The 70,059-nt window shown below is 50.4% G+C and overlaps 1 protein-coding gene and 2 long non-coding RNA genes across 5 annotated transcripts; 2 read left to right on the top strand and 1 right to left on the bottom strand.

The window, feature by feature from the left end:
- Nucleotides 1–29,586: 29,586 nt before the first annotated feature.
- Nucleotides 29,587–56,394, top strand: A1CF (APOBEC1 complementation factor). Of its 3 annotated transcripts, none has more exons than XM_027751142.2 (12): nucleotides 29,587–29,645; nucleotides 35,962–36,105; nucleotides 38,546–38,680; nucleotides 38,968–39,098; nucleotides 40,502–40,740; nucleotides 43,910–44,074; nucleotides 47,332–47,429; nucleotides 48,266–48,536; nucleotides 49,964–50,169; nucleotides 52,675–52,811; nucleotides 53,512–53,645; nucleotides 56,073–56,394. In XM_027751142.2, exons 2-12 carry the CDS (start codon nucleotides 36,007–36,009, stop codon nucleotides 56,222–56,224), a joined length of 1,767 nt encoding a protein of 588 aa, XP_027606943.1. In that variant the 5' UTR covers nucleotides 29,587–29,645; nucleotides 35,962–36,006; the 3' UTR covers nucleotides 56,225–56,394. The 3 variants fall into 3 exon arrangements, with proteins under 3 accessions (XP_027606943.1, XP_027606944.1, XP_027606945.1); XM_027751143.2 differs by having other exon boundaries at nucleotides 49,988–50,169; XM_027751144.2 differs by having other exon boundaries at nucleotides 53,512–53,655; nucleotides 56,073–56,173.
- On the bottom strand, nucleotides 35,978–39,266 carry LOC120324690. Its single transcript, XR_005566184.1, has 3 exons — nucleotides 39,204–39,266; nucleotides 37,941–38,040; nucleotides 35,978–36,311 (listed from the first exon to the last, which is right to left on the bottom strand). It is a non-coding gene; the product is annotated as an uncharacterized LOC120324690 (long non-coding RNA).
- A 7,942-nt stretch (nucleotides 56,395–64,336) lies between the features above and the next one.
- Nucleotides 64,337–65,782, top strand: LOC114003798. Its single transcript, XR_005566185.1, has 3 exons — nucleotides 64,337–64,491; nucleotides 64,605–64,721; nucleotides 65,271–65,782. It is a non-coding gene; the product is annotated as an uncharacterized LOC114003798 (long non-coding RNA).
- Nucleotides 65,783–70,059: the final 4,277 nt, after the last annotated feature.

A 70,059-nucleotide genomic window follows, 5' to 3' on the forward strand; every position in this document is an offset into this window, starting at 1 on the left:
TCTCATCATGATGAATCCAATCATTATATGTGTGTTTATTATAAAATCTCAGAAAGGTTTGAGTTGGAAGGGAACTTAAAGCTCATCCAGTCTCACCCCCTGCCATGGGCAGGGACACCTCCCACTAGCCCAGGTTGCTCCAAGTCCTGTCCAACCTGGCCTTGGACACTTCCAGGGATCCAGGGGCAGCCACAGCTTCTCTGGGCAACCTGTGCCAGGGCCTCCCCACCCTCACAGGGAACAATTTCTTCATAATATCTATTCCAAACCCCCTTGTCCTGGCCCTCCATCTCTTGTCCCAAAGTCCCTCTCCAGCTCTCCAGGCACTGGAAGGGGCTCTAAGGTCTGAGCCATCTTCCCAGACACCACTGCCCTCCAGTGATCAGTGCTGGGAGATGAAAAGCAAAACCACCTTGTCACTGCCCTGTTTTCCCCTGTATCTGCCAGACTAAAGCAGCTGTCCAGTTGTTTTCCCAAGAACACTCTCCCTCTCGTGCTGCAGCCGGAATTTCCTCCCACTCGTGGCTGCAGCAGCGACCCCAACCCAGCTGGGTCCATCCCAGCCCCAGAGCTGGGCACGTTCCTGCAGAGAGGGCACAAAACTGCCCTCTGAGAATTGCAGAGTGATTTTATGAAGCAGAGCTCCCCATCTTCCCAGAAAGCTCCTGCCCAGCTTTCCTCCCCCTTTCCAAACTCCTTCAAACCGTCCGATCTTTTCCGTATTTCCACGAGCACAGATTTATTTTCTTTTGACTTTCAAGAAAACCATGGGCTTGAGCGAGAGGGGACGTTTGATGTATTTATTCCTTCTGGTTTCCTTTTTGCTGTTAAGATAAATTATTTAGTAAGTGTAGCAACTCCCTGACAGCATGTCCTCTCTCCTTGCATCTTTCCCTGCTCCATGGTCGCTTCCAAGGTGCTTTCAAGCCTTAAAAACAGCCCAGCTGGAAGCCACCCTTCAGGATGCGCTTTTAAGGGACCCCTTCCTGCTCCTCCCACTGATTTGCAGCTCTTAAAGTTGAATTTTGGCTTAATAATTACGCCAGGAACATCTATCTACCATGCCCTGGAATTTTGGCACGTGTGTTAAGCCACTCAGGGGATTTGGGTGTGTTTCTTTGGGATCTCAGCTGCTCCAGGAATTATCCCCAGTTATCCATCCCACTTTCATACTCCACATGGAAAATAATAGAGCTCTTGGGCCAATCCTCAGCGTCTGAAGCATTAAAGGGTTTAAAGAAATTAAATATTGGCAATACCATGTGCAGATACATAAACAGAATGTGGAATTATGAGATTCAGCATCTGATCCCTTATTACAAACAACTCAATGGAGTTATGATTTTATGTCTCTTAAAACAATTTATACACTTAATTGGTCATTGAAAAATCCTGGTGGTGATTTTCATCTGGGAGGATTTTACAAAGACTCCCAACAAAGGGCAAAATGCAAACGGGAAAACAACTCACAATTTCCACCCTGTCGCACTTGCTGGGATCAATCACAGCCCCCATTTCCACAAACCATATGACAGAACCCCCAAATATTAAGATATTCGTGCTGAACCTGTTTCCCACCTGCACAGCTTCCTTCTGGGCCTTTTATATTAATTTATACTTTGTTTTCTGCCACGGGGCTGCTGTTTGAATCTTACACTGCACCACCAGCCTGTCGCTAATTTACTGCCACAAGGACACTGCAGGAGGGTGGTTTTACCCCATTCTACACAGCAACACCTCTGAAAACCACAAATGCACCGAGAAAGTCACACCAAATAAGTTTTTCTTCTACATTCCTTTAAGTCAAGCAGGAGGCAAAGCTTTCTTCGTGCTTAGTTACCTCTCCAGCTTTTATTTTTCCCATCTCTAACCCAAATCGTGCATCTCCGCAGGGCAGGAGGGTTTGAATATCAAATCACTGCCTTTGTTCTACAGTGAAACATTTCCCCTTGACACAAGTTTTCAGGTGTTTATTCAAACTCCTACCTGAGAAGAACTGAAGCCACTTGACAACAAAGCAGATCTCATCATCATTATTCTCATCATCCAGCACTGGGCAAAGGTGAAGCTGGTGGAGGCAGCAGAGTAGGGGGGTACTGGGGACAGCAGACTGAGTCATGGAATAGTTTGGGTGGGAAGGGACATCCAAGATCCAGTTCCACCCCCTGCCATGGGCAGGGACACCTTCCACGAGCCCAGGTTGCTCCAAGCCCCATCCAACCTGGCCTTGGACACTTCCAGCAATGAGACATCCACAGTTTCCCTGGGAAAACAGTTTCAGTGCCTCACCATCCTCACAGGGAAGGATTTCTTCCTAAATCTGTGTAAAGTCCTGGTCACAGGCTCCCCAGCATGTCACTGCAGCCTGTGCTGAACACTGGATTGTCCCTCCCTGGCTGCACTGCATCTCTGCTCTCCCAACCCCCCAGAGCTTTAGTTGACCCTCCTGCCATGAGGTCTGGGCACAGCCAAACCCACCTTGCTGGCAGGTTCGGCTCCAGAGAGCTCACCCCTCATCCCATTAAGCCATTGGTATCCTGGAACCCACGGAAAGATTTCCCTTAGAGGGTCTCTGGTCCCCTCCCAGCACAGCCAACGCTGCAGCTCCACCTGGTTGCTCAGGGCTGGCTCAGGGCAGGCACCGAGGCCACAGGTCACAGCACCAGCAGGACAGAGTTGGGTGCCAACTCAGGAAGCCCTTTTCTCACTCCAGGGCTTGGCCACCACCTGATCTTTCCCTCTCTCAGGACCCTCTCTCGCTGCTGCAGAGTTGCTCCCCCTCTCTCGCAGGAATTTGCACAGAGCTCGGGCTTGGCCCCGAACGTGAATTTAACCCAAAAATTAAACTCCAAATTCCATTAACCGCCATTTGTTCCTTGTGGATCCCCGTGGTTCACCCCAGCTCCTGCCACCACACGTGGTCCTGAGCTCGGCCTCCCTCCCTCCCTCCTTCCCTCTGGCTTTTCCAGCATCTCCTCCGCGCGCACGCGCTTCGTTTGTGCCCACGGGGTTTTATTACTAACAGAACAAACGTGCTCCAAGAGCATCCACGGGCAAAACGTAGGAAAAAAGCCTATTAAAAAGAAAAAAAAGGCAAACCCTCATCTTTTCCAGTCAGGAGGTCACGGCAGAGGGTAAAAAGCTCTTTGAGAACCCCCTTGCCAAGCTCTGTCAGATATTTTCCAGGACCTGCATCAACTCCGCAGGAGACCAAGTGGATATCCTGGGAAGGCTTTTTCCTGAGGTTTCTCGTTGGTAAAGCTGCAAAGAGGGACTCGCAGTCTTATTCCAGTCCTGTCTGTCTCATTTTACTTTGATCCACTTCACCGCCTGGGGTGGTGGAATCACCTTTTCCGTGCTCTAATTCTGACAAAAATGACACTTGCTGGGACTAAAAGGAGGCCAAATAAAGAGTGAGTGTGGCCAAGCCATTGAAACCACCACATCTGCCCACATCAGTGTGCTGCTATTAAAAATGCAGCAGCAAGCAGGACACAGGACCCTTTTTCTCCTCTGAACCAAGTGACGTCCACGAGCTGCCATGGAAAAACAACACGAGATCCCGTCTCCTTTTCGTATTTTTTGAAAGGAATAATCACTTCAAAATAATAAATCACAGCCAAAGATCCAAGAGAGAGAAGTAGTTTATCACAACCTTGCCAGGCAGCGCAGCCTCAGGTCTAAAGCCTGTGTGTCACCAGATTTTCAGGGATTGGGAAGAAGCTCTGAGCAGGCAGAAGGTGGGTTACACAGTGATCTGGCAGCTGCCTGGAGATCTGCCTGCCCGTGGTTGAGTCCCCCAAGGGAGGCACCGAAAGCCTCATGACTTGGGGCATTTAAAAATAGGCCCAAGGAAGAATTTGCGATGACGCCGCCGGGAGCGAGGCTGCGTCAGCCGGGGATGGGAGACTCATCCCTGGGCCTGGCCCTGGTCCCAGGGGTACACAGCCACCCCTAGGGATACACAGCCACCCCTGGGGATACACAGCCACCCCACGGCATCAGTCTGAGGGTGCTGCCACCCAGCAGGTGATGCACGAGCTGCTGGCCATGATGGGGATGGTCAGACTCGGGCTGTTGTGTCAGTGTAAAACCGAAGCCAAATATTTCAAGCTTTCATTAAAAACCACTTAGAGAAATGTCAATTCTGCCATCCTGCCCCTCCTTTCTTTACTTTTCTTCACCTTTCTTCACCTCAAATATATAAATTAATGCGTACTTTATACCATTTTTGCAGGCAGTGGAAGGGAAAGCTCAGCTTGGCTGCTTTTGCCACGGTAGCAACGCTGTTCTGCCCACGAGGAAGCACCGAATGGATGTGATGGAAGAGGCAGCGTGGGTCACCGGGGCCGCTGGGCACAGACAGACAGACAGACAGACAGACGGACGCCGAGCTGTCCCCGGCACGGAGGTGCCACCCGATGCCCTCTGGGAGCGCGACTTCCCCGCGCCCGGGGCTCGATTTTCAGGCCTCCCGCGCGCCAAGGGGAGGGGGGGGGAGCAGTGAAGTTCAGCCCATTAAAAATTAAAAGAAGGGAAATGATTCCAATTGATTAACCATAAACATTTGCTCCTCTCTCTCTCTCTGAAACCCTCCTGCTTATTTGTCTGACCCCGGGCCTCTCGAGGCACCCGGTGACCTTGGTGTCCCTCTTCCTACGCTGTGCAACAACCCGCTCGTCTCCCAGATCCGCTCCACATCCTCCACTGCTTCGTGCCACAGACCAAGTTTCTCCATCCAAATAAGCAGAGAGGAGACTGACCAAGCAAAGAGTCCGGCTCCCATCTCAGTCTCCCTCTTTGCAGCATTTTCCAGCTCTTCCCAAAGCTAAATAACACCCGGTCCAACTTCCCTCTGGATTTTCCCCTCTCTGAGCCGGCGGCGCGCTCCCGACACAACAAGCAATGAGAGCAGTGTTAATTCTTCCTTTGCCAATAGAATTCAATCCAATAAAATCCTTCTGATCTCCGGTGTCGATCACCCAGGGATGAAGCATCCCAGGAATGTGCTGTCACAGCAGATGGGAGTGGATCAGCGATGGATAAATGAGGCAAGAGAGGCGTTTTTTAAGGGTAGCAATTATTGTCAAAATTACTGCTGTCCTTCCTCTGAGCTTGGGAAAGCCATGCTGATCCTTACAGAAATATTGCTAAAGAGGAATAGCAGACACACAGAAGGCTCAGAGATGGCAAAACCTCCCTGTTTAAATTAATTTAAGGCATAGCTGCTTAGTGGTATCAAATATTACATGAGCTGCATCCCAAAGTGTCCTTTTCTGAGCTTGAAAGCTGTCCCTACCGGAACTGAAATGTTACACACTGGCAGCACGTTACACATTTGTCCCCCAGTAGTAAAAAGGTGAGGCAAATGCTCATTTTCCAGCCTCCCAAGACCCCAGGGGATGGTGGTTACAGGTACTGGGGAAGCAGTTGGGTTGTTTTTCACAAGGAGGATCGATAGTGCTTTAGTGGCTGGCAGATGATGAGATCATGTCTAAAGTAACGCAGCTCAGGCACCCGGCGGGGAGCTGAGTTCCCAGAAAGAGGGATGAGGGAGGAAGGACACGGCCCTGGCTGCTCCAGGGAGGAAGGAACTTCCTTGCCATGCTCAGCGGGGTTGGGGAGTGGGTGAAGCCCTCAACAGACTAGCTCCAGGGGTGTGCAGGTGGCGGGTGAGCTGTGGGCCAAAGCTGTTAAAGGGAGGAAAGAGTGATGGAGAATCCCAGGGCTGTGCAGGAGATCCCTTTGCTTTAGGCTGGGGCAGCCCCAGCAGCCCAGTCCAGCTTTGAAGATGACCTTGCCTTGAGTTTTGGGCCGGAGACCGCGCAGGTTGCCCAGTTTTTACCCTCAGCATGGTTGGCCCTGGCCTGAGCAGCCCCCAAAGCCCAACATTAGCAGCCAAGAGAGGGGTTTTCCTGCCACAGCCGTCACCAAACAGCAGCTTGTCGTGAGTGTTGGAGCCACAAAGCCGAGAGCAGGTGCTCCAATCCTCCATCCACAGCCCCACAGAAACCACCCAAAGCCTCTCATAGCGAGTTTAAACACCATGGGTGGACACACATGTCCTCAGCAAAGCACCCCCAACACCTCGGAGAAGGTGGAAGAGGGGGAAATGAGAGAGTCACACCAGGATTGTATCTGGAAAACCACCTGCAGGACTGAGCCAGGGCTGGGAGGCTGAAACCACAATCCACCCCGACACCTCCCCTTAAATGTGAGACCCCACTGCCATCTTGTGGCAAACGCTTCCTGAAATAAAGTAAAAAAGGGGAAAACCCGTTAAAAGTTGCGGAGAAAGTTAGGGATGTGTAAGTCACGAGGGTGGGGAAACTCCCTCTTGTCTTAAATGTTGCTGAGGCTGTAGCACCGTGTCAGATACAAACTGACCTGGAAAAACACTGGGATGGCACAGTCCAAACTAAAGTCGCAAAGCTGAGGGTGTAATCACACACAGAAGGTGTAATTGCCTGCACGGCCACGGCTTTGAGTCGCAGCTCTGGCGCTTCAACACCAGCAAAGACTGAGACACCATCGCAAAACATTTAAGAGTTTCCAAAGTGGTTTCACGTCGCCCTGGTTTGAACGAGGCTTGTCGACCCAAATAAGCAGGATGAAGCTGGAATTAGACACTGCACCTCTGAACCAAAGAAGGCAGTTGGTGGAATTTACCGGGGGAGGGGGGATGATCTAAAGATGGGGATTACGGCTCACGTCGCTCACTCGCGCGGCACAAAGCACCTTTGGGTGCTGGAGACCCGCCGATTAGCTCCGCTCGGGTTCCCACAAAGCGCCTTCGCCGCAGGAGCGGGGCAGGTCGGAGCATCCTTATCCGGCTGTTAGTCCCGGTAAGTGCTTTGCGTTTACTTTTCGCCTCGTTTATCACCCGCAGCGCTCGCACCGCGGCAGCGCCTTTGCTTAGCAACTGGGGAGCCCTTCCCAGGAACCGCTTCCCGAGGCATTAGCAAAGTGCCTCGGCTGCTGCATCATCCCGCCACGCCAAGGATGGCTCTTACCCTCCCAGAAAACACAGTGACAAATGGGTTTTCCTTCTTTATGTTGCCAGGTGTTGTACTGGTCCGAAACGCATCCCGGGTGTGGGTACAAGTGTGTAAAAACTCCCTGACCAAACAGAAATTAATGAATCGTTTAAAATGTGTCTCCTTTCTCAACTCAGATCTCCGCTAGCAGGGCCAAGGAAACAACAGGGAAGAATTATTTTGTAAAACAGGCATGAAGAGTGGCGGGATCCTGACTATTTGGAAAGAAAATTCTGATTTATGGATACATGGATAGCTCTGCACACCTGAGCATCTACACAGCAATGCTTTCAGCCACTAAAATCTATACACCTACGTTATCAGGGATAAAAACACACACTTCCAGACAAAAGATAACACGTTTTTCAGCACCTTTCTGTTTTCACATCCCCTTTTCTTTGGATCTTTGCAAGTTTGACCTTGACACCCGTGACAGGGATGGGCTACAAGAGGCTACAACATATTGCCAGAGACAAACGGCACTCTGCTTTCAGCTGGGATTGGACCCTTCTCGAGTTTCTATCATCCCATTGTTTGCTAGTCTCAACTTCCTAAAAGCTTTGAATGTCAGTGTATGTTACACACCAGTTTGCCCTAAATAAAGTTAATTACTTTGTCAATAACTAATCTTTATCTTCAGAACTGAAAAAGTGTCTGAAGGCTGATTCCAGACCTGGATAAAACAGTTTCTGTTGGTATTAAATTCAAATCGAGGCACAAAACAAATGGGTCTGAACATCATCCTGTGGGTTTTATGGTATGGAAGTTGTCTCTGGGTTTTGGAAAAGAGGTATTACCCATCTCCGGGCTCTCTTCAGGGACCTGAAGGCTTCTGGGATGGACAGTTATGATGATGCTGTCGCTAAAACAAAGGCAGGAGACTGTTGGAGGTACCTCAGTTCCCCCACAAATAAATTAGCCAGATGCTGTCAGCAGTTTTTAGATGCAAAAGCCAGAGAAACCCCCAGAGACACTAAAGGGAGCTGGCACCAGACAGACCCACTTATGGCTCCGGTCGGCACCGAGAACTGGGAAACATCGTCATCCTCTTGGCAGAGCCCGACTGCAGCACAGCCCTTTGACCCGCGCCCTGGCAGCGCCCTGGCACCGGAGCGGCGACCGGGACACTGCCCGGGAGAACACACGGGGATTTAACCCACGGAGAGGGTGAATCTGGGGGCAGTAAGGGGTAAAAGAGGCTGAGGGAGCAGCGCGTTCGGTACAAGGGGCGTCTGCCGGTCGCTCTCCCAGCAATGAGACGGGGGAAGAATCGAGCGCAATTAAAAGAAGAATTAAGAATTAAAACCCGAAAGCAATCCCAGACTGGCTTGGTTACCATTGTCATGGCTACCACGAGCGAGGCTGAGCTATGGGGAGATGCTGGGGGATGAAGTTCCAGCCCGGAGGGAGATGGGAATTGCCCGCAGGCCCCACCAAGAGTTTTTCCTGCCCGCTGAAACATCAGCTCTGGGTGATGGGAACGACGCAGGACGGGCCGAACGACCTTCACAGCATCACAGGGACACGGCGTTTCCTGGCCCAGCCTTAACTGGGAACAGCAGGGGAAAAACCTCAGGCCAGGACTAAACCTCACTAGAGCCATGAGCAGGTTTAACAACTTCTAAATAAGTTATCAACACGGGTGGGGCGCCGGGGTCCCTGTCCGTCCCGCAGATGCCAGGTTGCTGTCACCTGCACCAGCCAAGGCTCAGGATGATCCAAAACAAAGCAATGGCAAAGGAAGAAGCTGGATGTGAGTTTTTCTCTCTGGCCACAGTACACAGCCTGTGCTTCGGGCAGGGGATGTGAAGGGATGCACTACCCCAGGGAAGGACAAACGGATATGGCAGGCACTCACCCCCCTCCCTGGGCAGTGTGGTTCACTTTATTAAATCACCACAGAAGGTCAGGAAAAAGAAGAATTTAAAAAAAAAAAAAACAAAACCCAAAGCCAAGTACTCCCTGTTTATCCTTAAACGAGCAATGGTCTTGTTAACCGAGGGCAGGGGACAGCTGAGGAGGAGAGGGCAGGAGTTTGCTCTGGGCGTGTTTGGTGAGCGGATTGAGGAGAGCAGTGTGGATCCACACCCACCCAACCCTCTCCCAGCTAGGAGAAATCCTGTCGGGAATGATTCTGCTGAAATGAATCGCCGCGCACACTCAAGGAACGAGACCATCCCTTGCCCGGCGAGCACCGGCCACAGCTCCTGCCCAGAGGAGGGTGACTGACACTCGGTGCCGAGCGCTGCGGTCACACAGAACTTCTCCACCACGACCAAAACCCTCAGCAACTTCTCCGTCACACCCAGCCCCCCCCCGGCAGCCGGCACAGCGCTCCCCCTTTTCCACACCACGCACGAAGGCAGGAGAGTCCCCGAGACCCCGGGTTGAGTGATGCAGACCCCACGTCCCGCCCCCCCCAAAAAAACCCCTCCGCGGGTGCCTGACAGCGGCGCAGGGGAACAGAATCACAGAATCGTTAACGTGGAAAAAGCCCTCCGAGATCAGCGAGTCCGGCCCGGATAACAGGAGGCAAAGCACCCTCGCAAAGCCCACGCGTGCAGCACCGTGGGCTCTGGTTTTGGGGGAACGCGCGGGGAGGATCGGGTCGGGGAAGGGGGTCCGGGGCGGGGGGCGGCACCTGCCCCGGGGATGGGGCTGCCGGAGGGTGCTGGCGGCTCCCGAGCAGCGGCCCCTCCAACAACTTCCCGGCCCCGCTGCAAAGTTTTCCCAGCGCCGCGAAGGCACCGCCGCCCCCCCGCTCCCCGGCCAAGCATCCCCCGGGAGCCGGAGCGGCGGCGGGGAAGGGAAGAGGGAAGGGAGGGGGGGGTCCGAGCTATCCGATCCCCCGCACGGCTCCTTCCCGGCGGCTCAGAGCCCCGAAGGCTCCCGGCGCTCCCGCCGGGCGCGATCCGTGCCGGGGGGACGCGGTGTCCCGGCCACCCGCCTCGGGAAGGGCTTTGGGCGAGGGGGTGCCATCCCTACCTCTCGGCCTTGGTGAACTTGCGGAAAGCCTGGCGGAGGTCGTGGAAGGAGCGGTAGGTCTGCGGCTCGGCCGAGATGCCCTGAGCGCGGGTGGTGCGGGGCCCGATGTGCGGGCTGGGGGCCGGCAGCACCGACTGGCATTTGTGCAGCCGCCGGCGCAGCTCCTGGATCTCCTCGTCCTTCTCCCCCAGGCGCCGCTCCAGCTCCTTGATCCGCTCCTCCTTCAGCAGCAGCAGCTTGGTGAAGTCCCCTTCCAGCTCGGTCATTTTGGGGGTGCCGAGCCCGGTCCCGCTCTCATGGAGCGGCTCCCCGGGCAGGGGCGAGGGGCGGCTCTGCCCGCCCCGGCTCAGGGCAGCGGCCCCGGCATCCCCCGGCGCTGCCCCCCGGGCGAGAGAGGACCGAAAACAACCCCAAAAACAACAGAAAAGAAGGGGAAATGGGGGTAGGGGGGAGAAGAAAAAGAGAAGAAAAGGGGAAAGAGCTCTTGTGCCACTCTGCGAGGCTGGGATCCTGGAAATAGCAACAATTACCATGTGATCGCAGGGTGACGCAGCTCCTTGTAACTGGAGCCGAAGACTTGGGATTCAAACAAGAACACTTCATAAATATTAAATTGCCTCCTGCTAATGAGCCACGTGGAGCCGCCCCCCGGCCCGCCCGCCCCGCCCCTCCCGGGAGCTCAGCATCCCATCCCGCCCCTCCTGGAGCTCAGCATCCTATCTCGCCTCTCTCGGGAGCTCAGCATCCCATCCCGCTCCTCCGAGAGCTCCGCATCCTGCCCCTCTCCTCACCCCGCATGCCGTGCTCCAGCGTTACCCTCAGCACTCCCCTACTTGGCATCCTGGATATCCCTAATCCCTGGAGTACCCGACCTCTGACCTTGACGGGGCACTCCACATCGCACCCAGCGTCCTTCCCACATCCCTCCCTATCCAGGACTCCACATCACTTCCCACCAGGTTTCCTCGCTCCCTTCCCTCCTCCAGGTGCCCCCATCCTACTGCACCTGGCTCCCTCCGGGTCACCTCCCAGCACATGGCAGCCAACCCTGCTCCTCCTGTGGGACACCCAGCTTCCCAGACACCAGGTATCCCTCATCCCAACATACGTGGACAGTCTGCATCCCACTCCAGGGGGGAGCAGAGCCCATCACCAGGCACAGGGGCATCAGGGCCCTGGTGGCACCTGGGCCCCAGGGGATGCTGGCTGAGGGGGGGAAGCAGCTGGAGTGCTGGCCAGCATCTCCAAGGAGACAGGAACTCATCCTTCCTGGACTTATTTGGAAGAGCCCATCATGCACATCAATTTTTAATGCTGGCTGGCAAAGGGCACCATCAGCTCCCCTATCACATTTCCCTCCCAAACCACTCTTGCTTCCAAAGAGGGATTTCAGGAGCCCCTTAGTGCTCCTGAAAGTGAAAGGGGGGGCTGGCCCAGCCCCTGCAGCGAGGCCTTGGGCACCCAGAGCCCAGGAACCTCTCAGGGTCCACATCCCAACCTGGGGAGCCATCCCATGCTCTATCTTTAGGGACAGACCCCCTGGTTTGCTCGGGCAGGGCAAGGACAGGGCAAAGCATCCGAGCTGGAGGACAGGGCTGTACAAATGGAGTATTAAATTAAGGTGGAAAAATCAATTAGCAGCCTCTCCCTCTTTTAAGGACATGGGGGTGGTGGGGTGTTCTTGCACACTTGTACCTGCGCCCCCAGATTGGAAACCTCCCGGCTCCCAGCTGTTCCTGGTTGCCGTCCTCAGACCCGGAGCATCCCTGTGGCCAAGGGGCCAGGCAGGGCGGGGGGCGAGAAAAGGGGAAGGATAATTTAAAAAACCCTAATGATGGCTGCATTTTGCTTTATTGGAAGGCAGAGAGCGCCATCTCGTGTAGGAAATCACCGAGATTTCCAGACAGCCCGGCCCTTCCCGAGCCGCTCGGAAGGGAAGGGGGGATGCTGGAGCAGCCAGAGAGCTCCCCGGCCCCAAAACCTCCTGGGTGGTGTCGGCAACAAGGAGAAGTCCCCGTTCCGCTGTCCGGGGGGATCCCCACACGCTCCCCGCGGGGAGAGGAAGAGGCTGAAGAGCAGCCGAGAGGGACCCGCCAGGAACGGCGGCGTGGGGGGGTCGGGATCTGCCAAGACATCCAGGAGCGGAGCGCAGGGGATGCCCAGGGCCGGGTGCTGCCACTGCCAGCTGCTTTGGGGCGTGTGTTTCCATGGCAACTGCCAGGACCCTGTGACACTGCGGTCCCCAGGGTGCCCAGGGGCCATCGAGACACTGCAGCCCCCGCCCTGCCCGTCGGGTGTCTAAGGAGGGACAGGGCCGGGAGCACTGGCACTGTGCCAAGGCTGTCCCCTCCATCCTACACATCCCACGCCTCCTTCTCCATCTCCCCACAGCTGCTCCAGCAGCCAGGGCCAGGATTCAGCCCTCCATGGGGACAGGGCATCATGGCATTCCAGAGCCCTGCAAGGCAATGCTCATGGAAAAGACAAACCATGGAAAGAGCCCACCAAGGAGATGCTCATGGAGAAGCTGAACCCCAAGGCTCAGCCATCCAAGAGGAGGCTCCAGCTGAGGCACAGGGCTGGGGTAGGTTACATAGGCCCCACTGGCCCCATTAACCTCATGGGCCCTACTGGCCCCACAGGCCACAAAAGCCCCTTAACCTTAAGGCATTTAATCTTTATAAAAAATAATTAATTATAAACGGTTGTAAATAATTAAAACTCATTAACAATAAAAATCATTAACAATAAAATCTCGGTAAAAGATTTCAGTTTTCCAAAGGTGCTCGTCCGTGGCTGGTGCACTGGGAGGAAGGTGGGACCCAACCTGCCCCCCGTGCCCCCAGGGGATGGCCTTGCCCATTACAAAGAGCTTGGAGTGCCTGGGGGTACCACAACCTCCCCCCTGACCCTGCATGGAGCCAAAGCCACCCCCAGCATCCATCAGCCATTCCAGGAAGGCTCCTGGTGCAGTATCTGGATTTAGCCGTGGTTTTATCTTAAGATGAGCATCTTTCTAAAAGGACAGAGATAAACCAGCCTGCAACGGAGCAAGAGCAAGAAGAATTGAAGTGCTGAGCAGGGCCAGATATCTTAATTGGCTAAAACACCCTTAAGTCCTCCAGACATGCCATATATATGAGAAACCAGGCCAGGAGTGACACAGCTCCCAACTGGAAACCCTTCAGGGCCAGAGGGTTTGGAGCAACACAGCAGTGAGGAGAGGATTTGGTGTTACTCCATCTCCTTTCTGGGGTGCAGGGGGAAGGTTGTGTCCCTGCCCACCTCTCCTGCAAATTCACCAGCTAAGAAAACAACAGCACTGCCAATCCTATTAATTCTGCGTAGTCCCATTTTTCATGGACAACCCCCCGGTATTAACACTTTGCTTTTAAGGAAGGGACAATTCCAGTATTAAGGAGGGGGTGGGGAAATTTGTAGGAGCTGCCTGGGCTACAACCAGAGCTGGGAAAGAGTTTTACAACCGCCTCGTTATTTGTGCCTTTCATTAACAAGTTTTTAAAACGCAGCTTTTAAGCCTGGCCAGTGACACCCTGAGGGGTTCAAGTCTATCCAAGGAAAGGGTGTGATCCCATCTCTAAGAATGGTTTTGCCAGATATGCTGGTCCCAGAACATCCTGAAGGATTGGATCCCTCCATTCCCATGACTAACTCCCAGCTGTGGGTGAACATCCACAGCCACAACTCCTCCCGTACAGAGGAGGCAAAACACAATGTGCTGCTGGAAATAACCCCCTTGGCTTTGGCCAGCACTGCCAGAGCTTGTTTTCTTGGCTCCCTGCAGCTTTGCTGTTATGAAGCACTATAGAAAACAGTTTTACAGCAGGCAGATATGTAAAATATGCCAGCTATTGAACCCAGGAAGGATCAGCGCCTTCATTTCTCATTCAAGCTCCTTCTAATAAAGGCAGATCACTTTGCAAGCCCAAAGCATGCAGACATTACTCAGACTGGGGCTGTAATTATCCCTCTGGAAGCTGTGCCAGCTATCCTTTAGTGTAACTTTAACAGAGTATCAAAGGTGATGCTGGATTTTTATAAAATCAATACCCAGGCTTTTATTCCACCTCTACAACCCCCTCCATTTCTCCTTTAAACTGGCTTTTGCAAGCAAAGAGCCCCTGCAGCAGCAGAGTGGACTCGAGGTCGCAGCCCTGTGTGATTTGGAGGAGCTGTATGAAGTCAGTGAACCCCTCCACGTTCAAAAAATACCCTAAAAAAAAATAAATCAGTATTTGTGACTTATTCAAATAGCGACCGAAGTCTGAACGTATTTTTTTTTCCCCATCTCTTAACATCACCTAAAGTTCGTGGCAGCTTCCTAAGGGATGCAGCTGCCTTACACTTGTGTTTATAGAGAGACAGCATTAATAAAGGCAGTGCTTAAAAAAAACCCCCGACCATCAGAGGTACTTTATTCTCAAAGGGCAGCAGATATTTCATCTGTGCCTGCCTAGAAGGCCTCCTCAGGAGAAGATGTCCTAAAGGACGTGGTGCCCCGGGTGTGATGCTGGCCATCAGTCCCACCATCACAGTGTCTCCCAGCCCTGTTCTCCCCTCACCTTCCAGCTTTATTTGGGAAGTCAGCCCTTGGGAATGACTGCCATGCCAAGAGCAGGGTGGTACCAGCCCCAGTGCTAATTGAATTCAGAAGGAACCCAGGCACTCTTTCCCTTCTTCCAGGTTTTTTTCTCTTTCATCCTTTTTCTCACAGAATATAATCTGTATGGGAGGACATTTTAAGGTTACAAAGAGGAAGGATTGATTCTGTGCTGTTTCCTTCTTCAATGAACATTTTGGTCCCTATTTCACTGCATAATTTAATAAACTGTGTCGCCTCCTCAGTGTCTAATTTACTAACAGATATGAGGCTTCTCACATGGAGTAACTGCCTAAACGGGAACAGAGAAGCATCCAAACACAGTTTTCTTTGCACAGGGGATTGTAAACGAGATATTTATATTAAAAAAATCAGCCCTCCCCACTCCCTTAGCAGCTGATGCTACAGAGCAGCCAGTGTGCTGAAACCCTTGCAGGGCTTGTTACAGGTTTTGTTGCTGCCTGACACCTTCAAAAAGTGCCTTTGAGTGGGCTTAGGGCAGCAAGCAGCGTGTGAGGATGTCAGTGGTGTGTCCTACAGCCCATAATCCCTGCAGCTACTAAAGCATGCAAGGAATAAACGCTTTGGATCACAGAAAGCTCCTGAGGAAGCTGCTCAAGCGCTTCCACAGGATGGTTTGGGTTAGAAGGGACCTTGAAGATCATCTCGTTCCACCCCCCTGCCATGAAGAGGAAACTGGAATGAATTTACCTCTCCCTGCTACTAATTACAGTCCATCAAAACTCCCAGCACAAAGACATTGCAGGTGCAGTAAGTCAGGGAAAACTATTCCCATCACCAGCACCTGGGATTTTATGGAATTTCATTAGCTCATAGAGCACCTCTGCTCTGGAGACAGGCTGGGAGAGCAGGGGGTGATCACCTGGAGAAGAGAAGGCTAAAGAGGCTCCAAAAGAGTCGGAAAGGAACCTGGACAAGGGATGGAGGGACAGGACAAGGGGGAATGGTTCCCACTGCCAAAGAGCAGGGTTAGATGGGACATTGGGAAGGAATTCATTCTCTGGGAGGGTGGGGAGGCCCTGGCACAGGTTGCCCAGAGAAGCTGTGGCTGCCTCTGGATCCCTGGAAGTGTCCAAGGCCAGGTTGGAGCAACCTGGAATAGTGGAAGGTGTCCCTGCCCATGGCAGGGGGTGGAACCAGATGGTGCCTTCCAAGCCAATCCATTCTGTGATTCTATAAAATGCAGTGATATCCCACAGTAAATATTTTTCTTGCAGCAATAAGCAGGAAACATTTCCTCATATTCTTCTCCTCTGGCTTTTTGGCAGGTTTTCTCACTGTTGCTGAGGACATTGCTCTGCATGTGGTCCCACAGCTTCCATTTCTTCTCATATTAATACAAATTAAAATCATCATCAGAATGTCACAAGCAGGATGTCGTTTTCCTTAAGGAAAAACCAGGAAGCTAAAAATATTCCTTTGGATACAGTGCTCTCATCACATACATGTTCTGATGGCAGAGCTCTCCCCACAACTGCTCAACAGCATCAGAGGCTGGTGGGAATAAAACCCCCTCCAGGAACTCCCAGAATAGCTGGGATTTCATTCTAGTTTTATCCAGTCCAATCCCCCAGACTCCACGTGGGCTTTGGCATGTTTTATATAAATAATATCAACTCTGCCCTTTGCAGGCAATTCCACAAGTGCAGACTCCAGAGGCTGCCCCCTCTCCCTCTCCTTCCCTATCCCACTGCAACCCACCACAGACAGCAAGGAGCACTTTTCTTTTTAATACTGAGAAGGGGAAAAAAAAACCCAAAAAAAACCACCCCAAAACAAAACTTCACAAGTAAGACTTGTTGGGGCTACAAAAATCCAGCATCCAAATTTAGATGCTCTGAACATCTCTGCCTGAATTCCTGCTGGGGTTGGGTTCCCCCCTACACACTCTATACTATCCAAGAAGAATTTCCCTCTCTGCATTTGTGGTTCTTAAGGCTGTATCCTCACTCCCACTCAGCACGTGGTAATTTTTCCAAAGTGTTGAACATGCAGAAAAAAATTGAGAGTTTTGTCATAACTCAATTTAAAAAAAAAAAAAAAGTCACTTTTCTGCCAGACTCGTGTCCCTCCCTCGCCTTTCAAACAGACAATTGCCACGTAATAACTTCCTTTTTTAGCATCCTCCACCACTTGATCTCATTATAAATTTAAGCAAAGCTTTTGCTCTTATTACAGATCTAGGCAAAGGCTTTTCTGAACTATTTTTGACAATCATGTGTAATTTTATTGTGTGTGTTATCATATTTGAAAACACACAACGAAAAATTTTAGGCAATTGGAAATCAATGATAATAAAAATCCCTCCACCTCCCAAGAAGAGTCATCCTCCAGAGCATTTCCCCTCCCTCCTGCTCCCCAACGGCACCGGTGTCACAGGGCAGCATCCAGCAGCACAGCACAGCTGTGACAGCCACCACCTGGCCACCCACAAATAAATACATTAAGCCACTTGGCCTGTCTATTTGAAGACAGAAATGCTGCTGTGAAATGCTCAGCATCTCGTCTGTGACAAATCTAAAAGGCTTTCCCTGCTCCTTCCGAGCCAGGGCCAAACTAAAACGGGCGCGTGGCGGCTGAGGGTTATCTTGGGAAGATGCCCACAAAAGGCTGCTCCTTCCTCAGGGGGGTTATATTTGATCTGCTCCCAAAGCTGTGGCTGGGGGGAGGGGGATTTGGGGCAGCCTGCCTTGAGATCCAGGCCTTTCTCTTCCTTGCCTTTGAGCGTAACGAGCACAAAGAGCAAGAAGAAACTCGCCTGAGGCGTCAAAAATGGCTCTTCAAAATCCAGCAGGTGACAAAGCAGTTGGAGAACGACCATGCCCTGTTCCACATCCAGCAGCAGCAGCGCTCAGTGGGGGCTGGTCCCGAGCCAAGAGCAGCTCTATGGGATCTGTCCAGAAGTTTCCAGCCCCGGCTGCAGGGAAAGCCGTGACCTCCCACCGCAGCCTTGGCCTCCGGGTATGGTTTTCCCACAAGTGACTCTTGCACGGGGCTGTTCTGACTTTTCAAACCCATCCAGAGCTGCTTTCCTGAAGTGGCCACACGTGCAGCTGCTCTGGGGTGGCACCTCCCACGTGGCCAAGCGCTGGCACTGGGGTGAGGGGCCCAGCCTGACCCCGCAGCAGGGCTGTCCCCAAGGGTGGGGATCCCCCGCTGCTCAGGGATGCTCATCATCCACCAGTGAGGATATTTTAGGACTCCAGAAACAACCCCCATTCCTCACTTTGCTCCTGCAGCCCAACTCCTGGACAACACAGTCATTAACTCCATTATTTTTGTTATTATTCTTCTATTACTTGGCTCCCACCCTGCTTTTCTAGGACACCATGTGAACTTCAGCTACTTTACAGGCACGCTGAGAACATTTGACTTTTCGAGACCAGCCAGCGCCCTGGGACATCCCTGTCACGTGCTGGGTCTGTGAAAGCCTTTTAACTTTTACATCTTTATATCAACATTTAGGTGTTTGAGCTTAACTGTTTATTTTCTTACAGCAAAGCTTGCGTCCTCAGAGAACATTCTGCAGCTTCCTAGTCTTTATTTGGATTTCCACAGCATTTAAACAATAATAATGTAATTTCCCAGCAGAGCCGTTCACGTCAGTCTCCATGAGAAATGACTACACTGAATATCAAAGTTCTTTTCCTCTCCGATTTTGCCATGTTTTGCAGCTATTTTTACCTCGTTTCCCTTAAGGTCTCTCTGCTTTCTAAATATGTTCCCAGTTTAAAATCCCAGCTTCCATGCCTTTTGCTTTTGGAAGCTGCTGACCAGAGAAACCATTCAAAGATGATCCTCAGCTGCCTGAAAACTCCCCCGGCACAGCTTTCCACCAAACCTTCCTTAGAAACACAGTTTTTCTGATCAAACCCTTTTTGACCGAGACATAACACCACGTTCTGTTCGAACTGTCTCGGAGAAATAACTAAAACCCCCCCAGATTCACGAAGGCACTGTGAAATGTGCAATTTAAAAGTTCAGCCAACGCTGACTCTGGCAGTAAAATCAGATGTGTTTCAGGTCAAACAGGTGAAGGAAGGCTCATCTCAGTAGGTACAAAGAGAGCAGGGGTACACTGCAGTTAAGGAATTGCTTTTCTTTTTTAATCTCGCAAATATACGGTGAAAAATCACAAAGTCTTGATGCTACTCAAGAGCATCTTGCACATAATGAGAGCATAAAAATTTTTGCAAGCTGGTTTTAAAAGCAGTGCTGTCCTTTTGGGTTTTATATTTATATATATATATATATTTAATTTATTCTTTTGACCTGGAGTCCAAAGCTGTGTTTATGGCCTGGTTTATACTTTCTGTCACAGCTGAAAACACCAGTTCAGTCAGAGACACCCAGCACTGATGGACCATCTGTACAACCCAGCTCAGTGCAGGGAGCAAAACCAACAAAACCGGGTGCCTTTGGAAAAATAGGAATTAATATTTTCCCTCTGGTTGATTTGCTCTGCATCTGAGCATTTAATGCTTCGCCTGCTTCCCATATTGGAGCCTGAGAACAGCCAGATAAGCACGCCCTGCTCCCACCTTGTCCAGCAGCTGGGAGACAGCACTGGGAAAGGACAGGAGAGTTGCTCTTCAGAGCCACTGTTTGCCACCCAGATAAAGCTGGGTTTATGAAAACATGAAGAAAAAAAACAACACCAAGGTGATGGGACAGGAAGAGGAACCAATCTAGTGGTAAATGCAGCATTCAGGCAGGGGTGGGAACTGAAACAGTTTCAGTGCTGATAAATAACAGGTAGAGTTATCAAATGCCTGGAATATTTTTCCCTGTTTTATTATTTAGGACATTCCTGCAAGACCACTTTCAGAAACCCCAAGATCCTTGTGCAATTCAAGGTAAATAGAATTATTATCTGTGCTGTCTTATATACATCATATTCAACAGCATGAAAGTTTTGTCTGACATAAAGTGAGTAAGCCTGCTTACACATTAAAAAAAATATCTGTGCTATTTCTGGAATATAATTACTTGTTGATTCCTGAAAAAAGTAATAAAAAGGGTTTGTTGGGCAGAAGGAGAGCCAGACCCAAAGGGAAATAAATTCCCTTTGCAAGGAAGGTTAGTTCAGCACAGCCCAGAGTGCCCAGAGGGGAAAAGGCTACTGGAAAAGAAAATAAGGGTCTAAGATGTGGCAGTCGAGCATTTCTGAGGAATTACAAGGAACCTCATCCCAGGGACTCCACTGAATTCTTCCAAGATTGATATTTCTTTAAAAATTTAACTTTTAGACGCATTAAACTGATCTAAAGTTGCAGGAGATATACACTAAACTTTCACTGTGCTGCCAAGGTCTTCAAAAGTTGCCAGGTGTGCCATGAAAAAGTGAGATCCCAACCTTCCCCATGGCTTTTACAGGGACTTTTGTGACATTTCTCACCTGTGAGGGCTGACAGTGATGTAGACAGGATTAAAAAAAAAAAAATCAACAAACAACAAACCCCAACCTAGAACATGACAAAAAATGAAACCACAGCACTGGAGCTCTGACTTCACACCTGTGTTTGGCTCAGAGGTCAGGGTCTACAAGTCAGTCTGTGTTTCCTCCTGGACTGGTGATGGGGCAATTCAGGAGCAGTAAAATCTCTAGATATGGCATTAATTTCTCATAAATCAGCCCTCCCCCCGCCTTAAAAAAGCCTCCATAAGGTTTCCTGCTTGACACACAGAAAAATTCCATTAAAAAAAATTAAATTAAGCTACCACAACGTGCCACGAAGACCTTCTTGACAAAGAGGAAAAAAATTCAGAAGAATCAGAAAAATATAATCAACCAGGATTGATTTAAAAAAAATTATCAACTGATTCACCCTTTTTCAAAAAAAATATTCCGAAAAAATGCAATATTTTACCTTGAAACAGTCCCAACAGCTGAATCAACCCAGAAGGAATTTCAAGTTTCTCCATTCCACAGGGGGAATAAAAATAAATATAAACCACACACAATCATTCCAGTTGACCAAAAGCACACATTTTTTGCTTGCTGGCTGAACCAGAGAGCAAAGTTTTCCACCCAGCTCTGTCCTCGAGGGCAGGGTTTTGCAAGTGGAGGGGAGCTGGAGCCCTTTAATGATGAGTAAAGCAGCAGAGTGGCTCCTGCTGCTGCTGCCCTGCCCTGGCTCTGTTAAAAACCTCCCCTGGAGCAGCAGCAGATCCTGGCACGCTTTGGGATGAAATCAGTGGAGTTGGCCCCAGCCATCCTATAAAGTTATTCTGCTTTTTGCACCAAGGAGCCGTGGCACAGGAGTGCTCAGGACCCTGTCTGGTGCCTGCCCTGAAGCAGAGACACCCTGGGAACGATCCACAATTAGAGGGAGCTTGCCTGGCTGCTGATCCCGAATTTATGGGCTGGTCCGGGTCTGCTGAGATTATCCAGCTTTTTGGCAGGTAATTCCGTGGGGAATCAAAGTGGGGCAGCAGAAAGCACTTCCAGAAGTGGTCCCTGGGACTTCCCAAGCTCACAAGAGGGCCTGGGTTTCATTCCATCTATCCCTGCGGATCCCACCCCCCCCAGAGGAGGTCCAGGTACCCTTCCCCTTGCAGGAGCTCGGAGCCCCACGGCCCCACCCACCCCCTCAAGGGCAACAGGGAGCCCTTGGGCAGCCTGGCTGATGTCCAGGGTGTCCAAGGGACACAGCAGGGACTGACACCCCACCCTGGCCCTCAGCAACCCACCCCAGCCCTTCGTGATCCGCGCAGGACAAGCTGTGTCACCTACACGGGGACTGAGGGGACACAACCAAGGGACAGGCCAGTTCGCAGCAGGAAACCCCCAGCAAGGTCAGAGAAGAAGCCACCCAGCCTGTGAACATCCTTTGATCCATCTGTGAGCTTCTCATGACGGAACTGACTCCCGGAGGCCACGGGTGGGACAAACCCCTGAGCTCCCCCCAACGCAACACCTGGCTCCTGTCACCTCCAGAGGCCCCTTGGGATGCTGTCACTTCCCAATTCCAAATCCCCGATGGAATCCAACGTAAGGAGAGGCACAGTGACGCCCCACCCCGTGCCAAAATGCCAGAGATATTTTCACTGCTTTCTAGAGCACCTGAATTTATTCCCATTGAAACCTGACTTTTTTTGGTGAACCACCAAAAAACTGAGGTCCCGGAGAGAACATTTCTTTAGCATTCATGATTTAGGCATGCATTACATGGTACCTGAACATCTTTTTTTGTAATTAAAACACACTTCTAACCAGCCCCCAGGGCTATGCATTATCTCAGAACTGTGGCTTGTTGCTGGGCACTAAAAAGTCATCAGTGATTTCCAGCTGCAAAAAGTTTTGTGAGAACTTTGCTGCTTTCAAATAAAAGCAGTACACTGCATGAGTGTTGCTAGTGAGGTTTGCCAGGAAGGGTGGACATCTCTTTTCCAGCAGCTGCAGCAGAAAGCCAGCCTGGAGCTGCCTGATAAAGCCACTTTTCCCATTGGAAAAATGACAGTTTTCCAAAGCTGAAACGTTCTTGAAGAAATGAGAAAACTTCAGGGGGAATTGAGTCCAGGATGGTGTTGCTGCTCATGGCAAGAGCAGCCAGGAGATCTTGTAGGGTGGATGTCATTTCTATGTATTTTAGTTTTTCTAGCAAGACTATCCCTCCCCTGGGCTCCCAAACCAGCAGGAATCAGATGCTGTGGCAAGTGCTGTGGTGGAGCCTGGATCACCCAAAACCATGGCAGAAAGGAGAAGGTGCCTCCAACGCTGTCCTCCCCAGAGCTACCTTAGATACCAGGAAGGAATCGTTCCCTGGGAGGGTGGGGAGGCCCTGGCACAGGTTGCCCAGAGAAGCTGTGGTTGCCCCTGGATCCCTGGAAGTGTCCAAGGCCAGGTTGGACGGGGCTTGGAGCAACCTGGGCTAGTGGAAGGTGTCCCTGCCCACGGCAGGGGGTGGGACAAGATGAGCTTTAAGGTCCCTTCCAACCAAAACCATTCTGATTCTATCTCTGCTTTCCCCCTGCATCTCTTACTCCAGTTGGATGCTCCTGCCCATAGGACCATCCAGTATTTATCCCCAGGAGACAAAGAGTTGTCAGACACAGAGGTGTTACATGAAAAAACAGGGCTGGGAAGGCACTTTCTGGCGAGGGAGAAGCCAAGCTTTCAATTAACAAGTACATTTGGGGGCTTATGGGTTCAGACCTACACGTTAGACTTTACCAAATTCACCAGCCTCAGAGACCTACAGAAAAAAAAGCACAGACCCCAAAACACTTCTGAGATGCCCACAGCTTTGCCCCACTTGCTAATTGCAGTTGTTTTATATTTAAAGTGAACTTAGAGCAGAACCAACCTCGATCCCTGTCTCTCAGATCCTGTGAGATGGTAGGAATAGACTCTGGAGTGATGCTGTTTATTTTAAAGAAACACCATTTTTGCTGGGCTTGGAGACATCCAAAGGTTTAAGTTTGGCCACAGCTGAAAAGGGTTTGTTTAAAAACATTCCCTTCCCAATGGATACCTTTCCCATACCTCACTCTGCAGGGCAGCCTGCAGGAGGGTGCTGGCAGGGTACCAGCTGGCAGGGCTCATCTTCAGCAGCAAAGCAACCTGCAACACCCCAAAAGCTGTCAAGGTCCCAGATTCATTTAAAAAAAAAAATAATAATAATAAAAGTGAAATAAATCCTTCAAAGGCCAAAAGACACCCCTTGCACCTATGCTGAAGTGACACAGGTCTGCTGAAATGACTATTTTTCCATCCTGTGATGTTAAATATTGACTCTGTCAGTGGTTAGTGGTCGCACAGCCAAAAATAAACACCACAGCCTTGCACCACAGACCCGGTTTTGTTCGGATTTGGCCTAATGGAGGGGACCAGCCCAGCCACCCACCTGAACTCAGGACAGCTTGGCAGCCCCACTGAACTACAACACCGGGATTTTGCTGCCTGCATCCAAACCCAAACCCCCAGGGAAGGCACATTTAGAGCAGACAGAGGGGCCAAGCCTCGTGATTCGAGGCTGAACTGCTTTTTGTAGCCTCCTGCAGAAGAAATGAGGCCTCCTGCTCCTGACCCAGGCTCCAGTGAGGTCTCCTACCCAACAACCCACCTCTACACCAGCCCCTGCCCCTTCCACCTCGGGACCACCCACGATCAAACCCAACAGAGCAGAAAACACACCACCCAACAGACCACTGGGGAAAGGAAAAAGAGAGGGCAAAGAAGGACAAGACTTAGGGAAATATTGTAAGAAATACATGTCTTGACCAGCATCAATTTGGGTTCCCAGCACTTTGAGGCTGCTGGACCGGTGGTATCCAAGTCTCCACCCCTGAGACGTCCATATTCCGTGGGGCAGTGGGGTCAGAGCAGCACTTCACATGCAGTTTGGCATCTCCACAATTTGCAGAGGTCATTTTTCCTGTACCTGCCAGCTTGAGGAGTTCACCCACTCCCAGCTCCCTGCCTTCCTTCCCCAGCAATGCCCAGCACTTGGAGCAACCTGGGACAGTGGGAGGTGCCCGTGGCAGGGGGTGGAACTGGATGGTCCCTAATGCTCCTTCCAACCCAAACCAATTTGTGATTCTATTTCTCGATGAGTTAATAAACCAGGGACACACAAACCCCCCATGAGGACACCAAAGCCTATCACAGCCATTATTTCATTCCTGGATCATTTGTAAAGGTTCTGTACCAGTTTTATCAACTTTTGTACTTGATGTACAATACCAGGACGTCCCAAGTGCTTTTCTGCAATACCACAACATAATAAAGCACATCTCAATTCAATGTGTTACAGAAACACTTTTCAGAAGAAAGTTATTACATATATCAGAAAGGTACAATGAGTCCTGAACACACAGCTCCCCTTTTAAGAGTGAATTGGGAAACATTCCACATAGGTCTGCATTGACCAGGCTGACACAGGAGTTATGAAAATGGTCTTTGATGAAAAGCACAAGTGGAAAAAAAGCAAAAGCCACGTGGAAGGAAACAGCATCCCAAAGTGTTTGCTCTTGCCTCCTCGTGTGGCCAAAGCCCAGAAGAGGTGAAAGACTCAGCTCAGTGGTTAGGCCTGGCTTACAAGTGCCAACCTGCTGCTTAGAAAAATCTCTCTGGTCTCTAATGCCCAACAATGCCTTTTTATTTTTTTAAATGCGTATTTATATATAAAAACCAATGCAAGATGCCTCCAAGCCTCATTCCCTCCACCTCTTCCACCTAAACTTGCCAGTACTTCGTACCATTTTTCTTATCAATGCCCTTATATCCCAAGATCAATGCCACTTTTCTTGCCTATTTTATGTGCATAGTTCACTATTTGCCCCCTCCAAAAAACTGGAGCAGTGGCATTGACCCCATTTTCTTTACACCTGCACCCAATCCCTGGGATGTTTCCCTTCTACCACCAGCTTTGCCTTATCAGGTAGGATTTTGGACTGATGGCAACACTGCCAACTGCTCCCAGCTAATCCCTGGCAGTCTGTGGCTCAGGGGGATGTTCTCCATCCCACGGGGGACTGGGAGAGAGCTGCAATAATTCATGACAAATCTCCTGCTCCAAACAGACCAAAGTCTCATCCAACGGCATAGAATTTACCCCTGGAAATTTCTTTTTCCTTCCGAGGGTTTACAACCACCTGGATAAATTTATGCTCCCCATTTTCCTTCCTTGGACACACCAACAAACCACTCTTGGTTTCCCAAAATCTGCCCGTGGTCCTTTCAAGGTCTGTTGTGTCACTGGGGTGTTTTCCCCTTGTTTGAACCCGTGTCCTAAGACAAGCCCCTGAGGAATCTCCCAGGATCCTGGAGTTACCCCTTGGTTAGATCCCAAGCATCTGGATCCATGAGCTGTTGAACAGCTTTATTTCAAGCAGTGCTCCAAGAGCTGAACTAAACCCCCTTCTCCCCTGTATTAAATATAGGATATGTTGTAGGTGCCCACACACTGAGTTCATGCAGCCTTGTGCAGAATAACTGTGCACATCCTGCCTTTCCCACTTTTCCAGCCTTTTTCTCACTTGTTTGTCCAGAAACAGAAAGAAGAAAAGGAAGTTTTTCGCCTGCACACACACAAGCCACAAAAAAGTGCTGCAAAATTACCACACTTTAAAGTGGGATTATTTGCTTTGTGAGCTTTGGTTTCAGCTGGGAGAGAGTTTTAAGTGTATTACTTTAACAAGTCCTAACAGCATTAGAGGATTTACTGTCAGTGATTCGTACAGGAAATCCAATTATTGCTTTTCACTTCTGTTTAGTGCAAACATTACTGTCAGAACATCTATGGCTTTAGAATGTACTCAAGGGCAAAACAAGAGCTGGAAGTGTCCAAGGCCAGGTTGGACAAAGCTTGGAGCAACCTGGGCCAGTGGAAGGTGTCCCTGCCCATGGCAGGGGTGGAATGAGATGATCTTTAAATCCCTTCCAACCCAAACCACCCTGTGATTCTATGCCATTTTGCAGAAAGGATTTTATTTTTTTAACCTACGTTACATAAACCTTAAACCCCAAGACTTCAGCATTTGCCTTCATACATTCCTAGTTAGCAGGAAAATTTTGGTTTATAAATTTATTACTTAGTCCTAAAGTGCCTGGCACTATTAGGCCCACAAAGAGACCTGTGTTTTCCTCAGGCCAGGTGGAGAGGTCCTGCTTTCAGGATCAAGAAGCTGCACGAGCAGAAAGGGGCGTGTGGGAAGTCAGGAGGCACGCAGGAAAATTTTCACTGCAACTAAAAACAGCAGAATGTAACTTCCAATAAAACTTCCCAAAGCATTTGGGTCTAATGGCACCTTTTGAAGAACTATTTGCCAAAGGGAAAGGCAAGGCCAAGCAGGTACAGAATTGAAACACCACGAGGAGTCAGAAGCGTTTTCGTGAGCTGCTTTGCCACCAGCTCTGGTTTTAAATCACTTTTAGAAACCAACAAGGAGCAGAGAAATTAGGAAGGAGGGCACTTCATGTGCTTGGTGGCTCAGGGGCAGGGGGCTGGCTCTGCACCCTGATTCCTCAGGCTGGTGTGGCCCCAGGGAGCAAGGCTGGAGCTGCAAACCCATTATTGGCACTTCCATGATCCCCGTGAGAGGCACTTGCAGAAACCCACGGGACAGAAGAGGTTCTAACCACAGCAGGCTCAGGGACCACCTCACGATCACTGGGCTCACAGGCAGTAGGAGAACATTTCTGGACCAGTGCAGTGTCAATATTTGATCAATACCCAAACATCAGCCTTGCACAAACACGGGTCGTATCAAACCAAAGGAGTACTTATGACCACAGATTTATCTCGAAGCCACAGACACACAAAACCCTTGTAATTTATTCTATTTTCTTTGGCAGTGGTACAATCCAAAACCCTTTGGGTACAACACGTGCTGCTGCTTCTCCACAGCACCATCAAACCCAAAATGTCTCAGCCACAGCAAGGAAAAAGCAGCAACATGGGAGTCTAGAGACACCCAAGCCCCAGGGATGGGGCTACAGAAACCTCAGTCATGCCCATTCTTTTTAAAAAAAAGGTTTTTTTCACCTGATATCAGCTTTGGAATTAGGACCAAGTTGTTTTTATATCTATAAATATAAAAACACACAGGCTATTTACTCCACTGTAAATTCCTTTTCAGTCTCTAGCAGGGTGTGCTCAGGCTGCTGAAGCACGGGATTGGTTTTTTGAAACCATTCAGAGTTAAACTGAATTGTTCCTAATTACAAGAGCACAGCAGCACTACAGGTTTATTCTGGGGGAAAATGGAGCATAATGATGTTTATGCAGCTATAATGAGTTGTGAGGGTGCTTAACACAATCTCGTGGCTCTTCGTACACACACACAACCCCTCCCAACGATCCATACGTGTCCCTCTAAGTCTGGAGGTGACTTGGGACGATCCAAAGGCCTTTTAGCACCATCCCATTTCTTCCCCCATTTCCAGCATGCCCTGCAGTGGCCACCACTCCTGGAGCACAGCATGGTCTGTCTGACCAGGGTGTCTCCACCAAGCAGAGCAAACAGGACTCAGGAGGTGCCTTCAACCCCATCAAACGTGGGGGACACACCCACCTTGGAGCTGAACTATCCACACTCAAAACCATCCCCATTTTCATGTCTTTCTCGAGGCTGGAGAAGGCACATGAGCTCCATCCCAGCTCCACACCACAAAAGCTGAGGTGAGGTCTCGTGGTCCTTAAAGCCCAGCCACCACCACCATGACTTACTGAGTTATGTGAAAAACACCCGTAACCTCTGGGAACAAGGACTTACAGAGCAGGCTCCAGCACCATCTCCAGACACATGGATCCACAGGGCCTTCTTCCCCAGGTGTCCTCTCTGCTCCAACAGACCAGTCTTTTGGGAGGCACATCTGTATCCATAGGTCCTCACCCTCCCAAAGGAAAAAGCTCGGGAGAGCCACTGCTTTCCATCCCCCTGCATGGCAGACACCTCCAGACAAACCCCCTCTCTCTATTCTGTCTCTAGGTGTGGCCCTGGGCTGGGTCCAGCCCTTTATCTCCTCCCCTCTTGGCAGCCAATTCTCCCAAATCTGCTGCAGCTGGATCTCCACTCAGCACTTGACTGGCCTCACCTGTAGCTCAGCTCCTCTGGGCCCAGCTCTGTGAACTCCAGCAGATCCAGCCCAGCTGCCCAACCTTGTTTAAAACACCTGAGAAAACTGCCAGGGAGACTCACACGAGCCAAGAAAGGAAAAGGAAGAGATGTGGTTGAGATGGAGCCACTCCCAGCTGGAGGATTCAGAGGAAAAACCTCGAGGGGGGAGTGCTAAGGGGACAGTCCTGGCACTGGAAACATCAGGTGAGGGAGCGGTTGCACGGAGCAAGGAGTGAGATGCTGCTCACCTTGAGGGAGCAAAGCCCCCATTATCCACCCCCCCCTAGGAATACCTACTGCTTTTAAAGCTGAGCAAACATAGGGATGGCACTTTTCCAAGCCTGAGGCGTCAGCAATACCTAATCAGAAATGGTTCATTTAACATGCCTCAAAACTGCCTTTGATGTGGTCCCACACCAGTGTAGTGGAGGCAGCTTTGGGCCTGGCAAACCCTGGGACAGACTAGTTATGGTCCAGCACTGAGGGGAGAGGGAGCCAAGGCAGGATGCAATCACAGGGATGGATCCCTATCCCGGGATACCAAACTTGCACATCACATGGGAAAAACTGTTTAGTGGTGAACATGGTGGTGGTGCTGCATTGGTGGTTGGACTTGATGTTCATAAAGGTCTTTTCCAACCTTAGCAATTCTGTAATTCTATGGAATTACCCTCTGTGGTACCCATTTCCTTACTGTCAGGGTCCAGAGGGATTTTAGAAAGAGGCAGACATTCAGTTCAGCTTTTGCATCAACAGATGTGGCACAATACCTCAAGGACCATAAAATCAGGGTGCTCAGAGGCTGCCACACCTGGATGCCACCCATGGCAGAGGTCCCGTGGCTGCTGAATTTATTCCCAGCCTTTTCCAGGTGCAACAAACCCTCTCCAAAACAGGCCCTGGTTTTCTTTGCCGGGAGCTCACTCAGCCTTTGCTTGGGTGATGTTTTCATAGCCACTTCTGCAAACCCACCAGCAAGAGGATTTCTTGCTCTTGCCATCTTCCTCCAGCGACCGGAACCTCCTGTTGAAGCCAGGACTGGCACAAGGCTGTGTCCCTTCTCCCAGAATCTCTGCTGAGAGCGGATCCGCTGGGAAAGGCACGGTGTCCAAATGGTAGTGCAGGGCCAGCCCTTAAGCTGGACCTGACTTGAATCCTTTGGGTTTATTTACCAAAACCCGGGCCTGGGTAGGTGCCGTGGGGCAGCGCTGACCCAGCTCTCTGGTCAAAGGCCTGCGGGGAGCCGGGAGATAGAGCAGGTTAACGTTTAACCCCGGGGACTGTAAACCAGCCCCGGGGCTGCTGAACCTTTGGAGTTTGATATGATGATTGGGGAATAACCGGAGTGACACGTCGCAAACTCTCCATAATCAAGGAGACCTCTTTCCCGGGTGGGGATCTCCAAAATTGCTCAGGTACGTGGCCGCGCGTTCCGCCCGCGGGTTTTGGGGTGTGGGCACCGGGGCTCCCGCGGAACGGGGCTGTTGGCTGGGATGGGGAAGGAGCGGCTCCGCCGTGTGCCTTCCACCCCCTGGCAGTGCCCCACCATCAGAGCCGTGCTTTGGGGGCTGCCTGACATCAGCAGGGCTGGGCTGGGGGGGCCGGACCCTCGCACCGGCACAGCCCCGCACCGCTCGCTTCGGGCTGGTGCTGACCCCGGTGGGGAGAGCGGGGCTCCCCGCGCCCCCCGGCACAGCTTCTGCCCGGCAGCAGCGGCAAAGAGCTTTTTTTTCCCTGCTTTCCTCCCTCTGACCGCGGTTTTCTGGCGGTTGCCAGAAAAGCGCAGGCAGACGAGGCGGAGGGGGGAGGAAGGGTTTTCCCCGCCGCAATTCGGGCTCGATCTGTTAAAGCGCAACTTTCCGGGGCTAATCATTAGAGATATTCCCAGCCGACCTCTCACTCCTCCTCCTCTTTGCAAAAGGTCAGTCCCCGGAGCGAAGGCGATCGCTGGTCCTAAGAAACCCTCAGTTTTCCCTAATGCCTTCAAACCATCAGGCTTTCTGCCCAACACACAGTGCCTGCCTTAAGCTCTTTCCCTCGGTGAAACAGCAGCTCCGGGTGGGAGCAGGCACGGGAGCAAGGCTGGTTTCAAAGTACCCGGCACATGATGCTGCAAATAAAAACAGGAGGGAGGGAGGCTGGGCCGGGCATCAGCTGCTCTTAGTCCTCAGAGAGGGCTTTTTGGGGCGTTTTGTGTGCGTTTGGTGACAGAGCTGCCAAAGCTGTGTGCAGGAGGAAAGGCGTTTCCAAGGGAGAAGGTGAATCCCAGGGAAAAGGGCCCGAGCAAAGAATTTGCTGGTTTAGGTGTGAAATGTTTTCTCAAGGCTCCGTGTGCTGCAAAGGGTGAAGAGCTTTCACCTTGCTTCTGGTTTATGCTGCTTTCCTGCAAATACCTGTGAGTTCCCATCTTCTGTGGAACCCCCTGAGCTGGAAAACAACCCTATGCCCTGGAAAAGCAAAGGGACAAAAGCCTCGTGCCCCATTGCTCAATCAGACTCTGTCCTGCAGCGTCTCACAACAGCAAAGAGCTGGGGTCAGCTCATGAAGCTCCAAGTGTCTGGTTTGGGGAAGAAAATGACGTATGTTTAGTGTTTATGTAGGTATATAAATGAATATATATTGCTTGGAGCCCGGAGGGAGGAAAAAAACCCTCAAAACCTTGATAAGCTAAAGGAAAACAGTTTCTCCAGTTTGGATTATTATGGGTAAAGAGTGAATATAATTATCCAGTGTTTCCAGAGGTTGTTATTCCTCATGAGGAGCAATTGCACCGGGGGAGTACCAGCACAAAACAGCCTTCATGAGATGTGTCCAAGTGACTCACCACGTTCAGACACGAAGGTGTATCGACCCCTGCAGGATAAACAGGGTTTCATTATCTCATTCATGGAAACAGTAACCAGGTTTCCCCGAAAGGGCTGCCAAGGGGCAGGCTCTGGCCTCAAATACCACCTTTCCTCCCCTCAGCAAAAATCCTGGCATTGGAGCCATCCCTTGGAGGAGGAAACAAACCCCCCGCTTTTCCAAGCAACTAACCCAAAAGTGAAGTAAAATGCACATTTTGGGGGTAAAAGCTGGATTCATCTTGCTCCTGGATGGATGGAGCAAAGCTGTGGGACCTGCCTGTGGCAGCTGGTAAGGAAACCATGTGTACAAGTAACCATGGGGAGGTGAAGCGGTATTATAATAGTTTTGTTTCTTGTTGGTGTGAGATTTGCAAGGCATAAAAGTGCCTTGGCATTTTAGAGCTTTAGTAGAAATCTAAAATAAATGAGAGTGTTCAGTGGAGAGAGGAAAATCAAACTCAGTGATGCTCTGATTTCAGGTAAAAGCAGCTCCTTCCTTTTCTAATAGCACTTGATTCTGTGACCGTGATAACTTGGTAGCATTGTCAAAACTTCATCAAAATTGAAGGTGAAATAGGAAACTCCAGGACAATTTGCACTTCCAAAGGTGTTAATTTCAATACAAACATCTGAAAAAAATGCAACCTCCCCCCCTGCACTTTTTTCTTTTCTGTTTAGCTGGTGGCCCTTCTTAATAACAATCCATTTTAAGGGCAAGCCCCTGAAATTGGTTGATTTCCAGAACAATTATTTCTACTAAGTGTGCTTGGCTTGATTCTTTTTTAAAAACAGTGTTAAAAACACTGCCTTAATTTGCTGCAGTCATTCACACTTTCCATCAGCAGCCATGCAAGGGGGGTTTTCCCACTGTGAGGGTGGATTTGCTAATTGATTCATGGCCCAGGGAACAAAGAAGGAGAGAAAGTAGTCGTGTTTCCCCCGGGTGACAGCAGCTCTCCTCCCTTACCCTTAAGGTAAAAAAAAATATCCCAGTACACTGGCAGCACTGCAAGGACTGAGGCTGAGGCCTGGAATCAAGGGAAAGTGCTGAAATCCCACCAGTTTCAGAAATAAAACATCCCACCGTGACTTGTGTCCTGGAAATAGTCTGGATGCACTGCTGGGCAAGTGGAGAAGTGGCTCTTAGGGACGTGGGTTAGTGCTGGAGGTGGCAGTGAGGGGGAACGGTTGGACTCGATGATCCTGGAGGGCTTTTCCAATCTAAATGATTCCATGATTCTGTGCTACGGGTGAAAGAGGTGGAAAAGTGCCCTGCTCAAAAAGGTGTTTAGATGTCCTTAGGCAGGGGAGGTAGGAGAGAAGGGGGAAAGCAGAAGCACTTGGAATATTGGGGGTGAAAATCCTGTTTTGCTGTGCTTGGGGTTCATCGTGTCGGGATTTGTAGCTCTTGATAAAAGAGAGGTTTGTTTTCTGTTTCCATCCCAGAAAAACCCCACTGATGGAGGAAAGCTCTTTAGAAATGAAGTTTATAAATTACTTGTGGATGACTTTGGGCTGGTAATTAGCAGGAGTGACCTAATTTCTAGGAGTGATGCTACAAACCTGTTCTCAAGAGGTTGTCTGTGTGCGTGTCCAAGCCCTGAGCGTGCAGCCTTGTCCAGTCCTGGCCTCCTCTTGAAGGAGGAGTGGAGGCTTGCAGAGTAACTCAGGCTGGAGGTGCCCTGGGCTGGGGGTCTCCAGCTGGACCCCACTTCCAGCAGGACTGATGCCACAGTTGTGACAGGCAGGTCGAGCCACCCCGGGGATGGGGATCCTCCACCTCTTACACACGAAAGGGCCGTTTCCCTGGGTCAGCCTGGGCTTTCTCCAGGAGCATGTGGAAGCACCAGGCACAGATTAGGGCCAGATCATCGTTTACACACCCCCAAGACACCACATTTTGCAGAGGCTGTGATTAAAACTTTATGCAACCTTGAGTGCTCTTGCTCCCTTATCCCTCATGGATTGTTTCAGCGTGTCCTGGAGTACCCCAGTGTCTAGACATGCTTGTCTATAGCCTGAAATGTTTGCAGGATGCCTTGTGAGAAGAGCCCAGAAAAGCTCGCCTGTCTTATCTCAGAAGGCAGGAGCCAGAGGGATATTGCTCCTGCTGCAAATGCATCAGCCAGGGACGTGCTCTCTTCCCACCCAGCCCCGCAGCCTGTGCTCAGTGCTCAGCGTTAAACCATCCCCGGGAGTGAGACGTCGCTGGAAATCGCTGCTCCCGGGGGGAAGAGCTATGGAGATGTCTGGCATTTCGGGCTCCACATGCAAATGCATTCCGAGCTGCAGCCGTGCAGACACCCGGCCTGCGAGTGCAGCGGGAAACTACGATTTGAGGGGGGAGGGAGGAGGAAAAAGGCTCTTGCGCTCCTCAGCTATGTAGGTCACGGCTGGGGGCAGGCTGGGAAGCTCACCCGCCGTGGAAAGCCGCCGAGGTTTTGCCTGGCTGCGGTCCAGCCGCTTTCCCGGCACGGAGAGGATGCTGTGCCCGCCGGCTGCAGGCATCCCGCTGCCTTCCCGCTGCTCCGACCGCCGGGGCAGCCTCCGGGGCTGCAGCACCGGTACACCCGGGAGAGAAGGGAAAATCTGGGTAAATCCAAGAGAAACCCGCGCGGAGCAGCCGCCCCTTTTCAGCCCCAGCCTTTGAGGTGCGTGATGATGGCTCGAGTCCAGCCCTAAGGGCTGACAGAGAGAGACCCGTGGGGCACTGTGCAGATTTACCCCGCTCCGATCCCTCAGCCCCCTGCCGACACCGGGATGCAGCAAAAGCAAAAATCCAAGGGGCCGAATTCGCGGCTTTGCTCCAGAGGGCTCGTTCAGGGTGTGTCTGCCCAGGCAGGGCAGGATGCAAAACCAATCTGGATTTTAACTGTTGTTTTTTGTTTTTTTTTTAACGATCACTTTCTCCTTCTTAAGCAGGCTGGGAAAGGATCCAGCTGGTCTGTGCACAGCAGTGTGCTGATCCTGCCCCGTGCCGTGCCAGCTCCGGAGGGGGTGGCAGGCACAGGTACCACGAGCACCGATGGGGCTTTGCTGCCACCCTCAGCAAGGGCAAAACGAACCTATAATTGGGTTGCTGTTGCTCCAGAAAACACTCATTTGGGAATTAGAGACGGGAGAGAGCTATTGCATTGAGCCATTCACCTCCCAGCCCCTGCACGTTGGTGGTAATCAAAACACTGGAGAACGTGGGAGCGTGGGAAAAATCAAGTAAAATCAGAAGGATCTCGCAAAGCTCCACAATAAATAGCTCCAAAATCTGGCATTTCGGAGGTGTCTCTGTTTCCAAGTGTTTGAGTCACAGTCTCTGGAGCTCAGTGTGGCAGGGCCCGAGTGAGACAAGGCTGAGATCCTCCAAACACCCATTTTTGGCACTGAGAATAATCCATCTACTTAAGTTTAAGGCACCTCTTTAAGTCCTCCAGGATCCAGAGCCATAGGAGCACAGAGCAAGGAATGTCCAAAGGCAAAGTGGCCTGCCCCAAACCTTACCTTTCCCCTCAAGGAGCCCCCAGAGCAGCATGTGTTAGTTAATAGAAGTGTTTGGTGTGAAACAGCTGCTTCCTGGAAAAGGGTTTTTCTGTTATTTCCACGGCATTGTGAAGCACTCAGGAATTCTGCCACAGCTGGATATATTGCCCTTCTTTGCCTGCATTTCTTTATGTGCAGTGCCCATGTTAAGTGCACCAAGAGACCTGCTGTACAGTGGGATTCTTTCATGTCTTTTCCCTAAAATCTGGATGTGGCCACAGCAATCCATCTTCCTTCCACTTTTCTGTTTCTCTGGATTTCCCTTCTCCTCTACCCAGCACCCCCACCACCATCCCATGCCCTTCCCCATCCCTGTGCCACAGGGGGTCACAGGGTGTCCCATTCCCCTCCTTCCCAGGACACCCCCCTTTTGGCCCTTTTGGCCCTGTTTGCTCTCCCAGCAATCCCAGGAGTTATCACCTTGCCTTGCCTGCACTTTTCTACAGCTAAAAGCAATTTAAGGCAAAACAACCATTCTGGATGACGCAGTTTAGGGGTTTCCTGCTACAAAGTTCTTGGTCCCCCCAGCCCTGGTTTTGCCCTTGCTGGTGTTCAGCACCAGCCCATCACCACGAGGCCTCAAGCTCAGCACTGCACCTGCTGACCCTTCTCTGTGTCTGGCACGTCCAAACGGATTTTGGATGAGCCCAAAGCTCAGCATTCAGGAAAAACGGGACATTCTGAAATGACAGGTGGTGAGTCCGCCTTACAAACACCCCCTTGCCAGTGTGGAACCCGAGTCAGACTCAGATTTCGGTTTTATGGTGTTTTCAACCCAAATCCAGAACTTTAAAAAAAAAAAAAAATTCCACAATTAGCCAGGAGCTAAAACTACAGCTCTGAACAAAAACATCCAAACCCCAGCCCCAAACCCAGACAAGATCTGAAGTTCTCCCATGTTCTTTATTTTGAAAAATAAAAATAGGCCAAATTTGGACCCAGGGCTTGTTTTTCATAAAGGGCTGGGCATGGTTGGTAGGAGGTTCCCTTTCCAGTGTCAACATCATGCCATGGCCTGAAGGACCCATTGTCACATACTCAGTGCAGGACTAAGCATTTGACATATTTCCCCCTCCTAAGACTCGAGCACTACTGGTGGGTTACAAATTCCCCCTGCATCTCACTGGAGCACTATCCAAAATCTGGCTGTGGGTTTAAATGCTATTTACTTTCATGCTCAGGGGAGATAAATTTTGCTTTTTTTTCCCCCCATGGTCGCTGTTGTTTTGTGTTGTTTTTATCTCAGAAATAACCGATTTAGGAAGAACGACCCTGTTGTCTTTCTCAGGAGGGTGGACTTTCTCCTCCGAGCCGTATTAATTGATTTAATTTATCTTAAATTTGATTGCAGTGAGCACCCCTAATTAACCTGATTTTTTGCTGATAATCACTCACAATGGAATCAAATCACAAATCCGGGGATGGATTGACCGGCACACAGAAAGAAGCCGCCCTCCGTGCCTTAATTCAGCGAACGGGATATAATTTGATCCAGGTAGGAATTCATGGTCACATCCTTTTGTGTGCAGTGTCCAGCTTCATCCTGGAGCTTCAGCAGGGGCTCAAGCAGGAAATCTGCACATGAGGTGCTCCTGGCTCATTCCTTTTCCCTCTGTTTTTCTCTGACACGTGTGCTGTCCTTAACCACATGGAATAGGTGCTGTCTTTCGTGAAGCAGGATCTTATTCCTCCGGGAATCCACTGCTTAATGCAAGGTTATGGTTAAAAAAACCACGATAAAAAAAACCAGCCCTGAGCACTGCTAAGTGAAGGTTGGGATTGGTGCCTCAAAGCCACGGCTGCAGAGGTAGTTCAGCAAATAAAACCCACCCGATAAAGCTTCAGAAGAGCGTGGCTGGACTGAGCCGGTCAGCCTTTTGTATAGATACAGGTGAGGCAGGTGCTTCACCTGCCCAGACACCAAAGGTTTGCTCCCAGCTTAGTCTTCAAGGTCTCCAAGATCAAGGCCTCCTGTGGTGGCCTCCAAGGTGGAGAGTGGGCATGTCCTTCCAAACCCACCTGAAGAAGTGTTTCTCAATTAACACCACCAAAACGAGCTGCTTTTTCGAAACCACTGGGCACTGATATGACCGACTGTGCATCCTGGAAGAAGTAGCTGAAACCACTGAATTTTAGGCAGGTGGAGGCCTTGAACTTTGCCTTGCTTTGCATAGCACTAGAGGGCACAACAGCCCAAAGCAAAACCCGAGATTCCTGGGAAAAAGCGTTTTCCTGGAGCCCTCAATCCGGTGTGCCCCAAGACCAGGCCAGCTGCTGGGTTTGTTAGCCCTGAGGTGGCTTTTTACTGTACCTGACCCAGAAGAGAAGTGACTTCTCTATGTCTTATATTTACTGTGGCTTTCTTAGAATCCCAGAAACCCAGACTGGTTTGGGTTGGAAGGGATCTTGAAGCCCATCTCATCCCACCCCCTGCCATGGGCAGGGACACCTTCCACTAGCCCAGGTTGCTCCAACCTGGCCTCGGACACTTCCTGTTATAGGGTCAAGAAAACTAAAAGACCTTCTGGTATATTCCTATTTTCCTGTAAGGATCCCTGTTTGCTGACCTGCTTTAGGCCTTCCTCCAAAGTCAGCTGTACAGGCATTCGCTTGCCTGGGATAATCCCAGAGTGGGGAGTGACCAAAGAAATGGCCAGGGAGCCAAAAATAGAAAAAGGACTGGAGTCCCAGCTCCTCTGGTAGGACAGGAGAAGGAAGAGAGGAAGGAAGGAAGGAAAGGGAAGGAAGGAAGGAAAGAGGGAAGGAAGGAAGGAAAGAAGGAAGAAAGGAAGAAAAATTAAACAATACAGGAAAGATAATTAAAAATAGGAGAACAGAGACACATCCATCTAGCAAAAACATACCAAAAAGAGGAAATATTGACTGGTCTTCACAGCTGTTGGGGACCAAGATCTGCCCTCTGCCTGAGGGAGCTCCTGGGGAGGCAGGTGTCACCCTTTGCCCCTCGTGGGGCCACCCACCATTGATGGCCCTGCTCTGTCCCTGCCGTGGGGCTGTCTCTGCCATCTCCTCTGCCCAGTCCTCCTCCTCTGAAATCCCTGGCACAGTCACAGAAAGTGCTGCCCCACTCCTGGGAGCAGGAAAGGGGGGGTATCAGGGTGCACCACGTCTCCATGCCCACCTCCAGGTCCTCCCCACGCCTTGTGCCAGGCACTGCTTCCTCTCCACTCTCCCAGCTGCTGGCACAAAAGTCTCTCTTCAAGGGCACTGAGCAGCTCCAGCACAACCTGATGCCAACAGTGCCCAGGGCTCACCGGCTGGACCCCTGCACTCCCATCTCTCTCCCAGATTTTCCCCTGCATGGCCCACCTTTCCCTCTCTGTTGGCTCTTTCTGAGGTCCTGATGCCTTCTGGTTTTGGAAGGTCCTTCTGCTTTCAAACACAGCCCTTCTGGTACCTTCTCTTTGCTCTGTAGAGTAGGAAGCTCTCCATCAGTCACCGAAATAAGAGGTGATTTCATTGTTAATAAATGTTCATGATTGGATGAAGAATCATGACAAGTTATAAGTGTTGCTGGTGCTCTGTTACACAGTCCACAACTGACACACAGCCCACAGAGATTCCCCTCCCAGAGCCAGGGAGACATTTCCCAGGCAATTTTCTGACCATCTCCATCTTGGACACCCGAAGTAGCAACTGAGTTGAATGTTCCTTAGCAAAACTCAGTACAAACCACACCCTTCCCCAGTACATCCCCAGTAGCCTGACAGGGTTATCCAGGTACACATTTGGCAGTGGGACAACCATTCCACACCACGTTACCTCCGAGGAGTCTGGGAAGAGCTGCTCCTTGAAGGGAAGGAGGGTGCCTGCCTCCAGCGTGTCTTAAGTGTCATTCCCTGAGAAGGGATCCATGTTTAAAAACCTATCTCTAAATATATCTAATCTCTATCTTTCCTTTCTCTCCGTGGCAGGAAAATGGGCAGAGGAAATACGGAGGACCCCCACCGGGCTGGGATGGGCCTCCCCCGGAGAGGGGCTGCGAGATCTTCATCGGGAAACTGCCCCGAGACCTCTTCGAAGATGAACTTATCCCACTGTGCGAGAAGGTGAGCCTGCATGGAGGGTGGGGGCATTGCAGGGGCTGTGCTGGTCAGAGCTGCCTTTCAGGGCTGAACCAGAGGTGATTCCAAGGCCAGGTTGGACGGGGCTTGGAGCAACCTGGGCTAGTGGGAGGTGTCCCTGCCCATGGCAGGGGGTGGGATGAGATGGGCTTTAAGGGCCCTTCCAGCCCAAACCAGTCTGGGATTCTGTGATGATTTGGCCCAGATGACTGGGCGAGCTCTGATCTTTAAACACCTCCCACCTTGCTGACAAACCTCTTTCTGGTTTGCAGATTGGCAAAATCTATGAAATGAGAATGATGATGGACTTCAATGGCAACAACAGGGGCTATGCCTTTGTGACCTTCTCCAATAAACAGGAGGCGAAGAACGCAATAAAGACCCTCAATAATTATGAAATTAGGTAAGCCTGGCAAACACCTCCACATCAGCTTTAAACCACAGACAGCTGGTGTGGTGTGTAAGGTATATTTTTCCTCGCGGCCCCAGAGCAAAGTTATTTAGATACCTGAGCTTTGAGAGGAGATCTACTCTTGTCTCCCTGTGCAGTTGCTGCTTTCTGCCCTGGTCCAAAGGACTCTTCAGAGTCAACGTCTTTTGCAGGGAATTTCTTACAAAACAACAACAGAAAAATCCATCAGGACATCGGGGAAAAAAATATTTTGCTTTGGATCAAATTAACTTTCCCCCAGGCATTGCTGTTTGTTTCACCTTCCCCTCTGAGCTGTTTGTTGTTGATTTATTCCTATTCACAGCCTCTCTCATGACAGATACCGTGGATGTGTTCTGGGAGACAGAGCAATTGCAAAAAATGCTGAAATAGGATGGAAACCAATTGGCAGAACAGTGACATTTCCTAATAGAAAGGAGCAGAAAAAGCCCTCATGGTTGTGACTAAAAACTGGGAACAAAACACCCAGAAATCAACAACATATGGGCCCATCAATATGTTTTGTTTTGATTTCAACCACACTTACTGTTTTTTTCCAGTTCAAAGTGGGATGAGTAGATGTCTCTGCTTAAAAGCCCTTTGACATAAACCATTCTGGCAACTTTATGGCTTTCATTTTTGTTTTTAATAAAAAAAGATGGGTTGTGAACTGCTTTACTAGCAACCCTAAGGATGAGCAGATCACAAGGCACAGAAATGTGATTTGTATCAGAGGCTGGAAGGTCTCAGGGATCAGGCTTCATCCACCTCCACCTCCTCCACTTCCTTCCCTTGTTCCAAAGACTCCTCTAAATAAGTTTTTGACTTCTCAAGACCTGTAAGAGATACTTTGACCACGAAGAGGTGAACAAAGCGCGTGTAAGGGAGTTTTTACTTCGGGATCTGCACAGCAGTTGCCATCAGTGAGGCCCCAGATGGTGTCTCTCCGTGACAAGGGATTTTCTTTCCCCAAAACCTCAGTTGTGAGGCCCAGTCACGAGTGGGAAGCCACAAGTCACTGATGAATGCAACAGATCTTGGCTCATACTGGGTGGCAACACAGGGGTCAGTGCTGTGACCCCTGGGTGTGGGCACAGCTGCCTGGTAGCAGCAAAGAGCAAAAGGGAGAACCCCAGGAAGCAAAAGCAAAGTCTGACTTTGTTTTCTCCCTGCCCTCAAATCCTTCATTTCAGCTGTGCTGCCTGACTGATGTGAGATTTAGCAGAGTGGCAGCCTCTGAGCAAGAGCACTGGAGTATCCGAAACAACACCCGGCTCAGAAGCAGGAGGCCTCGCGTTTTGGGACGAGAGAGGGGGTTTGTTTTAACCTTCCCCTCTCTCTGCCCCCGACAAACCAGCAGTGTCTTTTGTGCTCAGGAACGGGCGGCTCCTGGGGGTGTGTGCCAGCGTGGACAACTGCCGCCTGTTCGTGGGGGGGATCCCCAAGACCAAGAAGAGGGAGGAGATTCTGGCGGAGATGAAGAAGGTGACGGACGGCGTGGTGGACGTCATCGTGTACCCCAGCGCCGCCGACAAGACCAAGAACAGGGGCTTTGCCTTCGTGGAGTACGAAAGCCACCGGGCAGCAGCCATGGCCAGGAGGAAACTGCTCCCAGGTCAGCACAGAGGGAAGGGTTTGGCTCAGGGGGGCGATTCACTGCAGCTCCCGGGGGAGCACCGCGCTGGTTATCCACGCTGGGCACTCAGGAGCTGGAGTTTGGTAAGATACAGCTGGATGGATCTGGGCTGCGTGTGTCCAGACAGCTCTGCTGGAGGGTGTGTTTTATCATGTGGTTATATTTGGGTTATACATAAAACACAGCCTCTGTTATGGCCTCTCTGAGGGAATCACTCAGGAAAGCACCCGAGAACGGATTCATTCTTGAGAAAGTACTGAGGGTGCTCCAGAAAACAGGTTATTTTCCGTGTGGGAAGAAAATTTTGAGTGAGGAACTGCTTTAAACAATGTTGAGAATAAGTCTATGAAATTTAGTGCTGGGGGACAGACAAAGGCCACTGTGAAGCAGAGAGGGGTTTAGCAGGTGTTAGATGAAGAAGTCACTTAACATTCAGTGCATTTGCAGGAGTTTCACCACTTTCCTCTTGCTTTCTTATGTTCTTATGTTTCTTATGTTCTTATGTTCAACAGCTTCTGCACTGCTTTGTTGAACCCAGCTCACTTGCTGGGGAAAGCATCCAAAAAACCTCCTGGTCTGAGACTTGTTCATAACCCACCAGCCTTCTTTCACCTGTTCTATCTGACAGCCCATGAAACATCCTGCATAATTTAAATCCTTTTTACTTACTGTGAAAAAAAAAAAAAAGAGCATGATTTGAGCACTGAACACTCTTGGATATTGTGGGATATCTCACACTATTCTTCCTTTTATTCTGCGTTTTCTGCGTCACTTCAGCAGAACTCCCTGACTGTGGGAGCACATTCAGCTGCTCTGTGCTTCAGCACCACTCTTCCATGGTTTCTCCATGGAGAAGGAAGGCAGGAGCAGGCAGAGCCACAGCTGCCAACCAGCCTCGAGGGAACAGGGCGCTTGAAATCCTGGGCAAAGGCAGCGAGACAGATGGAAGGGGCACACGTGAACAGACATGTGCAATTTCCAGTTTGGGGACATCTCAGCAAACAGTTTTTGGGAATTTCAAAGGCCTGAGCAGGAGCCAGACATCTTCTGATGTTCCAAACATACAGCAGGAACTGCAAAAAAGTTCCAAGCCAGAGCTGAATGTGTGTCCAGGGGATTCACTGGATGGATGAGAGGTGGAATATCCTTATCAAGACCCTTCCTTTAGTCTGAACCTCGCTGCTCTTTGAGGGAGCTCTGTAGAAGAGGCAGAGATGCTCAAAAATGGAGCTTAAAAAAATTTAAAACCTTGTCCTGTCTCCTGGCTAAAACAAGAGGGTGGAAGTTTAGCAAGAGGCTGGTGCAGGACCAAGCTCAGCTCCTTGCTGCAAGTCAGCTGGGTTGTTATTCCCACTACTGAGCTGGAAATAGCAGTTCAGAAAGGGGCACATAACCATGAGCACCCATCTCTCTGTTTCTGCTCACCAGTGGCTCAAATCAGACTGTGCTGTGCTGAAAGCTGAACATCAGCTCGGCCTCACTCCACAGCCCCTGGCTCGTTCGTGAGGGATTCAGAGGGAGCAGCATCTTTCCATTCAGTTTGATCATTTACACTTCCAATACAGAAAAACGAGTCTCCAAATCCTACCCTCAGCCTCTGATTTTGTAGCTCCCACCCCATCTTAGATGGGTTATCCAAGCAGAGCTGCAGTGTAGGATGCCTTTTTAGATCTGGCAAGGAAAGTTTTGCAGGATTTTCTTTTTCCCTTCTGTTGCAAATGATTGGTTTAGGCCATTTAAATAATCACCAGCAGAGTATCAACAAAAGCTGATTTAACATAAATTTGCAAAGGCACGACAAAGTTTTATGGCAATGTTGACTCTGTTACTTACTAAATAGATAAAACACACAAAGAAAAAACAGATTAAAGCAATCTAGAATGATTTATCTGGGAGGCAAAAGGGTAAGGAGGGAAACAGTAAGGGAGTGAACCCCCTTGCCAAACTTAGCCTGGACTCGATCAATGGTTTGGATCTAAACGATTTATCAATTGTAACATTACCTAACTCAACTCAACAGCAGCACTTCTTAATATATTGACTAATTTAACATCAATAAAACGGTTCAATTGAATTCTGCCTAAGTGCAACACAACCATATATCCAACTTGACCATTAATTTAATTATAAAATCTAAAATGGCAACATTTGCAATACACGCGCACGCAGAGATAAAGTGCAGACAAAGTGCACGGGAAATTCCCCTTGAATCCAGGGAAATGCTCCTGTCGGATGCCTTTGCATGTCCCCAGGGGGCGGAGGGTTGAGCCTTGAGGAGCGGAGGCGTCGCCCCGGGCTGTGTCCCCAGCGTTCAGCCCCTCGGTGCCACCCGGGGAAGGCGGCAGGTGAAGAAACCATCGCTCCCCGAGCTCCCTGTGCCTTGCCCGGGGTGCTGCTCCTCACTGCCATTCCCACAGCTCTGGGACGAGTCCCTCTCGGTTACATATTAAACGTCACTAATTGACCAAGCAGCTACTTAAGGGATTAGGTGGCTCGGTGCAGACGATTATGGACCTCAGTGTGATAAGGACAGACACCACCACCTTTAACCACCTCTTTGTTTGCTCTTCGTGTTCTCTGCCCCTCAGCAGCTCATCCACAGCTTAGAGAGCCCCGGGGCTCACCCTCCACACCCACACCCTGGTTTATGCCTCGTTATTTTTTGTGTCCCTCCTTTCTTCTGCTGCAGCTTCACCCAGCGGGGCCCAAAGGAATTCAAACACACGCAGAGACATCCCTGCTTTTGCTGTTTCATTTCATCCAGCCAGGACTTCAGGATCCCTTTTTGTGTTATCTAAGGAATGAAGCTTTTGCAGCCAAAAGGGATTTTTATACAGTTCCCTTTGAGGGAGCGCTCCAGGGAATGTGGAATTTAGTGAATGATGCCATATTTCCATTTCTTTCAATTCTGGACGCTGTATTTCTGCAGGCACCTGAACTATTGGTGGGAGCAGGCTCCAAGTGTGACCATCTGCTTTCGGAAATGAGTTAATGAAGCAGCAGTGCTTGGAGCTAGAAAGGCTTTTCTGGTTGTGTTTGGAGAATTTGGCCCGCTCTGCTGCTCACACTGCACACGAAACAGTGTCTGAGCAGAAGGGAGAGGAACCAGAGCCTGTCTGAAACACTGACCATGCCAATCCCTTTAAAGGAAGGATCCAGCTCTGGGGACACCCCATCGCCGTGGACTGGGCAGAGCCAGAGGTGGAGGTGGATGAAGACACCATGTCATCAGTAAAAATCCTCTATGTGAGGAACCTCATGCTCTCCACCACTGAAGAGACCATAGAAAAGGAGTTCAACAGCATCAAACCAGGTAGGAGCCCCCTGATGCTGCAGCTCCTGAATAAACGCCACTTCTGCAAGTGGAAATATTTCTCTGGTCATAAAATGCCAAAGGAGGAGATAAAAATAGCTGGTTCTCTGCTGTGAAACGTTCCTGTGTAATGCCACAAAAATGGTCATTAGGCTGAAGGCTCCCACCCAACTTGCACACCATGTCATCCCATTAAGGGCAGCTTATTTTCCAGCTAACGACACTGCTAACCTTTTTTGGGGGATTGGCAACTGGAAGAGATCCAAAATGCTGCATGGGGATGCCTGTGTCATAAAAATGATTTGGAATCATTTCAGTTCTTTCTTTAAAAAAAAAAAAAGAGAGAGAGCTGGTGAAGCAGCTGGGTGATTTCAACATTCTTCTATGGCAAGGAATGACAAAAATAGCGTGATTTAATACAAATCCTTTTTATCTAATCTATCTAAATTCTGAACTCTGTAATTTTCATACATCCCTTCCCCCCCCCCATTCTCCTGTAAATTTGTGAATAATCAGCATTTATATTACACGCACTTAGGGTGAGGCTTTTCAAAAAGCAAGTAGATTTGTTGGGGATAAAAATCCTGCTGCCTTTCCAAGGAGATTTTACTTCTGAGCAGCTCCAGCTTTAGGAAATTCCACCCAAAACCAACAAAGTAAAAATAACCCGTTTCTGCAGCTCTCCAAGCCACACAGTCCATTAGGCATTAGGAACTTTTGCTTGGCAATGTGAATCTCCTTTCATCTCGTTCCTATTAACTTCCTTCTATTAATTTTTTAAAATACACTACAGAGCTTCATTTTTCCTTCACCAACTTTTCATGTCTGCTCTGTACATGCCTTTTACTGTACTGGGCTGCAATGCAAAGCTCCTTATGAGGTTTTCTTGTGTCCTTCCAACATTTCTGCCTGATACTTTTAGCCACCACCAAGCTGTTGGAGACCCCATTTTACCCCTGAGTTAAATTTATGTCATCACCCTCTCTTAACTGTTTCCTTCTTTGATTTACCCAGTTTTGCTGCTGAGCACTGAACAGCTCACACTCCCCAGAAACACATTTATGCCCCTTTGACACTTTGGTAACAGTCATCTGCTCTGCTCCTAAGGCAAGTTTTCCAGTACAGCAGCAGAAGTTCTGTATCATCTTTAATTTTCACTTCATCATTTCAGCGCTCGTGTTGGAATTTTTTTTTAATTGTTTGTTGTTTTTTTTTTTTCCCAATGGACAGCTTTAATTTTGGTGGATAAAGTGGGTACATTAGATCAGCAAAAATTTCAGCTTTGGGGAGAGCAAATGCAGTTTTAGTGGGATCAAAAAAGGCAGCAAGGATGCGAAATTATTCCCTCCCCTGCTTTGGTTCTCTGCCTCATTCACTGAGCCACATTTCAGCACCACTTACCTGAAGTTGCATTTGATCCAGGGCATTAAGAAGCTGCTTTGACATTACCAAGTCACCCAATAAAAGATGATCCAAAGGAGTTATGATCCAGAGGTCCCCATGACAGAGCAATTCCCACGTCTATGGCTCCACAGACACTGCTTATGCATCTTAAACTGTGGTTTACTGCAAGTATCACCCCTTAAATCTGTCCCAAATTCAGTGCTTGGTGACTTCTACAGAGAGACACATCTCATCGAAGAGCCCTGCCCTTGCTCCCTGGGGATTCTGGCAAAATCCCTCATCCCTGCTGAAGTTTCCAGCAGGCAGCTCGTGCTCTCCCGGTGTTCTGAAGGGGGCAGTACTCCCCCTCCGACGTTCCACGGGTGTTCTCTCCAAGGGGAGCTATCACACTGCTTTGCCCCGGCTGAGGCAGAAGCAGGGAAGAGCAAACTTTTAGGCTCAGGAGAGGATCCCTGTCATGGAACACTCCCAGGGAGGCAGAAGGGGGATTTTCAAAACACAGCGAGTTCATTAAAGCCTCGACTTGTAAACAAGGCATCAGCATGTAACTCCCACAGCTTCAGGCTTGGAAAAATCACCTTCTGTCCCAGAAGGACACAAAGTGCTGCTTACCATTCCAGTGCTGCTCAGATTATGGGCTGGGACAGCTCCATTTATCCCACTGCAGCTCCTAATGGCTCCCCCTGAACACCTGAGAAATTTATTTTCTCCTGCATTTATCTAGGCAAGTGTTTTTGTGGCAGTGTGACATTTCCCTGTGCCCCTGTTTGGCTCTAAAGGGTAAGAAGCCAAGGGGAGAGCTGTCGAGCATCCCTGAGCCAAGTTTCCAAAGGATGTGTTTGGGGGTGGTACTTTTGGAGGCTGGGCTGGCTGATGATGTGCTCCCCAAGCTGCAGGAGCAGGGAACATGAACAGTTAAAGAGAGGACAGATGTCTGAAGGTTGTGGCCATGGGGAAGAGCACTGGTGGGGTTATTTTGGAGACAAACATCTCAGTGCTGAGCATCTCGGTGCCGACAAGTGCCCAACAGCAGAGCAGCTGACAAGGGAAAGGGAAAGCTCTAGAGGGACGACACAGGAGAGAAGAACAAGAAGCCATTTACATTTGAATTATTTTGGGTGATCACACAGGTGTTAGAAGGACTCAGGCTGGAGGCACCAGGTTGGGGGTCTCCAGCCTAAGCCCGCTCCCAGAAGGGCCAACACCTCAGCTGGAGAGGCTGACTGGGGCCATGTCCAGCCCCATTTGGGGCATCCAGGGAATCCCCACTGACACGGGCAAGGCTGTTTCTTAGCAAGAGACCTGCTGTCCCTTCAGTCCCAGCCCCTCCCTGTGCCTGGGGCTGCTCTGTTCCAGGCAGGACTGGCTGTTCCTTTTTGCTGAACATCCTGAGTTGATGAGTAAGAGAAAAGCCTCCTCGTTTTATGGCAGGAGCATCAGCTTCCCTGAAGCTGCCTCCAAGCACCACACATGCAGGAAACCATGGAGATGGGATCACATGGGGATGTTTCTTGTAGCTGGTGCAAGCCCTGCTCAGCCAGTTTAGTGGTCTGTCACAGAAGGGAGACACAGGACCAAAGGTAGTGTCCAACAGAGCACTTTGGACAGGAGAAAACCACTCCAGTTTAAAGGGAAACTGGTGTCTGCTCCCCAACTCCTCTAGGGTGTCTTGAAATACTATAACCATTCTAAATTTACTTTCCTATGCCATATACCTCCTAAGAGGTATCCTCTTGTTCTTGTTCTTTTACCCTTTGCTCTCCCAGGGCTCATAACCTGACACAGCTGCTCTTTCAGACCTGTATTCCCCAATTAAAACCCATTTCCTACTAATACTCCAACGTTTTCTACAGGTGCGGTGGAGAGAGTAAAGAAAATTAGAGACTACGCCTTCGTGCACTTCAATAAGAGAGAACACGCTGTGGAAGCTATGAAAGCATTGAATGGGAAGGTAAATACTAATTCCTGGAGCTTGGGTACATTACATTACACACACTGAAACAAAGCCTCCTGCTTTATCAGCTACAAAAACCTCCTGGAGGTGTCATCCCTGTTTTCGCTTTGCAGGCTGCTTTTATACTCCTGAATCTGTTTTTCTGCAGCTCTGATGTACACAAACTATTCATTTTGGCTGGCTGTATTCGTGCTAAATGTTTGCCCAGCTCAGACTCTAGTTCACTGCTCAGAAAAAGTGGTGGGGGGGAAAGCAGAGGAAGCTGAAAGAAGAACTAGCAAAAGAGGTGGTTTGGGCTCCCTTGGCTCGCACTCACATCCTTGTTCCACGTCTGCCAACAAAAACACTCGCAGGGCAGCGTGTGAATGGCAAACTGGGACAGACAAGGTCAGCCCAGAACATCTGCTCCCGGTTCAGATGCAGGTTTGCAGGGGGGGTGCCGGATTTAGTCCCTGTTGCGCCGCCTGTGTAATTCCCGGCGCTGCAGTGCCGGGGCTGCTCCCAAGGAGGTGTTAACCCTGCTCCTATTCTTAGTGCTACTGCTGTTCCCCGCAGGAGCACATGGAATCTCGCTGGCTTACCAGCTCCTTGGCAGGGAAGTGGAGCCTTTGGAAGGCTGTTCAGCTAAGGGGGCGGGGATGGGTGCTCTCAACACCCTAAGACTTTACACCAAGCCGGTGCTGCCGTCTGCCTGTGGGAGGGGGATTTGGGGGGTTTCTGGGGCCGGTTTCCTTCATTTTCTCATCCCATTAGCAAACCCCCTCCCTAGGCAGGATAACCCCTGTGCACTTTGGAGACTCACCCTCCTGCCGTGCTCTCTCCCCGCCGGGAAGGTGCTGGACGGGTCCCCCATCGAGGTGACTTTGGCCAAGCCGGTGGACAAGGACAGCTACGTGAGATACACGCGTGGCACGGGCGGCAGGGGCCCCGTGCTGCCAGGGGAGTACACCTACACCTTTGGGCACGTCTACGACCCAGCCGCCGCCTACCTGGGCGCCCCGGTGTTCTACGCGCCCCAGGCCTACGCCGCCATCCCCAACCTCCACTTCCCCGCCACCAAGGGGCTCAGCAACAGGAGCATCATCCGGCCCCCCTCCATCCGAGGTAACGCCCGCCACACAGCACTCAGCTCCAGCAAAATAGCTCCTCCTACATGTGTGTCGTTGGACACCGCCCTGGCTCCCGGACCCCTTTCCCAAAGGGATGGAAAACGTGGGGTTTGGCCTCTGTCCTTCCCAGTTTTCCAGCGGGCCAAGCTGAAAGAAATCACCATTTTCCTGGAGTAAGCCTGAAAGAGCTTCCAGATTGCCCTCGGGCCAGTGAAAATAAACCACAAATCCTGGTTTTGCCCCAGCAGGGAAGACCAAATAAAACAATTTTCCTTTCCCCCCTTCAGAGCCAGACCCCACAGCCAGCCACCAGCACAGCTCAGCGCTGTGTTTCCTCTTTGCTTTGAAGGTCACAGGGAAAGTTTTACCAGTCCTGGTGTTTTCTGACCCAAAGCCATGGAGCTTCCCAAGGAGGTCACCATACCCCTGATGCAGGGTAGGGAGCCAGCACTGAAATCAAGAAAGCCATTAATGATGTGCTCTGGGAGATGGAGCCCTGTTTTGGGGGGTCATCAACCTTATAATAACCAGGGTATTTCTGAAAACTACTGGGTCACTGCACCTGGGACCAAATCAAATCCCCCCACACTCAGCTACCCCCAAATTAAATATCAGTGCAGACATCATTTGGTAAGTGCAGAAGTAAGTTTGGGGTTAGCAAAAAAAGAAAAATAAATAAATAACTCTGCTCATTTGATCCTCCTTCCAAAGATTATGCCTCATGTCCCCAAGCCCATGGCCAAGTCCCACAGCAGGCTGGGACTCTGTGTGGCACCCCAACAGGGCTAACCAGGACCATCATGGCCAGTTTTTCTCCCTTCACAAGGAAGGGGACAGGGCAGCCAGGAACACCCCTTGCACCTCATGTTTTTCCCACACAGGTGAAAGCAGCTTCTATGAAGTTTGCACTGGGAAAGGTGCAGATGTGATAACCCACCGTCCCTCTCTCGCCTTATGTTCTCCCCAGACCCCCAAGCAGGGTTCCCTGAGGAAAAATGGAAGTGTAGTGGGGGAAAACAAAAAGGGATTTTCATTTATATAAGGCTGAAATTGTATAAACTCTGAATTCTTCCAGAAGGTGAAATTACGCTGGTGGGTAACAAAAGATACCAGCTGTCCCCTCTCCACATTTCAACTACAAATGTGGGTAGAAAGGCATCACGAAATCAAAACTGACTAGAGAAGATGGGAAATGGGTCAGAAGGAAGCAGGTCTCCCCAAAAAAGCCTCCCCTACCCAAGCATAAGAGCCCAAAAAGAAAGGGTGTCGGTGTCGAGCCGGGGTTATCCCGCAGAGGGGCCTCCTGCCCGTCTTCTTCCCCCCCCCCATCCCAGCAAGCAGGGCTAACTTTTCCATTTCAGCAAGGCTCAGGGTGGTTTTTCCCGTGATTTGATTCAGTTTAATGCCTTCTTACATTCCTAGAAATTTACATGAATGTACCTGTAGGGGCTGCGGGAGTTAGAGGCCTGGGAGGTCGCGGCTACCTGGCGTACACGGGCCTGGGCCGAGGATACCAGCTCAAAGAAAAGAGGGGAGAGGACAAACTCTACGACCTCCTGCCAGGGATGGAGCTCACGCCGATGAACCACGTCACACTAAAGCCCCAAGGGATCAAACTCGCTCCTCAGGTACCGAAAATAGCATCAGTATCCCGGCCAACCGTCGCCTTTGCCCAAAATGCTTTGGGAAAACAGGCCCCTGATGGGATCTGCGCCGGGGACTGCTAATTAAATCCCTTCCTGCACCTCCAAAAACATTAAAAAAATCAGTGATGCTGGTTGTGCCTTGTAATATCCACCCACCTCGCTGTAGAACAGCGTCCACTCACAGAGCCCTAGAATTGTCTGGGTTGGAGGAGACCTTTAGGATCACCATTGGCCACGGAGGAGAGCTGGCACAAACACCCACGGGGGTCAGGTGAAATCCAGTCGTGGTTGTTCCTCCGTGAAAGCACCGAGGGTAAAGAAATTCCCACCCAAGAAGGGTTTGATACATGAGATGCACCCCCCGGGGCTTCACCGAGGGGTGAATGAATGCACATGTAGGGAAAAATAAGGTGCATTTTCAAACAATTTATGGGGAAGGAGGTGTTGACCACAACCCAGCCCAGTGCAGAAGCTCTGGTACCTCCAGGAGGTTTTTGATTTGGTTGTGCCTGTGGGCCTGGGATCCAGATGGATGGATGAGGGCTGAGGAGAAATCCAGAACAAATTCCCTGAGTCTCTGAAGGTCCGGCTCTTACAGTAACTCCCTTCCCCTCACCTTCTCCAAAGCAACCTGAGAAACCAACTTCACCCTGAATTTTGAAGCTCATCTTTGCTTATTGACACTGAATTACCACAGCATCCAGTTTGCCACAGTCTGTGAAAACATCCTTTTTTCCTCCCAGAAAACTGGATAGTGGGATTTTTTCCCTCCTACAAAATTCCACAGTGCCCTTACCCTATTATATCAGAACCACAGAACGGCCTGGATTGGAAGAGACCTTAAAGCTCATCTAGTCCCAACCCCTCTGCCACGGGACACCTTCCACTGGAGGTGTGAGATCACCTGAGTGGTTCTGCAGTGCCTCAGGGCGGCTGAAATTCCCCTTTTCCTCTCCCCATCCTTGCCAAGCCCCCTCTGTGCGTGTTCCAGCACTGAGGACTTGCTCTGTGGGGCACATTTTTCCAGCAGCTGAGCTCCCTAATCCCCACCCTGGCTACTGTCTCACAACAGCAGGTCTCAAACCCCTGCAGTTTGCCTCATGGCAGCCTCGTTAACGGGACAAGCTCATTAATACCTGTCAGCACGGACAGGCTCTCCCATCCCCTGTGCTGAGACCATTCCAACACCCCCTTGGAACGATTTGGTTCTCGCTGCTCAGCTGGGGTGCTCAGTGTTGGTGCCCAAATCTGCTTTATTGAGGATTTAGATGTTGATGTGACATTATAAACCCGCCACCCACACGAAGGTGCTGGGACAGCAGGGAACAAGTGTTGCCCCAGTCCAGAAATGTAATGAACTGTTTATTCACACACCAGGTGCTGAACTTCAGCGGGGAGCTGTGATTGCAAAATTCAAAGCAGCACCGATGTTTATATTTTACATTTGCATTTTAAATAAAATGGAGTGCAAGTTTTAAATAGGCAAGACTTTGGGGTGACTTAACTGTGGCCTTCCAGGACCTGAAGGGAGCCCACAACAAAGGTGGAGAGAGGCTATTTACAGGGATCTGGAGCGACAGGACACAGGGAATGGTTTCCCACTGCCAGAGGGCAGGAATAGGTGGGATATTGGGAAGGAATTGTTGGCTGTGAGGGTGGGGAGGCCCTGGCACAGGTTGCCCAGAGCAGCTGTGGCTGCCCCTGGATCCCTGGAAGTGTCCAAGGCCAGGTTGGACGGGGCTTGGAGCAACTTGGGCTAGTGGGAGGTGTCCCTGCCCATGGCAGGGGGTGGAATGGGATGAGCTTTAAGGTCCCTTCCAACCCTAAACCATTCTGTGATTCTGTGGGTAAAAACCCTGAAATCCAAAGGCAAAGCAGGAGTGTTTCTGGACAGCAATTCCCAATTACCATGGAATCAGCTGTGCTGGGACTGAGGGCAACGTGGTTCAGCATTTCCCTTTCAAACTAAAAGCAGGAGTCGCCTGCTGAAGCCTGTGTAATTAATGGGATGGAAACACAACCTTTTTTCTTTCTAAAAAGAAGGCTATTTGGACTTCTCATGCTCTGTAACCCACTAAGCCAGGGGGTCAACAGAGCAGTGAAGATGAATGCAACTCAAGGTTTTTTTTGGTACTCTGAAGTAGGAGAGCAGATATGGAGTTTTTGAGGAGAATTCAAAGAAAACCACTCTGAAACCAGAATAAAGCAGCTAATCAGCAAAAGGACAAAGGCATCCAATTTAACAGGGAATAACTTCAGGAATTAAACAGGTTTTTGAAGTAGAAAACATTTAGATTAATCTTATACTTGAAGGGGGCTGTAGTAACCTGTCTGCCATTTATTTTATGTTTTGTAAGCTTTGAGGAAGCTGCCACGACTCCCTGAAACCCCTTGGAGGGAAGGAAGGCAGCTGCCCAGTGCAGGGGCTGGGTGAGAAGGCCTCTGTGCACCAATTAACCTGAGCAAAACCCCCTTTTCTTCTTCTAGATCTTAGAAGAAATCTGCCAGAAAAACAACTGGGGACAGCCTGTTTACCAGCTCCACTCTGCAATTGGCCAAGATCAAAGACAGCTCTTCCTGTACAAAATCACCATCCCTGCCCTTGCCAGCCAGAACCCCGCCATGTATGTAATTATTTGAGGTATTCTGAGGTTTAGGATTCATTTTTTAAATGGTATTTTATCTAAAATCTCTCCTCAAAGCACAGTCACACGGGTCTCTATTCCCTTTTTTTTTTTTTAATGTATTAGGGAGAAAAACATCCACAACCTAAACTAGACCGATGTCTGCCATGCTTGGTGCTTTCTCTCTCTGGTGGTGCAAACATTATAGAAGGCCAGATATAATCAGGCAAGAGGGGGCTTTTAAAGACAGAAATAAAACATACCATAGCTCTTGTGGGGAAATGAAAGGAGCTTGAAGAAACCTGCTGCTATTTAGGCTCCAAATACGATTCCAAACATTTCTGACCTAAAACACTCTTTGATGTGTATTGTAAAAAAAAAAAAAAACACAACACCCCCTGATTGTGTATTTTAAAGAAAAAACACAGCAGGTTTTTTTTGGTTTTGTTTTTGACTGAGAAAAGCACAACAAACTCTGAGAGGACTTTGTGTCCAAAACGAGAGCCAGGGTCAGTGACCTCAGCAGGGAAACCAGCCCACTACGAGAAGAGTGCTCCCGTTAGTGCAGCAGCAGCAGCAGCACAGGAAAATAAAGCTCCTGTTTGCTGTGTGGGATGATGGCAGCTACAGGCAGACCAAAAGATCTCTCAGGGAAGCCCCAGGGAGCACAGACCCAGCTAACACGTTGCTGTGCTCGCAGACATCCCTTCACGCCGCCCAAGCTCAGCGCCTACGTCGACGAGGCCAAAACCTACGCGGCAGAGTACACCCTGCAGAGCCTGGGCATCCCCGTGGAGGGGGCAGAGGTGCCTCCAGCAGCACCAGCTTTTCCAGGTACGGGAAGGTCTGTACAGCAAAAGTCTCCTGCAATGTTATTTTTCCGGCTGCTTCCTTGCGGGTGTGCAGAGCGAGCCTGGCTTAGCTGTGCCCCCCCACGTGCCTTGACTCGTGTTACTTGTGTGTGGGGCAGTTTTATCACAGAATCCCAGAGTGGTTTGGCTTGGGAGGCACCTAAAAGATCCTCTTGTTCCACCCCCTGCCATGGGCAGGGACACCTCCCACTAGCCCAGGTTGCTCCAAGCCCCGTCCAACCTGGCCTTGGACACTTCCAGGGATCCAGGGGCAGCCACAGCTTCTCTGGGCAACCTGTGCCAGTTTATTGCCTACAAAGCAATTTATCTCTAAACCAGGACTACCCAAATTACAGGGTACAAACCACAGAGTAGCTCAGGCTGGAGGCACCGGGGTGGGGGGGTTTCTGCTCCAACCCTGCCACAGATGCAGAAGGCTGTGTGGGGCTGTGTCCAGGAGAGCTGGGGCAGTGTCCAAGGATGGGGAACCCCACCACCCAGGGGCCCATCCCAGCTACATACCTCCTCTCCACTCCTTCCAGTTTGGGAATGCCTCCCTTCAACTGGGAGTCCCAGGCAAGGTGCAGGATCCAAAACTGGAGTGCCACATCTGGGATGAGTCCCCTCCCCGGACCTGCTGGCTGATGCCACCCAGGATGGAGCAGATCTTCCTCACTGCAAAGACACACAGTTGTTTGATTCATGGCCCATCCATCTCCCCCCCCAGTACCCCCAACTCCCTTTGAACCAACACTTAGGATTTCACCCACCAAAGAAATGACGTGAAAGTTTGGATCTGATCCCAGCTCTCACACCCCCACTGGAAGAGTAGTTTTTTTTCCCAGTTTGGGAATTCATACTCAATAGCTCTTGCAACTGCTTCAAATAGCTTGGGAAGCCGTGGAAAACCCAGGAATCCGGCTCACAGGCATTACATTTACCATGCTCTCCAGCACGATGGTTATTCTGATGTAGTGGCAGCAGCACACGCCAAACTGCACATGAGGAATGCATTAGTCAGTACTACTGAGTTGTTTGGAGTGTCTCAAGGATGGATTTTTTAAAAAAATAAAAATCTATCCGGCTTCCTGCCACAGGAGTCCACAAAAGCCACAGAAAAATCAATTTGTCTGGGTTTGTGCAGGGCTTCCGCAGCGTGGAAACCAAATGGGCTCTTTATTGAATCCAGTCCCCACTTACTGCCTCATTAGAATCTCTCCTTTTCTTTCACCCACCATTATTTATTTGTCTTGGAAACACAACAAATTGACAAGCATTGAAGTCTCTGCTTGCAACACACGCACTGGTCCTTGATCAGGGCTTGCTGAAGGCCAGCTCAGCTCAGGCCATGCCCGGGTAGCAGCTCATTCCTCTTGTGATGGTGGCAGATATGCCTTAAAACACTCAATCCCTGGTCAAAACATTGCACCTCGCTTTGCTCATGCAGAGAAAATACTCTGAACAGCCACGTCACTCAAATTAAGGTGAATTTCTCAGGTTTTCCCCCAAAATAACGCTCCTGATGAGGCAACGTGTGCTCGGCGTTGCCCAATATCACCATTCCCCCCCAGCAGGAGGAGCTCAGCTCTAACTGACCTTGAGTTGATCCCATTGCCCAGCTGGTCAGACAGAGATTTTGGAGCCAGCAGATCCAATGGATACCCCACCCCAGCTGCTCTTCCCAAATTTAGGCTTTGTCTTAACTCCTGATTCTTTCACGACACAATGGTGTGCTCTGGTCAACGAGCTGCCCTCGGAGAACCCAGCCCCAAACCATATTTGTTTTTCCCCAGTGATTCACTCCAGCTCAGCAAAGCAAACATCTTCCCATGGAAAACTTTGAAGTGTTGAAACCACATTTTCCATTAGAAACTGACGGGAATAAAAAAAAATCCAGCCTGCTAAATATTTCCTCCTCGATGCTGCACGGAGGGAGTTTCCCTCCTCTCTGACCTGACTGTCCTGAATTCCATGTGGTTTGACTGCGAAGGGTATCAGAGCCATAATTTCTTCACGAAACTTGCCCAAATTTCCCTGATATTATGTCATTTTCTTGCCCTTCTCATGCCACGCGTGGGAGGACGGGTACAGAGCACATTAACACCCTCTTAGCTCAGAAATAATCAAAGCCTACGGAAAAAATATTTCACAGAGAGAGGTGTTTTTCAAGCACCGTCTTCAACAAACTGTAGGTGAGGAAGTGCATTAATTTTCCAGCTTTTTTTCTCAGCCCCCTTTGAAAAAACACGCCAGCAATGACCCATTTAATTTAATTAGATCATTCCCATTAAGAAGCTCACTGCTCCCTAGGCCATCCCCGTCCCCGGGGGATCAAAACCTGCCAGGTGACGGTGAGTTTGGAGTGGATTTTCATTAATCTGCAGTTTTTTTCCTTCCCTTTTCCCTGCAGGATACACCATTGCTAATGCAGCTGCCACTGTCACAGCCACTCAGCTCAAACAAGCAGTGACTGTGGGACAGGATTTAGCAACTTATGCAGCGTATGAAGCCTATCCCGCCTTCGCGGTCGCCGCACGCAGCGATGGCTACGGAGCATTTTAGTCCTGGCTTTAGTCAAGGTCCCTTAAATCAAGCACAGGCAGAAAGGAAAGAAAAAGAAAATATCCCAGTCTGGTAATTTTTACACCCTCTCGATTTTAAACTCACCTGTTGCCTGAGGTTCATCTTAGTCGGAGTTTCAGTCCTGGAGTTCTTTAGGTTCGTAACGGGATATTGGGGGGGGGGGGGGGTGTGGAAGGGAGAAATTAAAGGGAAAAAATCGCTCAAAATCAGATTTTCACAGTAGAAAGCAAAAGCTCAGCCCAGAAAATGAGCAGGTCTCAGGTGTGTATATATATATATTATATATATATATGTACAGCCTATTGTGTGCGTGTTTACAAGCAATGACCTGTGCTGAATACAGTTGGTCCCGTGGATGTTGGGACATGGGACAGGGGAAGGAAGGGGTGTCCCCAGCAAAACCCTCCATGCATCAGGAATTCTCCTACATTCACCCAAAAATTCCTCCTCCAGCCCTGACTCCTTGGCCACGTGGATTTGCCTCTCGCTGCCACCAGCACTGTGACGATGTGTTCAGGCACCTCAGGTGCCTTGGAGATTCTTTCTGGCACAGCCAAGGCAAAAAGTCACTTGTAATAAACCTTTCTGCCCAGCCAAGCAGGCTGGTTGCCATGCTGATTCGATTTTTAGAGCAGGAGGCAAGCACTCAGCAGAGCTTTCCCTCTTGCTTTGCTCCTTCCCAACCACGTCCGCAAATCAGCAAATAACGGTGCATTTTTGTCCTCTTCCCATCAAATGGGAACATTCACTGAAAGACAGGAAAACTTTCAGGACTATTAAGGCTGAGGACCAGAAAAGTGCTATTCATTAAGGCCAGTTCTCTACTTAATTAGAGCATGAGAGCTCACAGCCATGGCCCAGTAATAACAGGCACCTCTACAGGAACAAAATGATATCCGAGGAACATTTCCACAGTTTGGAAAGGGCCTTGCCTGGCTGCCAGTGCTGCTTTACACATCAAATCAAGGCTTCTGGCTGCTGTCATTCCACCAAAACTGAATTTACTGGAACAGCAGTAAAGGCACCTCTTGCTTTGGAGAGCACCAGAGGTTGGTGCTGTGTCTGAACACTTTGGGGATGCTGAGAGCACCCCTTGCTTTACAGCAGGAGGGCATTGCCCATTTATTTTTGCCATGGGATCGAGGCAGGAGTAGTGATGCTCTGGAGATATCCTATGCAGTAATGCTCACTGTGAAAATTCAGTCTAGGACCAAAAAGAAACCCCTTTTTTGAGGGGGGAGAGTTTACAGCTGGGTTGACAACACCCATCGAGTCCAACAGATCTGGCCCCAAATTTCCCATCTGGTCTGGGTGATGGGATGTGGCACCAAACAAGCCATTCCAGGAGGAGTTTTTCCCATGCATCCCCAAAACTGTACGAGGCACAGAGGTCTGTGACGAGGTGTTGGCTGCTGGGAAGGCACTGTTTTCTACTCTCATGCTCCGGCTGACTCGGCTTTGCTCGGAATGGAACAAAACCACACAAGCTGTGAAGTTTGTGGCCCCGTTAGACCCCTTCTATTTATAAAGTACCTCGCTGGGGTGACCCTAAAGGTATTACAAGCCCTCTGTGGCTGCTGTTGGTCACACTTTAAATGACAAACCTGCTCACAGAGGGCTGAATAACCAAGAGTGTTATGGATCTTGTGGCTTTTTTTCCCCTCTTCTGTCTATGTCTTTAAGTCATGTTTGCCGACGAGTAACACGTCCCTGAGTGTGTCTCTCTCAAAGGCCACCGTTGGCAAGAGTTGTTTCTCACTTTGCCTGTTCAGTGACTTTAGTCTGCTTTTTCAGCTATTTATATGAGTTCAGAAAGATGTCAAAGGAAAGGGCAAGAAGCAGTATTAAAAAAGTGTGTGCATGAAGCACTTATTTTTGTACACTAGTACAATATTTGTATAGAGTTTTAACACTATGGAGTGTAGCAAAAAAAAAAATAATCACACTTTCCATTTACTGGAGGACAATCGTGCGTGTTTAAAGGGAATGAAGTGGGAATGGTATCTCAATCATCCATTACAAGCAAATTATAACTGGGATTAAATTCTGTGAAGCAGGTCTGTAATTTCAGAGTAATCCGAGGACATTCACTGGACTTTGAAATATCATTAAAACTTTGTAAGCCAACCCACGTGCCTCTGTTCTTTTACAGCCCGAGTTCCAGCCCCTGTGTGGTCAATAAGAGCACACTCTGCTCCGTAGGGATCGATGGGGGGTCAGGCAGGCAGGGTCACAAGCTGTTCAGCAGTGCCAGGGGTGTTTTCCACTGCACCTTGGTGACACTCGTCGAGCTCACGCAGCAGAAAATCAGCAGTTTTACGCCTCTGCACTTTTAAGTAAAACAATCAAGGGGTTGGCATTTTTTCCCATCACCTCTCTGGTCAATATTTATTTCTCTGTCAGAGCTACAGGAATTGCTTTTGCTACAAATTGATTACAGGGGTAATTGTTCCTTGCCTGGTCCCAGCGGAGATTTCTTGGGGTGAGATCAACAGTGAGGCAGCAACGTGCAAGAATAAGGGGGTAGATGGGCTGCAAAAATAAGGGCATGGCTGATACCTGGGTCAGGACTGTGAGGGACTGGCCCCACCCTGAGGAGAGCCTGCTGCCAGGTCACCAATAGGTAAATCAGCTACACTCTGGTCGCTTCAGGATGAGAAGCTGCTCCTTGGAACACCATCGTAGTTCAGCAGCTGAGAAATAGCAATTCCTGCTTCCACACCTGGTACAAAGGATTCTGGGTTTGCACCTTCCCAGAGAGATCCTGAGCCCAAGAAATGGGGGGAAGGTCTGGTACCTTGCTCCTGAGAGCACACAGCCCTCAGAAAAAGGCCTCCCTACCAAGCCAAAAGAGATTTTGCCAAAATAACTTGACATTGTTCTTACAGACTTACAAAGAGGTCAGCTGTGCTCTGGGCTCCAGTGAGAACAGCAGTTCTGCCAGCTCCATTATTTTCCCTCATTAGCTTTTCCTGATGTCCTGCTTTCCTTTCCTTTGAAATCAGGGCAATGGCAGAGTTTGCTTTAGTGCTGTAACGTTTCCCCCCCCTCGGGAGCTGAGATTCCCTCTTTGCTCAGCAGCAGCTGGATGATCACTTTTGGGGAGCCAGAATGATTTTTCAAGGAATCTCAAATCCACAACCCAACTTAAAAAAAACCACACCATAATTCCCCTTTTGTAAAGATGTGGGTTCCCAGTGGAGAACAAGACAGAGCCAAACCCCACATCCATCCTCCACCACCAAGTCTGAACATGTTTGAGGTGTACGTGATGAGAAGATCAGTGGCCCAGAAAAATCAGCAGATGGCCTCATATTTGGCTGCTTGTAAGGCAGGAGGTACAAAACCTGCATTTTCCATCTCCCTTCTTCCAGCCAGCCCTTTCCTGGAGGTCTCTGTAGCACATCTGAGGTGTAAAGGGGGAATAAAACATGCCTGAGCATGTTTGGAGCTGGATAGACCCTGAAATGTCCCACATGGAAACTCTCTCTCACGTCCCACTGAAACCCCCTTCATGGGACAGCGTCTCCAGTACCTTTCAAGGGGATTTGCTTTACCTTTGAGCTTGCATGGCTCCCTTTTCCCACTAGTCCAGCTAAATCTCTCAGAGGCCATCTCATGTCTCCATCAGACACCTACCTGGATTTCTCTTTTTTAGGGGGAAAAAAACCCCAAACAACAAAACAACAAAAAGCCACTTTTGAATGGTGACATTCCAGTCAGGGATCACAAATCACTGCTGTTCACCAGCTGGGGGTTAACCCTGGTGCTGCTCATGGTGCTCTGATGGGATGCTCCTTTCTTTCTAGGGCTGGAAATTGTTGTGTGTCCCCAAAACCTCAGTCTTGGCTAAAACTGCAACTCTTGGCTGCCCTTTGTTAAGGGCCAGTGCAGGGCTCAGACAGCCTCTCCCTCAGGGCTGCTTGGGGTGGGCTGCTCTCTCCCTGGACATGCTCTGCCACCTCCATGCCCAGAGACTCATCCTGGCCTGGCTCCAGCTATCTGCAGGAAATGGGGACCGTGCACATCCAGGTTTGGGGCTGGTTAAGAGAAACATCGGAAGAGTGACACTCCTTGTTCCCCAGGCCCACCCTGGGCACGGGAAGCCCCAGTTACGAAGATGTTAAAAATCAGAGAGCTGCTGGTGGACCTGCAGAGAGGCTGCACACAGATATCCACTGTGGGATGCATGGAAAAAGCACCAGACAACCACAGGATCAAACAAATCCCAAAGACTGCACTGAAGCCCGGAGACAGCAGAGGATTCTCCCCCCTCCCTCCAGTGCCTGGGGTCAGATCCTAATTCAGGGTCTCCTCTGCAGCTCCAAACGCCGCCGGCGAATTTGGAATTTGCGCCGTACAAACAGGACTTTGCACAGGAGGAAAGCGGCGGCGCAGCCACAAACAAAGTTTCCCAAGCCCGTAGTAGTTCGTGTCCCACGACAACCGAACTAAAACAGGCGGAGCGTTGCCCGTCTCCCGAGCTCGAGGCACAGGCGGCTCCACATGGAAGGAGAGCAGCCCCGGGGAGGGACGGGCAGCTCTGATGAGTAGTGCTATATTTATAACAGCTGGCGAGGCGCCCAAATTCCTGAAAACATTTTCTTCCGAGCTTTGGATCTGTTCGGCGGCGAGCTCGTTCTTGTGTAAAACGGCACTGGCACCTAGTGGCCGCCGGATCCCAGCGCGGCATCCCAAAAAGTTTTCAGTCGGCACCCAGTCGCTGTGTGCCAGCTGCAGGAGACAGCCACGATGCTGTTAGAGAGCAAATAAAACCAAGGGCTTCTCCTGCCGCGGCGCTCGGAGCTGCTGAACTTTCTAGACACAAAAAATTAGGGAAAGTCGCAAAACCCCCTGCCCCCTAAACTTCAGAAAGCCTGTGCCCGCTGCTGCCAGCCAAATAAAACAGCTGCTAAGAGGTGTCTCACGAAGCTGTCTGCTCTGGGGCACGGGGGGAACTCTCCAGACACCCTAATTCTGCCTCTCAACACCTCCCATGAGAAACTCCAGCTTCTTAAAAACTCTCTTTTGGGGTCAGATGCTCACGTTTTAGAGGGTGGATCTTACCCACGAGCATTTTAACTGTGCAATTCAACTTTGCTTCGTTAAACACGCTCAGTGCTACTGAAAAAGATCCACAGTTAATGTCATGCAATAATAGAGACAAAATCACCAGAAACAAACAAACAAAAAAAAAAAGAAATACCACAGTGGGGGAAAAAAAGTGAAACACCGTTTCCTTTTTCCTGGTGTATTTCTTTTAGGAAAACCAGAGCACTCCTGTGCTGGGCGAGTTACTGGGAAAGGACATCGGGAGCATCCTCAGGGATTGGATTCCCAGCGATGTTCTTTCAAAGCTCTCTCTTTCCTGGCTCGATATTGCGAGTGCTTTGAGCTCCTCCGGGTGGGGATCTCTGAGACTGATTGCAGCTGGTTTAAAATGAATAATTCATCCTCTCCCACTGATGTTAAAGAGAGGAGAAATTATCTGATTGATGATTCTCTGAAGAATTAAAGAGATTGCATACAAAATTGGTACACATTATTGGAGCTTATTAAACATTTACTGTCAGGCCCTAGAAAAAATCCAGATCTGAAAGGTGTGTTTTCTCTGGCACGTGTAAACATCCTCAATTTTGATCTTTTTGATGCGTCCCAAAGTGATATTTAGAGGGTAAAATGCCATCTGCTGCCCCTTTGCTGTGGCTGGAGGGCTGGGCAGGAGCTTAACACAAGAAGAGTGGACAAAGTCAGCCCCAAAGTCTTTCTCACCCAGCATCTGGTCTGTGCCACAGGTATAAGAGATCTTCAGGTCATAAAATCAGCACAAACACAGGTAGTCCTTCCAGACACTCAGCGGCCTCCAGCCCATCTGTAGTTTCTTGGGCCACTGAGAGCTTTCTGAGGGGATTCTCCTCCAAAAGCTGGCCCAGCAAGCTGAAATTTCAGAACCCACACGTGGTGGGCAGCACTGAGCCCACCTGGCACACCAGTCACTTCAAAAGTGGCACTGGTGAAGGAGAATAAATAACACAGATTTTTTTCCAGAAGGAAAAAAAAATGCCAACTGCTTCGAGCTCTGTGAGTGACTGACCTTCCTCTCCTTGCTTGAGGCCTGGGAGGTGGGAGCCCACATTTTTTGGGGTGATTTGAGTGAGTTCTGGGTCATTTTTTGGGGTGATTTTGGGGCAGTTTCTGGTAATTTTTTGGGGTGATTTCAATCTGTTTCTGGTCAAGTTTTGGGGAGATTTGGGTGAGTTTCTGGTAATTTTTTGGGGAGATTTGGGTCAGTGTTGTGTCATTTTTTGGGGAGATTTGGGTCAGTTTTGAGTCAGTTTTTGAGGTGATTTGAGTGTCTTGGTTTCAGTTTTTTGGGGATTTGGGTCAGTTTCTGGTCATTTTTGGGGGATATTTGGGTCAGTTTTGGGGCAGTTTTTGTTGTGATTTGGGTCAGTTTCTGGTCATTTTTGGGGGTAATTTTGTGTCAATTCAGGTCACTTTTGGGGGGATTTTTTGCATTTTTTGGCTCAGATTTTGGGCCAATTTGAAGTTAGTTTTTGGGGTGATTTGGGCCAGTTTTAGGTCAGTCGTGGATCAATTTTTGGGGTGAATTGGATCAGTTTTGGGTCAGTTGGGGGAGATTTGAGTCAGTTTTTGGAGGGTGTTTGCGGGTTTTTGGGTGATTTGGGCTGGTTTGGGGTCAGGTTTCGGAGTGTTTGGGGTCAGTTTGGTGTCAGTTTTTGGGGTGATTTTGGTCACTTTTTGATCAGTTTTTGGGATGATTTGGGTGAGTTTTGGGGTCATTTTTTGGGGTGATTTTTGTGAGTTTCTGATCATCTTTTGGGGAGATGTGGGTGAGTTTTGGGTCATTTTTTGGGGAGATTTGGGTCAGTTTCTGGTCAGTTTTTGGGGAGATTTGTGTCATCTTTCGGTCATTTTTGGGGGAGATTTGGGTCAGTTTTGGATCATTTTTTGGGTTGATTTGGGTCAGTTTTTGGTCGTTTATGAGGTTATTTGAGTAAGTCTTGGTGTCAGTTTTTTGGGGGTTGGGGATCAGTTTCTGGTCATTTTTGGGGGTGATTTGGGCCAGTTTTGTGTCAGTTCTGGATCAATTTTTGGGGTGAATTGGATCAGTTTTTGGGTCATTTTTTGGGGAGATTTGAGTCAGTTTCCGGTCATTTTTTGGGGTGATTTGGCTGACTTTTGGGTCATTTTTTTTGGAGATTTGGGTCAGTGTTGGGTCATTTTTTGGGGAGATTTTGGGTCATTTTCTGATCATTTTTTGAGGAGATTTGGGTCAGTTTCTGGTCATTGTTTGGAGAGATTTGGGACAGTTTTGGGTCAGTTTTTGGGGTGATTTGAACAAGTCTTGGTGTCATTTTTGGGGGGTTTTGGGATCAGTTTCTGGTCATTTTTGGGGGTGATTTTGTGTCATTTTGGGTCAGTTATGGGGTTTTTTTAAATTATTTTTTGGTTCAGATTTTGGGCCAATTTGGAGTTAGCTTTTGGGGTGATTTGGGCCAGTTTTGTGTCAGTTCTGGATCAGTTTTTGGGGTGAATTGGATCAGTTTCAGGGCCAGTTTTTGGGGAGATTTGGCTGAGTTTTGGGTCAATTTATGGGGAGATTGGGGTGAGTTTCTGGTCATTTCTTGGGGACGGGGCTGCGACCAGGGCAGGGTGTGCGCAGTGCCCCAAAACCCGCACCCAAAACCCGCCCGGAACAGCCCCAGAGCCCAGAGTGAAGCGCCGCGGGATCCCGCCGGCCCCGCCCCTCGGCCCGCCCAACCCCGCCCCCAGCTCGCGCCGGCCCCGCCCCTAGACTGGCCCAGGCCCGCCCCCGGCCCGCTCGGCCCCGCCCCGCCCGCCCCCAAGAAGGCCGCTGTCCCCGCAGGCCCCGCTCCCCTTGTCCCGGGAGAGCTCCCGGCCGGGCCGTGACCGCGGAGCTCCCACCCGCCCTTCCCCGGCCCCAGCAGCGCCCGCCGGGGCTGCGGCGGCGGCGGCAGCCGCGCGGAGGGAACGGGGGGCGGGGCCGCGCCGAGGGGCGGGGCCGGGCTGAGCGGGCGGGGCGGGGCCGCAGGGCCGGGCGGGCTGGGATTGGGCGGCGGCGCTCGAGCGCTGATTGGGCAGCGCTGCCGGCCCGCGGTATAAAGGGCCGGCGGGGCGGGTGCGGGCGGTTGTGTGTGAGGGCTGAGGGTGCGGCCCCGCTGCTGCCCGGGCTGCGGAGGGGAGAGCGCCTTGGCCGCTGGGTTTGTGCTCCGGGGCAGCTGGGGGCGTTTAGGGGCGCGTTGTGCTGGGCGGCGGGGGCCGGGTTTTTTGGTGCTGCGTTAATGGTTTTTGCTCGTTCTGTGTCCATTTGCAGCCTGGCTCGTGGTTTCCCCTGGGGCGGAGGCGAGTTGTGCTTCCTGCGGGGAGAGAGAAGGGCCTTGGGAAGCTGCTCCATGAGCCACAGCTGTGCCCAGCCCGGCAGTCTGTCCAGGTAAGAGCAGGGCTTATACTGCCGGTGAGGAGCTGGGTTTGCTGTTGGAAGGTAGAATGTGCCCGTGCCTTTAAATGCAAGGACAGGCAGAAGCTGGGAGGGACCCTGAGCAGGTTTGGTGGCACGACAGCAGTTTGAAAAGCCCTTGACTGTGGGAGAAATGTCCTGATAAAATGATTCCTGTTTTGCAGGGAGGCAGTTTGCAAGGACAGGGGGGTTGCTGTGCTCTCTGGTAAAACTACTGCCCTTGGGATGTGCAGGGTGAGGAAATGTTGGCCCCGTGTGGGCTGGAGTAAAGGTGTGTGGGTGGCTGTGTGTGACAGCCGTGGGTGTGCAGGAAGGGGGTTCTGGTGCCACTGGAGCTGCCACGGAGCCAAAAAGGGCACCGTTGTCTGAAAAAGGCAAAAAGTCTCAGCCCCTGTTGACACCTGTACCAAAGCAGATGCAAGTTTTCCCTTTCTTGTCTGCAGACTTCGCAAAGCTCCCAGGAAAGGAAGCTTTAGATTCCTCCCCAGCTTTATGCTAAAGGTTTCCTTCCTCCTGTCTCAGCACCCTTTCTGCTGTTGGGAGAGCACGAGGTGGATGGAGAGGATCCCCAGGCATCTGCAGGCACAAGGGACTCGTACAACTTCGATTTTCCTACAACCCTCGTGAGAGGGACTTCCAGGATACTCTTGGGTAATGTGCCAGTAAGAGTACAAAGAGTAAAACTAAAGTCAGGTTTGTTCTGGAGTATGTTGCACTTGTGCAAAGCTCCTTCCCTCTGTATGTTTTCTGTTCTCAAAGCACAGTCTTGGGTTCCTGGGCACTTCCTATTAAATGATTCCCTGAAAATAATTTTGTACTGAAAGGGGAAAGGAGCTGTCTGTGGGAGGTCAGATGTCCCTGGAAAAACTTTGTATTTTTTCACTCAGTAAGCTCTTAAAATATCTCACAGTGTGCAGGAATGCCTGGCTTCTAAAAGTCCCCAGCTGAGTCTTAGAGGCTTCTCTGAAGAGCTGATTTCAGGCAGCAGAATTGCCCCCCAGGAGGGACTCTGTGCCTGCTCTCCCGTGGCTCCAAGGGATCTCTGGCCCTTCACGCCGGCACCGAGATTTTCTCGGGAAGGGCCTCAGATCCCCGGACCAGTCTGGGACACAGGCAAGATCCCCCTGCAGTTTAGGACCAACTTGGCCCCCTGTAGGGACAGTGCTGTGGGTGCCCCCCGGGTTGGGGCACCCCGAGGACTCCAGTGCGCACCGAAAGGATTATTCGGGGAGATCCTCGGGGTGCCCGGCCCTGGGGAGCTCAAAGCAAGGTCCCTGCCATGGATTCAGGCATTGCTGAGAGTATCCCAGGGGTCCCTGTCCCTGCTAGACAGGGAGCTCTCTAATGGGCTGCAATTGGGTGATAAAAGTGGTGCTCCAAGTGCCAAAGAAGTGTGGGATTGGGATTAAGGAATGAGCAGGTGAGGGTCCAATTGGCTGTTTTCTCTGGAATGTGACTGTGAGAGCTGCAGGAGTGCCAGGTGTGTGTTCCAGTCCCCAGCATTTGGTTTGCACCTGTCCTGGTCAGACACAGGTCCAACTTCCTCAGTCCTTAACCCAAGAGAGGGAGAATGAAGGACTGGCACTGTTAAGGTGATTGGTGTGACAGGGGTTAACACTGGGTGATTCCTGAGTTTGTCTGTTTGCCAAACTCCCCCAAACTTGTGCCAGGAAGAGATGGACTGGAGAAGTTGAGGCAGAAAGGAAATTGAAAACTGGGGCTGTTGAAACTGTAATTGCTGAAACTAAATGTGTCCAAGCAGCAGCTCTTGTTGTGCAGGGAATAACTCCTGTCAGCAGCAAGGCCCCGACTGAAGTGGCAGCTGCAGCTGTTCCTGTGGTGTGGGCCAGTGGAACTGCAGGAGAGTGGAAGAGGGCAGAACCTGTAGGTATTACCCCTGGTGTGGGATCTCTCCTGGTAAGGCCAAGCCAGTATCCTTTAAAATCAGAATGCCAGACTGGATTGGTTGCAGGAACAGCTGAATTTGCTCCTCCTGGTTTGCTTGTAGAAGGTGAATGCCAGAACCTGCCAAGGAAACCACTGGCCAAGGGGATTGATTAGTGCAGGACCTGAGAGAACCCCCTGAAATGACAACCTGGAGTAGTTTCCAGGATTAGATTGCAAAGATGGCCTTGGCTGCATGTCCTTGAGCAAGGAAAGCCAAGAAAGCTTTGCTTTTGCAGGAGAAACTGGGGCAAGCGGGCAGGAAGAAGAGAAGCCCCGTGACTCCTCCCTGAGCCCCAGGCAGCCCCTGAACTGCCTCCCTGGGAATGGTGGGACGGGCTGGACTCTGGATTGCTCCCTCTGCATGTGTGGTAAGACTGTTAGGGCAACTTTTCCAAGAGCCTGTAAGAATTTGCTGCCTTGGCTAGATGGTGCAAGGGCAGCCTTTAAGCAGCTGAAGCCTTCCCTGAGGAGAGCTCTGGGTCTGCCAGATGTGTCAGAAGTGTTGGAAGCATCTTTGGTGGGGAGGGCAAAGAAAGGCCCAGGGGTGCAGTGACCCCCTGAGAAGGGACTTTGAGTTAATGGCATCCCTGCAAGTGAACTTTGTGGGCTGTTCCCCCTGCAGGGCAGGTGATAGTCCCAGCTACAGGGATGGGAAAAATGGTTAAAAGGGAGCCCCAAAAGCTGGAAATCCTCCTGGAGGCTCTTGGCAAAGAGAGTTTGCTGAGTTCCCCCTGACAGAAGGACAGTGATAGCTTTTGAGTGCTGGTAGATCCTTTGAATAGATAGCCTTGAGTGTGTCCTTGTTACCCCAGTAGGCCTTGTCCAACTGCCCATCTTCCAGGGGATATACATATTGAAGGAAAAAATGATTCTTTTTCTAATCCTTTGTTGGCTTGAGGCTCTCCCCTCAGGAACTGCAGGAACTCCTGGTGCCGCCTGGGCCGATGGATTGGACGCCCCAGCCCCTCCGTTCCTGCCCAGCCACTGGGGCCGTGTCCAGTGGTGGCACTGCCAGCCCTGCAGGTGAAGTGGGAAGGGCCTTTGCAGGTCTTGGGGGTCACATTTATAGCACTTTTTGCAGAAAAAGGACCTGGGGTCTGTTATTCTTGAGTTAGGAAAGCTCCTTTTGATTGGTGAGCAGAACCAAGTGGATCCTTCAGAGTTCCCATCTGTGTTTGTGTCTCAGCCTGTGTTAGGATTCAGGGCTGTCAGTTGTTGTCACTGAGGAGTCAAACTGTGCTTTAAATAAGGAGACCCTGGCCTGATGGCCCAGTGTCAAGGCAAAAGGGGGAATGCTATCTGAGTGTTGAGATGTAACAAGGGCTCATCCTTTTTGCAGTGGGATGGAGCCTGGAAAGTGCACAGAGCTGAGCCAAGGGATTGAAAGGTACTAACCAAGGGAGGTGAAGAAAGAAGGAAAGTGAGGCATCAGCCAAGCAGCACCAAGTTCCTGTGTAAGCAGGTGAGTTGTGTTGAGGTTCCTCAGGCAGGCACTGAGGACTTTGAGGGCTCCAGACAGAGCAGACCTGGGAAAGCCCTCGGTGAAGCCCCTCAGAAACCTGAAGCCCCTGGGCCTTTTTGGGAGCCTGAGCTATTGCAGCTCTGGGGATGGCTTTGGTTTCCTTCTCTCCTCAGAGTAAAACTGTCCAGGGGAGTCTGTGATCTCCCTGATTTTTGTATCATAACTGAAACTTGGAAGAAAGTTGACCTTGTGGAATTTCCCAACTGACTTGGCCGGGTTGAACCAGCAGTGCCAGATTGTTGTAGTGTGCAGGTTATTGTTTGTGTCTGAGCAGTTTGGGGTTGATTTGCCAAGGGAGGCCATGGATTGTTATGGTGTTTTTGTCCCAATATTTGTAGGCACTGCCCTGGATGAGTTGATTTCTGCCTCACTCCCTGATGTCTGAGTTTGGAGATGTACCAAGAACTGGTGGTTTTTGCAGTGGGATGTTCCCTAGAAACTGCACAGAGCTGAGCCAAGGAACTTAAAGGGACTGAGCAAGCAAAGGCAAGAAAGAATGAAGAAGGGAACTGAGGCAGCAGCCAAGCAGCACCAAGTTCCTCTACAACCAGGTGAGTTGTCTTGAAGTTGCTAAGGTGGTCACTGAGAACTTTGGGGGCTGCAGGCACAGGTGACCACCAGAGACCCCCGATGGAGCCCCTCAGAGACCTTATAAGGGTTTGTGTATGTGGGAACAGGTGTTGGGAATGTCCTGAATGTGGAACAGGAATGCAGGGAAGGAAAACGAACCCTCCTGTAATGCTGACCCCTCCCATCAGCTACAGTGGAGACCCCTCCGTGTGCCCTTTGGGAGCGGATTGCCAGGACCCCCGTGGGGCTGGGATCATGGCAGGGTGTTGTAAGCAAGGAATGCCTGGCTTGGAAAACTCCCCAGCTGAGCCTTAGAGGCTTCTCTGAAGAGCTGAGTTCAGGCAGCAGAATTGGCCCCCAGGAGGGACTCTGTGCCTGCTCTCCCGTGGCTCCAAGGGATCTCTGGCCCTTCACGCCGGCACCGAGATTTTCTCGGGAAGGGCCTCAGATCCCCGGACCAGTCTGGGACACAGGCAAGATCCCCCTGCAGTTTAGGACCAACTTGGCCCCTGGAGGGACAGTGCTGTGGGTGCCCCCCGGGTTGGGGCACCCCGAGGACTCCAGCGCGCACCGAAAGGATTCTTCGGGGAGATCCTCGGGGTGCCCGGCCCTGGGGAGCTCAAAGCAAGGTCCCTGCCATGGATTCAGGCATTGCTGAGAGTATCCCAGGGGTCCCTGTCCCTGCTAGACATGGAGCTCTCTAATGGGCTGCAATTGGGTGATAAAAGTGGTGCTCCAAGTGCCAAAGAAGTGTGGGATTGGGATTAAGAAATGAGCAGGGAGGGTCCAATTGGCTGTTTCCTCTGGAATGGGACTGTGAGAGCTGCAGGAGTGCCAGGTGTGTGTTCCAGTCCCCAGCATTTGGTTTGCACCTGTCCTGGTCAGACACAGGTCCAATTTCCTCAGTCCTTAACCCAAGAGAGGGAGAATGAAGGACTGGCACTGTTAAGGTGATTGGTGTGACAGGGGTTAACACTGGGTGATTCCTGAGTTTGTCTGTTTGCCAAACTCCCCCAAACCTGTGCTAGGAAGAGATGGACTGGAGAAGTTGAGGCAGAAAGGAAATTGAAAACTGGGACTATTGACACTGTAATTGCTGAAACTAAATGTGTCCAAGCAGCAGCTCTTGTTGTGCAGGGAATAACTCCTGTCAGCAGCAAGGCCCCGACTGAAGTGGCAGCTGCAGTTGTTCCTGTGGTGTGGGCCAGTGGAACTGCAGGAGAGTGGAAGAGGGCAGAACCTGTAGCTATTACCCCTAATGTGGGATCTCTC

This window comes from Pipra filicauda, unplaced genomic scaffold (genome assembly GCF_003945595.2).
Source record: "Pipra filicauda isolate LSUMZ 115617 unplaced genomic scaffold, ASM394559v2 scaffold652_size184016_pilon, whole genome shotgun sequence".
In the NCBI taxonomy this organism is placed as follows: domain Eukaryota; kingdom Metazoa; phylum Chordata; class Aves; order Passeriformes; family Pipridae; genus Pipra; species Pipra filicauda.

Coding starts and splice junctions, on each gene's coding strand:
- A1CF (XM_027751142.2), top strand. CDS start 36,007: ATGGAATCAAATCACAAATCCGGGGATGGATTGACCGGCACACAGAAA. Junction 38,681..38,967: donor TTATCCCACTGTGCGAGAAG/GTGAGCCTGCAT, acceptor TCTGGTTTGCAG/ATTGGCAAAATCTATGAAAT. Junction 47,430..48,265: donor TGAAAGCATTGAATGGGAAG/GTAAATACTAAT, acceptor CCCGCCGGGAAG/GTGCTGGACGGGTCCCCCAT.